The sequence below is a fragment of the Beta vulgaris genome, chromosome 8 (genome assembly GCF_026745355.1).
Source record: "Beta vulgaris subsp. vulgaris cultivar EL10 chromosome 8, EL10.2, whole genome shotgun sequence".
In the NCBI taxonomy this organism is placed as follows: domain Eukaryota; kingdom Viridiplantae; phylum Streptophyta; class Magnoliopsida; order Caryophyllales; family Amaranthaceae; genus Beta; species Beta vulgaris.
In genome coordinates, this window is record NC_079209.1 from 43996516 (window position 1) to 44068604 (window position 72089).

General features: G+C 34.6%; 2 protein-coding genes across 2 annotated transcripts; one reads left to right on the top strand and one right to left on the bottom strand.

The window, feature by feature from the left end:
- Nucleotides 1–17283: 17283 nt before the first annotated feature.
- Nucleotides 17284–18017, bottom strand: LOC104884088 (uncharacterized). The gene has a single exon (XM_010668682.3). It carries the CDS (start codon nucleotides 17936–17938, stop codon nucleotides 17411–17413), a length of 528 nt encoding a protein of 175 aa, XP_010666984.2. The 5' UTR covers nucleotides 17939–18017; the 3' UTR covers nucleotides 17284–17410.
- Nucleotides 18018–30632: 12615 nt separating this feature from the next.
- On the top strand, nucleotides 30633–36805 carry LOC104884086 (nucleotide-sugar uncharacterized transporter 2). Its single transcript, XM_010668681.4, has 7 exons — nucleotides 30633–31203; nucleotides 32554–32705; nucleotides 32809–33014; nucleotides 33099–33192; nucleotides 34875–35041; nucleotides 35152–35322; nucleotides 36207–36805. The coding sequence occupies exons 1-7, from the start codon at nucleotides 31113–31115 to the stop codon at nucleotides 36490–36492; spliced, it is 1167 nt and encodes a 388-aa protein (XP_010666983.1). The 5' UTR covers nucleotides 30633–31112; the 3' UTR covers nucleotides 36493–36805.
- Nucleotides 36806–72089: the final 35284 nt, after the last annotated feature.

Here is a 72089-nt window from a genome sequence, read left to right on the forward strand (position 1 = left end):
TCGGATATTAATTCCTTTTTTAAGCTATGAAACTTTGGTTTGAGGAATTATCTTTAATTACTGTTTTAGAGTAGCATAACCGTCCCGATGTTATTTCCGCTAACGTCTTTTTAGTACTTCTTGATTAGATATTGTTTAGTATCTTAGTAGTAGAAGGACGGGGTGTTACACAATGTCATCGGGATTTTGCTCTCAATGATGGAAGTAAGGTATACTTCCCATTTTAGTAAGTTTATCAATAGTAAAATTCTCTTTAGAAGTTGGTGAGATTTTTATCTCTTCTCCTTAGGCTCTGGTTTCTTTTCCTATGTGCTTAAGTAGGAAATTTCCTATCTTTTGTGTTATCTTTATAATTTTGGAAGCTAAGAATGAATTTTAATTCCTTCAACAGGATATTTTAATTGAATATTCTTGGTTACATTCATTTTTATGAGTCCACTTCTTCAAAAGTGGTTATATTTATGCTCTACTTCTAAAGTTCCATTAGCTCTTAATTATAGTCATGTTAACCTGACAATCTATGATTTTGGAGTGGCTATCCATTTTTTGCCAATCTAGACTCCAGAAGTTATTAGATTAGATTTTGTTGGTTGTTTTGCATGATTTTTCTCTTAAATAAAAACTCTGATTTAGGCTACAAAAGCTATTGGATTGGAGAATTTGTGAACCCAGTCTTCTCTTATTTTGACATTTTATGAACGTTAATTTTTCTATGTTGTATCTTCTTAAGAAAGTATCTTCTACTGAAAACTCCTATTATGTGTATCTATATAAAAATAAAGGCTAATACTCATTCTAGTGTGATACTAGTTGTTTTCAATGTCATGGTTAAAGGGCGGCGATGCCCTATTAGAGATTCTTGTCTCAGTATTATAAAAGGTAATTTAAAGCATTATTTTATGTTTTGATTTTTCTACATATACAAATAAGGTGTTTCAAAGCCTTATCATAGTATTGTTATTTCATCTTATGACTCGTAACCTCCACGTTTAGATGTTGTGATGGTCCTCTCTTTCGGATTTTCGCGTATAATGCGAGTAGGCTTTGGTTGTCCGACAATATATCTTCAACCCATGGCTTGTCGCTGTTTTTTAAAGGCAGTATTGTAGCAGTTATGATATCACTGCTATTAAAATCAAGATATAGATATTTTTATGATCACCTCCATCATGATTGTGCTCTAAATTTAGAAGTAAGGTAATGTTACTTGGCATTACTGTAGTACTTCTCTTAGTTGATTAGGTTGCGTTTCAAATGCATTTTATTTGACAGTAAATCTGTATAGATTTTGGCAATTATTGTATGCTTTTCTCTTGTTCTATTACATGCTATAATTGTCTTGGAAGATAGGAAGAAATTTTGGTTCCTTCAAAATGTTATAAAAATTGATTACTCTTGGTTAGATATGTTCTTTCTGAGTTCTCTTCTTTGGAATCGAGTAAGTGTTTGGCATATATTTACGTTTGCCTTAGTTCTCAAATATAATCATGTTAAACTTAAGAACTCATATTTTGGAGTGGTTATCTGCTATTTGCTCAAACTAGCGAAATCTAAGCTAGACCACAAAAGTTATTGGATTGAATGTTGTTGGTTGTTTTACAAATATCTTCTTGTTAATAACAACTCTGATTTAGGCTACAGAAGTTATTGGATTCGAGACTTTTTAATCAAAATGCCAGAAATGGCTTCCCATAATTTCTTAATTTACTCCGTTCTAGATTCAAAAGCTATTGAAATAGAGTAGGTTGTGTTGTACATCTTCTGCCTGTAAAAGGCGTTAATTACTATATAGTTGTGTGAAATTTCTATAAAGAATCTGCTCAATGCATTCTTACAAATCTCTGATGAATATTGCACATGATCATATTATTGTTATATTTGCCTTTTGGTATGTAAGAACAATGTAAAGGATGTTCAATCCCTCGATGACTCTGCATATTATGTGAGCAGCAAGGTGTTTAGTATAATATGTATATTCCTGATTTGTTTCCTCGTTATAATGTTTGTTATTTATCTGCTTCCTGTTAAGAAAGAACTATTCAAAAGATGGATGGTCTCTCATCCCTCGAGTTCGGGTATCTCGAGGGGTGAGACTTAGCTTAGCCTTGCTCTCCTTTTACATATATATTATGAATATTAGTTTTTGGAATATAAGAGGGTGTAGAAGGCATATTGCTGTGGAGGACGTCAAAGATTTTTGTAATCATAATAAAATTCATATAATGATGTTGTGTGAAACTAAAGTGCAATCCCCTCCCGTTGAAGGAAGCATTAGGCATTGTGGGTTTCATCATTTTGACTTCCTCTCATCTTTTGGTATGGCCGTGGGATTTGGTTAATGTGGAAATACAATGCTAGTAATCCTTTTAATTTGTCAATCATTCATAAATCTGATAGATTTATGGCATGTAATATAAGTATATTATCTATGAATTGTAGTTTTATTGCCATCTTTATCTATGCTCTTCCTAGTCGTGCCCTTAAACAATTTTTTTTGGAAGATTTGATTTCCTATCTTAAGTCGTTAAGTAGCCTATTTATTATATTGGGTGACTTTAACGAGCTTAGTTCTCATCTTGATAAGTTGGGAGGATCGAAATTTAGATTTTCTCGCTTAGCTTATATGAAATTGAGTGTATACAATTGCCTTTTGAAGGTAATTCATATACTTGATGGGAAAAAACCCCATGTCCAAATAACATTCTTGGAAAGTTTAGATAAAGGAGTTGTTAGTCTTGAATGGTTGAGTCTTTTCCCAAATTATAAAGTTTTTCAACATAAATTCACTTTATGTGATCATTGTCAAGTTTCAATTTCTTTAAATTCAATTAAGTAAGCGCAAGAAAGCTCCTCCATTTAGATTTAACAAATTATGGACAACTCGAAAAGACTTTGATTGTTTGATTAAACAAAAACTTTGAGTACTCAATTCCAAGGTTCTCATATGTATTGTTTCACTATAAAGTGTAACTTGCATAAAGAAAAAGCAAAAATATGGTCAACAACTCGTTTTGGAAATATTTTTAGACAATTTAGGATTGTGGAAGAAAAGCTAAAGTCTATCCAAAGTGATTTAGTACATAATGAGAATTGCCTACATCTAATATCCTAACAAAATAAATTTTTGGCAGATTAAGTTAAGTTATTACATTTTCAGGATTTGCATTGGAAGGTTAAAGCAAAATCAAATCATATTAGACTTAGTGATGCTAATAATAAGTATTATTACTCTTGTGCCTTTATTAGAAGAAATTTCAATTTAATTAGCTTAATTATTCAAGATCCTCAATATAATGTAATTACTCATTCTAGTCGTATTAAAGAATGTATTACCAGTGCATTTAAAAAATGCATTATGGCTAATCTGATATGCTCATTTAATGTTAATAATGATTTTGATTTACTAGATGAAATTATTTCAGAGGAAGAGAGCTTATACCTATGTATGGATGTTACTTTTGAAGAAGTTAAAACTGTGACATTTGACTTGATGTCTGATAAAGACCAGATGGTTATCCACCTTTCTTTTTTCAAAAAAACTGGACTTTAGTTGGTAGATGGGTCTTCAAAGCTATTAAAGCTTTTTTCTATTTAGGAAATATTTCAAAGGAAAGTAATCACACATTTATTACCTTGATCCCAAAAATAGATAACCCTTCTAGCCCTAACCAGCTTAGACTTATTAATCTTTGTTCTACAATCTATAAGATTATTTCTAATCAGGGCTAATAAGTAAAAGTTGTTATGGGTAAAATTATTCATCCTTTACACGGAGCTTTTGTCCCTAAAAGCTTAATTCAAGATAATGTTCTCCTACCTCATGCAGTTTTTCATTCTTTTAAAAATAAAAAAGGCTGGAAGATGGATAGCTTTAAAATTGGATATGGAAAAAGTATAATCGTTTAGAGTGAGATTTCATCTTTATTACTTTTTGATAAATTAGGTTTCTGCTCTCGTTGGATAGAGTGGTTAAAACAATGTATTAATACTGTCTCCTTTTCAGTTTTAGTTAATGGGATTCCTGGTGAAACCTTTGTCCAATCAAAAGGAATTCGTCAAGAAGATCCTTTATTTCTTTATATCTTTATTTATGTGCAGAAATTTTAGCTCGCCAATTGCATAGAGATAATTCTGTTGGCTCTAAATGTAACACCCCGATAATTCTCTCTTTTCCAAAATACTTTTTTAATATAAAACTTAGAGAATCATCAAAGCATTATCGCCCATGTATCGACTTATTCAGAATTAGCGGAAGACATAATAACTAACTTTAGAATTGAAAATTTACTTAATAACCAAGTCAACGAACAACATCAACGTTAACTTAAAGAAAAACCAACTATAAAGTATGTAAATAAAAGTACGATAAATAATTAATAATCTACACAAGCTCTCCATTCCTGGACCTAATGATGCATCATCTTCAAACTTATAGATGACAATGCACTAGAGAGTCTGCTCACCAAGAATGGATCATCACAGGACCAATAAGGCATAGCCATGATCAACACACACAAACAAAAGCACGTAATCAGTAAGATGAATACTACATAATAAATAATAAACAACGAACTATAACATGATACTAATAAATAGTAAGCAGGGATAAATAATAACATAATAACTTGCAGATAACTTTTCCTGAACTAAACTTTAACAACATTCTTATTACTTTAAATGGAAAAGTCACTGGACCGAGTTGTCTAACTAGAACCAGGCTTCCCTTTGGACGACAAAATACGTGCGAGACTCCGTATTCCCATGACCTACGATATCAAGGAACCTTTTAGATAAAAATAGGAACGATGATCAATCCAAATCCAGAAAAAGCCATGGCATGCTCACCATGTACCCCAACTCATGTTTGTCCAATACTTCGTGCACCGGTGTAAAGCTTATTACTATTCAAGTTTCACTTTACGTGATTTACCATTTATTACTTGTTATGACACACAAGAAACACAAATAATACATGATCAAACAATCACAACTCTTATTTTTATCTTAGGATTAGATAAGTGATCGCACAACTTACAACTCAAGATTAATTCCTTCTTTAATCCAACCTTCCTTATTTATTGAACCTCGCCAACAACCAACTTACCTTTCAAAGGTATAAAAGTATCAACTTACCAAATAAGGCCATCGGTACTCACACTAGTAGAATAATTGCTTATTGCTGCGGTGATATTGCTGCGGTTTTACCCATATGCAGCAATATATCAGGTAAATAGAAAAGCAAAAAAATAAAATAATCTATTGTTGCAGTTCCTTCTAGAAACCGCAGCAATAGGGTCATTAGGGTTTTTTTAATACGTACTAAGGGAGTCGCCGTTTCACTTTCTTCCTCACCCTCTCTATCTCTCCTTCCTCTCTAGATCTCCTTTCTCTCTCTTCACCTTCACAGTATCTCCTTCCTCCCTCACCTTTGTCGTTTTTCACCCTCATCCTTTCTTAACGCCATCAGCTTTCCTCTCATCCTCTCATGTCTCCTTTCATCTAGTCGTTCTTCTTCTTGTCTCGGCAAGAAAACAACTTGAATCCTTCGTAGGACGCCGTCGACCGTTCGTTCGTCGCTAGTCAGGATACAACTCGCATCCTTCGTGGGTCGCCGTCGACCGTTCGTTTCCGTTGTTGCTATGTGACTCCTTCGTTGTTGTGACCAACGCCACCACTTGCGATCAATTGACCTCGTTTTCTCTCAACCATGTCCTTCGCCATAGCTCGCCTCTTACTCGTCAGTGCTCGTGTGTCACTCGCCGACCAGATTTGTTTATTTTTGTATAATTTTGTTTTTCATATTTGTTTTGTAATTTCTCTTTTATTTCTGTTTGTTTAATTTTTCGGTAATTTCACCACATCTAGGAATTTTTTGTTATTCTATGTAATTCCATATTCTGTTTTTTCGTCTTTTAGTTATTTTTTTGGATTATAAGTTATCGATTAATTTACATTTTTGTTAATATTTTCTAGAAACTGAAATTTTTCGAGTTTGTTGTTGATTTTATGTTTTTTGAGTTTGTTCTTGATTTTCAGTTTCTTTTTTTTTTGTTTTATCTTTATATATTAATGAGATTCACATGTCATTTCATCTTCTGTTCGTTTGTGAATTTGGTGGATAGTGGGTGGATTAGTTGACTGGTTTTAAATTTTCAAAATTTATTGCAATATGAAAAAAAAAAAAATTTGTTTAGCTGTATCAGTAAATATTGCTGCGATTTTGGGCAACAACCGCAACAATAAGTCTAACATATTGCTGCAGTTCCTAGCTAAAATTATAGCAATACGTTGTACTTTTTAATAAAAAATAAACCTATTGCTGCGATTTTGGCTAGGAACCGCATCAATAACTTGACATATTGATGCTGTCAAAAATCGCAGCAATAGGTTTATTACCTATTGTTAGAGATGGCAACGGGTAGGATCTGGACAGGGTCCTCTAGGATCCAAATCCAGATCCGTTTTTTAAGGCAAAGATCCATATCCTACCTGGATCCGCTGGGTAATAAGAATGAGGATCCAGATCCGTATGGATCCTACAGATCCGGGTTCTAAATGGATCCAAAACGGATCCTTGTTTATTGTCTTCAAACTATCCTAATTTTCACAATAATTAAAGATTTTAAACAATAAAGTCATCTAATATAAACCAAAAAATATATTTTATTTTTGAAAAATAACCATTGTAACTACTTACAACTATTCAATTATCAAAATGTAGATTAGTTATCAACCCAATTTTCGAACTTAACTATCCAGTGAATTCATAAAAAAATCGCACATTAATTGGAACAAATCCAAAATTCAAGAGAAAATCCGTTTTACATGTAATAATTAATTTTATCAAAATATAATATTAAATTATAATAATATTATAAAAACGGGTAAACGGATCTGGATTTGGGTAATTATTTAGGACCCGGTCCAGATCCATATTTTTCAAGGAGGATCCAGATCCTACCCGGATCTATAGGGTCCAAAATTTGAGGATCCAGATCCGTCAAAAATGGATCTGGATCCACGGATCCGGGTAGGGTCCATTACCCACTGCCATCTCTACCTATTATTGCACCCTCAATTGCTGCGCGGCCAAAAAGGCCGCAACAAGCCACTTAAAAACCGCAAGAATAAGCATCTATTCTAGCTACTAGTGTCATAGAGTAGTGAAATATTGATAAAAAGGAACAACATGATTCAGTCATGATCCATATCAATAAATATATTAATTCTCCCATTTGAATTAATAAAATAAAGTTCCCAACCAACATGCTTGCATCAATCTTCCATACAAACATGATACAAATCTCATAATTAACATGTTCGTACAAAGGCATAAAACATGAAAAATCCAATATAATAGCAATCATATATGAATTCACATAGTTCCTATACTAGGCCTAATACTATTATTATTTCTTTTTTTTCCGCTTTGATTTTCATATATATGTTTAGGAGGCGTACGCTCTTATAACATATGTCATGACTTGTGTTCGTAAGTGCTATTTTAATAAAGCAGTTAGCCACTCTTTATTAAAGTGTTCTTATCTCTTTAAGTGGAGTATAAGCCCGTGTGGTTACCTCTATTTAAATTGGTTTGGGCTATCTATTTACGAACCTTTTCTTCTTCGTTTCTTTTCTAAAAATATTTATGTATGGTCGAATTTATTCTTCTATAATTTTTCGTAAATATTTATTCCTGCTTCTTTTGCAAAATTACCTATAGTTTATTGTGCAAACGTTTTTACCTAAAACTTTCTACTTGTCTTTGGTTCTTTCATATTGTATAAATGATGGTTATTACCGTGCTTCTTTACTATACAACTCTTTGGTCTCCAAAATAAATTATATATTATTTGAGTTATCAAATTTTATACCTGCAAAGTTGTTTAGTTAACTAAAATCCATCGATTTCTATTTTCTTAATGTTCTTTATCTAGAGTATTTTCTTTTGTCTCTTGATTGTTTTGAAGTTTCGAGGACGAAACTCTTTTAAGGGGGAGTGATTGTAACACCCCGTAATTTTAACCCTTTATTTTTGGTGTTTGTTTATATTAAAATGATATCTTTTAGTAAAAATAAAAAAAAAAATTATTTTTTAAAATTATTTTGGAACGTGTTGAGAAAATGTGTATATATATTTTTTATGTTGTGATATATTTATATATATTTATTTTATGTTGTTAGTTATTTATTTTAATGGTTATATTAGTTTCGTTATTTATTTAGGCGTTTAGGATGCAGTTTTGTCGTGTACCGTTTTTGTAACGTTGTTGGACCGACTTGGGTGATGAAATATTGCATCGCATGTGGTGTGTCATGCTAGCCGAAAATCAACAATTATGTTGTGGAGGATGAAGAGTTTTGGTGCTTATTAAGCTAACCTTTGGATCTCTTGTAACCCCCTATTTAATTTCCCATTAACCCACCTTTATAACCACCGTTTAAACCATTGCTTCATGAGGTTATTAATCAGGTTTTTGCTGCATTCTAACCTCCATTTTTCGTCCAACTCTTAGAGAGGAAGAGAAAGAGTTCTTCTCTCTTCTCGGATTTTCGTCCATTTTTGCACACCTATTTTGTTTGCATCATATCTCCTTCATTTCTTATCCGAATTGAACGTGTGAGTAGCCAAAATCTATCTCCTCTGAAAGATTTTGCTCGTCGTACAATTTGTTTTTGAAGAAAGGGGAAGACGCGACTGCAGGTTTTGTTTCAATCAGACGAGTTATCCGGTTTTTGTTCCCTGTCACACCTTCACGAAAATGACCATAGCCGGAGATCTAACTGTTGGAGCGTCTTCATATTTGGAAATCATGTTTATAACATCTTTATCTGCACTTTAACTGGAGCGATTTAGAATCCGAGGTTTTGATCACCGGGAATCATGGTCGGAACAGAAATACGAAATAAGAGTTTTCAACGTTCAAGAAGAAAACGACTAGTGACTTGTTCTAAGATAACTACTAGTTACCTGGAACGTCGGGAGGAGAGTTGAGTCACTAGGCGTTTTCTTCTTGAACGTTGAAAACTCTTATTTCGTTTTGCTCTATTCCGACCATGATTCCCGGTGATCAAAACCTTGGATTCTAAATCGCTCTGGTTAAAGTGAAGATAAATATGTTATAAACATGATTTCCAAATTTGAAGACGCTCCAACGGTTAGATCTCCGGCTATGGTCATTTTCGTGAAGGTTGACAGGGGACAAAAATCGGATGACTCGTCTGATTGAAACAAAAATTGCAGTCGCGTCTTCCCCTTTCTTCAAAAACAAATTGTACCACGAGAAAAATCTTTCCGAGGAGATAGATTTTGGCTACTCATACGTTCAATTCGGATAAGAAACGAAGGAGATATGATGCAAACAAAATAGGTGTGCAAAAATGGACGAAAATCCGAGAAGAGAGAAGAACTCTTTCTCTTCCTCTCTAAGGGTTGGACGAAAAATGGGGGTTAGAATGCAGCAAAAACCTGATTGATAACCTCATTATGCAATGGTTTAAAGGGTGATTATAAAGGTGGGTTGATGGGGGATTAAATAGGGAGTTACAAGAGATCCAAAGGTTAGCTTAATAAGCACCAAAACTCTTCATCCTCCACAACATAATTGCTAATTTTCGGCTAGCATGACACGCCACATGCGATTGCAACATTCATCACCCAAGTCGGTCCAACAAAGTTACAAAAACGCTACATGACAAAACTGCATCCTAAACGCCTAAATAAATAACGAAACTAATATAACCATTAAAATAAATAACTAACAACATAAAATAAATATATATAAATATATCACAACATAAAATATATACACAATTTCTCAACACGTTCCAAAATAATTTAAAAAAATAATAAATTATTTATTTTTACTAAAAAATATCATTTTAATATAAACAAACACCAAAAATAAAGGGTTAAAATTACGGAGTGTTACAATCACTCCCCCTTAAAAGAGTTTCGTCCTTAAAAGAGTTTCGTCCTCGAAACTTCAATTACAACCAAGAGACAAAAGAAAATACTCTAGATAAAGAACATTAAGAAAACAGAAATCGATGGATTTTAGTTAACTAAACAACTTTGCAGGTATAAAATTTGATAACTCAAATAATATATAATTTATTTTGGAGACCAAAGAGTTGTATAGTAAAGAAGCACGGTAACAACCATCATTTATACAATGTGAAAGAACCAAAGACAAGTAGAAAGTTTTAGGTAAAAAAGTTTCCACAATAAACTATAGGTAATTTTGCAAAAGAAGCAAGAATAAATATTTACGAAAAATTATTGAAGAATAAATTCGACCATACATAAATATTTTTAGAAAAGAAACGAAGAAGAAAAAGTTCGTAAATAGATAGCCCAAACCAATTTAAATAGAGGTAACCACGCGGGCTTATACTCCACTTAAAGAGATAAAAAAAACACTTTAATAAAGAGTAACTAGCTGCTTTATTAAAATAGCACTTACGAACACAAGTCATGACATATGTTATAAGAGCGTACGCCTCCTAAACATATATATGAAAATTAAAGTTCGTAAAGAAATTGAAAACTTTAAAATAAATTTCACAACGATGAAACACTAATAATAAATAGGCGATAGAGTAATAACTTATAAACAACATTTATTAAATTTGCCAAGTCGACACAAATGTGCATGGAACCACCAACTGCAACCTAGTATCAACAGAACAATATTTGAAAGCCTTCTTATCGAATCAACATTAAAGTTTAACGGAATCACCCAATATAAACTTAATGTCAACGCAAAAAGGAAATTAAATCAAATAGATAAAATGTGGGAACTTATCAAATTGACATACAAGTCAAAGGAATCACCCATTATGACTCAATATCAACTCAAACAAGTTTAAAATTTAGACTTATCAAATTGGGTTTTTAGCTATCCCATTGCAGATATATGCCCTTTTGTTAGTGGATCTGAAAGTATGAAAGTTAGTTACTTCATCAAAGGGTGAAAGTTATTCGGATAAAATCCAAAATCCAATCCCTTCCGAATTACTAATTCGAATCGGATTCGAAATGTGTTTGGATTGGATTCGGATTGATACTTTTTAAAAAATTGGATTTTCATATCGAATTGGATGGAGGGTAATTGGATCCAAAAATTCAATATAACCGAATAGTGATATGCCTTATGTATTATGTATCTAGATTGGGATTAAGTGCTTAACTAAATTTTTTTTTAGTAAAAAGCCTAGTCCATAGCTCAGTAGGTGTAAGACTTCAACCTTTCCTCTAAATCCGTAATATCACTTAATTCCTCATTTCCCAAACCTACTAAGTTGTTGTTGTATTTGTTTTATTTCATCGAAAAACAAGAGTTTTAAAAAATCAGATTTTTGGATCGGATCCAGTCTAGAGTTTGAAAATTTGGATTGGATTGGATTCAAACTCTAATTGGTTTGGATTCGGATTTTAAAATTGAAATCCAAATTTTATTCAGATCGGATCGGATTAGGCCCTAATCCAAACCGTACACCAAACTTTCACCCCTAAGGGTCTGTTCTCTTCGGCATAAAACAACTGAATTGAACTGAACTGAACTGAAATGAATTGAATTGTACTGAACTGAAATGAATAGTGGTATGTGAGAGTAAAAGTATTGTACAGAGCTGAACTGAACTGAACTAAACTGAATTGATCTGAACTCAACTGAATTGAACTGAACTAAACTGAATTGAACTGAACTGAACTGAAAATAAGTTGGGGAGAACAGGCCCTAAGTCTTCATCAATGAGGATCGTCAATGGGATAAATCTCTTCTTATGCAGTTTATACCTCTAGATATATCTAATGTAGTAACTAATTTACTTATTACTAGTAATCAACTTTCTAACAAAATGTTTTGGGGCCTCTCTCCTGATGGAAATTATTCTGTTAAGTCAGGTGTTGAGCTTATTCAAGGTCTAAACTCACAGCCGTCTGAGCCTATAATTTTTCATTGGATTTGGAATTGAAATTCCCCTCAAAAATTAAATTTTTTATTTGAAAAATTTGCCAAAATGGTCTTCCTACAAAGAAAAGGTTGGAATTAAGACATGTTTTTCTTCCTATAGAGTGTGTCTTTTGTAATGATCACTCTGAAGATTCCTCTCATCTCTTTTCTAGTTGTCCTTTTGTTATAGATGTGTTTGAGGATCTTAACAGACATATTAACTCGAGTGTTCCTCCTATTATTGTGAATGGCTTTCCCTTTGGAGATCATTTGTTAAATTTGAAATCTTGTTTGTCGATCTCTCAAATTGAGATTTTTGCTATAACCTGGTGGTTTATTTGGTATAACCGCAATGGGGTGATTTTTCGTCAGGAAAATTGTTCTCCAATTAAAGTTAATGTGATGATTAGAGCTTATGTGCATAAGATCAGGATTCATGGAGCCACAGTTGATGAAATTGATGCTCAACTTTCTCTAGAGTCTATATAGAAGAGTGGTGTTTCTTCAAGTAAGTCTAAGATTCGGGATCAGGTTAGTTGGTGCCTCCTTCCAATTATTATAAAGTCAATGTTGATGGTTCTAAACTTCCAAATGGTCAAGCCTCTTTTGAGTTTGTTACTCGTGATTTAGAAGGGAAAGTTTTATTATGTGGTGCTGGTGCTTTAGATTTGTCGATTTCTATTATTGTTGCTGAAGCTAGGAGCTTAAGAGAAGGTATTAGAGGGGCTATTTCTTTGGGAATTAGAAATGTTATTATCGATGACGATAATCTGGCTGTTATCAACTCTACTAGAAATATTTGGAAGATTCCTTGGACTATTAACGCTATTATTTTAGATGCTGGTCAAGATTTGAAGCAATTTGAAGATGTCCACATTCGCCATGCGTCTCGAGAGTCTAATGTTGCTGTGGATTGGATGGCTCATCGCGGGCACACAACGACTAACATTACTTATTGGTTTGATGTTCTTGATTTCTCTTTTGTTGTAATAATTCGCAAGGATGTTTTACGGTAGTCCAATTCTTAAGATCCACTCTAGTGGTTTCTTTCCTTTCTAAAAAAACATATTTTTTGAGTTCGAAAAAAACATTAATATTTTGATTACTCGAACTTCGTGCATTTGCAAATGTGGAGGTTAGATCGTACTGTAGGGATGGGCAAGGGCGGGTCCAGCTGGACCCTAACCCGGACCCTAAATTTTTTTTGCAGATCCAGACCCGGACCCGGACCCTAAAGGTTTGAAAAAATTGGACAGAGACCCTTAGGGTCTGAAGGGTCTAGAGGGTCTGGAGGGTCCAAGCCTAAATTTTTTATTTTGCCAAATTTTCTGTATTATTAATATCAATAATCATCTGAAATTCACATGAAACAAACACAAAAAATCGCATGAATCAAACACAAGAATTCGCATGAAACAAACACAAAAAATCGCATGAATCAAACACAAGAATTCGCATGAAACAAACACAAACATATAAATTGAAAAAAACGAAACAAACACAAACTTATAAACTGAAAAAAAAAGAAACAAACACAATTCCAAACATATAAACTGAAAAAAACGAAAAAAACACAAACATACAAACTGAAAAAACGAAACAAACACAACTTACATAAGAGTTCATAATGGGTGTTTTGGTGTTTTAGTTTATGTTTTAGTCTTTTAGTTTATGTTTTAGTCTTTTAGAAATCAATTTGTTTTTTTAAAAAAGTAAAAATGTATATATTAAATAAGTTTAGGGTCTAAGGGTCGGGTCTGAGTAGGGTCTGTGTCCAAAATTTTCAGACCCGGACCCAAGACCCTAAAAAATTCACTTGGACCCAGACCCGGACCCTTAGGGTCTGAAAAAGTTGGACCCAGACCCTTAAATTAGGGTTGGATCCAACAGGGTCTGGGTAGGGTCCTGGACCCATGCCCATCCCTAGATCGTAGTGATTAAAATAGATAAAGTATGAGGGTATCTTTATGTACTCTGAAAACTCCCTCCGTTCCTTCTAAATGATTTTGAGCGGATGTCTTTGAGGCTTAAACACAACCAAATCTTTGACTGTACTTTCACCATCTCCACATAAGAAAGTACTACATCTGAATCAAATTTTATAGAATTTAATCATATACAACACCTAATATTTTATAGAATTTAATCATAGTTAATTTTACCTTTTCTATAGTTAAAAAACATAAGGTGATTTTATAACTTCTTATTGGTGTACCTAAATACCTAATTACCCATTATAGTATGACAATATTACATAAGATCACCAACATATTATAGCGTATTAAAATATTAGGCAGTCATCTTTTTTTTCTTTTTCGAATTACAATAAAATTAATAACAGCAGTTCAATGGGTAGTCAATTGTGTAATTTCAAATTTATTGTCAGACTATTCAAAATATAGTAGGAGATCATTTTTTTCTTTTCCGAATAAGGAAATCATTGTCCTCTATGTTACCTGGACTCGGCTAGGAGTGTCCAAAATGGGTACGGATCCGAGTGTCCAGTACGACACTTCCAAAAATTCAGGACATGAGGACTCTATCCAGAATTTGGACACGGGTACGGGTATGTGAAATTAATATTTTACAATATAAAATTTAATGATTAATATTACTTATAATTCACAAAAATTCCACAACAATCAGCATTGGTCAGGAGAGAGAAGAGCTTGTAAAAAGGCTGGGTTGAAGAATGAAGACACAAATATAATAAAAAAAGATAAGGGAGGCTAAGCGTATTTTTGCCTTTTTGTCTTTAAGAATTAAGTATAAATAGTTTAGTTGACTAAGGAAGACAGAAGGAAAAGCTTCTTGGTTCCCTCAAAAAAGAAAAGTTTTTTAGCCTACATTTGCTTAGAAGTTAAAAAGTAAAGTTTGGCCCACATTCCTTTATAATTTAAAAAGTACAAAATTTGGCCCACCAACCATTCATCTTCTTCGTGTTCCTTCGTGTTCTACTGTTCACCTTCTTCAACCTCTTTCTTCTACAATTTTCCTCCTATCGTCAACAACCATATGGATGAAAACATCATTGGAATCGCCTCACTAGGGAAGCAAAAAAGCCCTAATATTTTTCACCTATTTGTCATGATTCAACAGCAAATTTTCAGATCTTACAACTAGGGTTTAGCGCCGTATTGGAGTGCAAATTAAAGGATCCGACTCATATTTCATACCCAAGTCGGTGTCGTGTCGTACCGACCCGGGTATTTGGCGATTTTTGCCGAGTCGAGGTAACAGAGATTGTTCTACATGATTCTCCTATAAGGAGGTCACTTATTATAGAGGACCCCATACAGAAAAAGCAAATTATATCAATAATAGTAAAGGATATTTAAATCCCTCTAAATCACACAAGATTATATTTCCTAGTCAATAATATATTCTTCGATTTTGCAGTGCTTTTTTTGTTCCGTCATTACCCCTACATCAACTAATTCAGCTAGTTGAGGATAAGGAATAGCTCAGTTGACTAGAGCTTTTCTCCCATTTCAAAAGATCTTGTTATCGATTCTCATCCTGCTTTTGTGAACTCTCCAAACAACAACAGAAAAATACTAATCCAGCTAGTTTGGTTACTAAAACTTTGGGGACAGGCCCTAAAGATCTTTAATTAGAGAATGATAATGACCCATATGCAATGACCCTTGGGCAAACTTGTTCAAATCAGACAAGGATTCAGATTTCATTTATCCAACTATGAGAGAATTGTTTCATCGAATCGGGTTCGATAGTCGAATTCGGACTATGTTCATTAAGATCACACAAGTTCAGGAAACAATTTATTCTTATATTCACTTTTGAATGGTAATGCAACTTTTAATTTTGCGAGGAATCACGCTCGAACAAATTGTGTGAAGAATAGTCTCGCAAAGAGAGAATGGGCACAAAGCTAAAATTCCTCATCTGGTTGATCTCCTTGAACTTCATCACTTAGCTTATAATTATACTTTCCCCCAATTTTTCGGCTCTTATATTAGTTGATGCCCTAAACCTTCTAATCTGAAAATGAGTTTCACTAGAGACATTGTTCAACCTGTCTATTATCTTAAAGAAGTTCAAGACCAAGAAGCACATGTTAGGGCATCAGTGGATTACCCTCAAGGAACATTTTTGATCCACTCCAACAACTTTTTCTTGTGAGCTACAAATATATCTAGCAAACAACTCAAATTAAAGAGTCTTAACTAGTAACCTTAACCACAGATGCATTAGCTTCAAATATTTTGGTATCAATTACGGCCTAGAATATATCCCATGCTTGTGAATCAATTCACCAACAGCCCAACACTACCATGGCTTGTGAAATGATTTCATGCAGAATACACAAATCTTGCACACATTTATTCTGCACTCTGCAACCAAGAGTCCCAAGGTCAAGTCTCCTGTCTCCCTACCTTTTCCAATCAGGAATTTGTGATCTACGTATGCCATATTTCTCGCTGTCAACAGAGCTCAAAGCAAGCATCAAAAGATTTATAATAGGAATTTTGTTACATTAAAAGCACCTTAGACTCCTATGAGGAATTGTCGAGTTCAAATTTTGTCCAACTTTAGTTGATGTTTAGTTCTCATCAAGGATACGGTAGTAGCAAGATCAATATGCCTGCTAGGTGGTACCAACACTACCATGGATCGGGCTGTAATGCAAACTCAAATCAATCTTCTCCTAATAGACTGATCTAGCTTATAGTATCTCGCTCAAATTAAGCATTAACCCTCTACCAATTCATCTAGGGTCCAATGCAGTATCATCCCAAGCACACACAACTACTGTCAATAACACCACTATCAATAATATAAGCTCTTTCAATACCCACAATCTTACACATTTTCTTGTCCTTCGAACATCAATCATGCAATAGCAAACGTCAAATCATGTATATTCATGAAAAGCAAGTTCAAAACCTAATCAAATTGAGACATATAGCCAATTTCAAACAATTCAAACAACCCCAACCAAAACTTAAGTAAGAATGATGATTCATGAATCTCATTCTAGCTTCATCGATTGCAAAATTAACCATAATACAAAGAATATCATATACTTCACATGCCCAATTCATCAGGTAAAATAAGTTGAACTCCAAATATCATAAAAGTTATACAAACCCAAGTCACAGATACAATTTCTTATGATGGTTCTTGTTCTCCGACCCCAAATCATTTTCAACTAAGCTTTTGTTGTTGTTAAGACAACTCCAAATCATGAATCTCAATTTAGCATCTAGGTTCATCAATTGCAATATTAACCACACTAGGGCGTTGTATCATATACTTCATACGCCGAATTCGTGTAAATGTGTAATATAAGTTCAATTCCTACTCAAATCAAGATAATTTCACCATATCATTAGAACAATATATCCAATTACAACTTACTCAAATCTCATAATCCCACAAAATAAAAATCCCTTCAAAAGCTACAAAAACAGTGAGAGATCATACAACTTTTACCTCAAATAAGCAGGAATCTTAATGCGAATAAAAAGCATACTCATAACATAAGAAATAACAACAGAAGTAATCCCAACCGAAGCATAAGAAACCCTAATACTCCGATCACGATTTTTATCAAGAGCAAGATCCATAAGAATGATACCGATTCCACCAAGAACAAACATGAATCCAGAAGATAAACCTTCGATAATGTATTGACCGTTAACCCGACCCGAGAGGAAGACGACGGGTTTAACGGCGCCCGTTAAGCGGTCTTGGGTAGACCCGATACCTGGTGGTTCGACGATGACGTCGTAGACGATGCCGGAAACGACCATGAAGTAGGTGAGGAGGAGGAGAGAGAAAATGGTGGTGGATGAAGGAAGAGAAAGAGAGGGTAGTTTCAGACGGAGGCGAGGAAGGCGGAGGAAAGAGAATGGGATGATTCGGAGAATGTGGAGGAGTGGATCGTATGAATCCAGTGAATCTGAGGGAGAATTTTGGGTTGATGAGTGAGTTAGGGTTTCTGATTTGATCGCCATTGTTGCTGTAATGGAGCTTTTTTTGTTCCTCTCTCTCCCAACTTGTGTGGTTCATGAAAGAGGAAATTGTGTTTTAAGGTTTAGCTTTAGCTCACGCGTCACGAGCTTCAATTTTTTTTTTTTTTTCTTGATGGGTTGATAGAAAAATTGTCATAAAGAATCTTTCAAAAACTCCATTAGTCCCATTTTAAGGAAATATCGATGTGAATCATACTAATTTTCACCCGTATTATCAAAATAATTTTAATTTTAGATTATTTCATAATAATCTCACTTTTTTTTAGAAGACCTTATCGGAATGAGTCCAAATTATGTTATTTTATTGCTCACACTAATCCATTCTAGTTCTATAATATATTGAAAATGACAAGTTCAAATTATTTTGAGAAGATATTTACATAAACATGACTAAGAACATAACTAGACCTATGCTTCCATATCTTCAAGTTATTGATCTTTCATGAACATCCAATCTTGATAGATTTCTTAGATCACTGTTACATACATACATGTTATATGATAAAGCATTTTTATCATCAAAATAACATCGACTTAGGTGTTGTTTGGTTGGAAGCTATTTCCCTTGGAAATAGAAATTCCTAGGAAATGCATTATGGGTGTTGTGTTTGGTTGGAGGGAAATGGGAGAAGCATAGGAAATACAAATTCCAAGGGAAATATAATTTCCCATGAAACATGGGAAATCACTCACCAAGCCCCCCCCTTGGTGAGTAATTTCCTAGGAAATGCAATTTCCTATGGTGTCAACCAAACAATTTTGTCTAATTCCTAGGAAATTAACAAGGGAAATAATTTCCCATGAAATGTAAATTCCCATGGGAAATTACTTCCCATGTGAACCAAACGAGGCCTTAGAGTCACAACAAATTCCCCCTTTTTGATGATGACAAATAAATAATACTTTTCCCTCAAAATATGCACCATTAATCACATTAGGGAAGGTAACGTAACATTATTCACATACATTCACAAGTAACTTCATCGGTCTAAGCATTATACCCATGTTCCCCCTTTTGATATTATAGAAAAGGAGAGCACATCAACATGTTTAGCGAGTCAAAGTGAGATATAGTCAGCAAAATAATGTAAGTAGCTCAAGAAATAGATACTAAGGATGCTGGTGCTATGTCATAATCCAACTCACAATTTGAAGTCATTAAACAAAAAAATAATCCAACTCACAATCCGAAGTTATGAAGCAAGAAATAATCATGAAGGATCATGACTGATAGCTAAGAATGTAAGATAAAGATAGGTAATGCAAGCTTGAATATTTGAAATGGCAATTGGCTCAACAAGTGCTTAAACCTTTCTTTTCATATTTTCAACTTCCGCAAATAAACATCATATGATTTTCTTCACCGCAGCACTGCCTGTGATACTATGCCACTAATCAATCTATTCCCTTCCAAAAAGAACTGATCTTCGAATATACTGGAATCCAAAATGATGATCAAAAAAACTTTGATAATGTTTTTCATTTGTGAATTGAATTGAACTCTAAGATTTATCTAAGACAAGTGTCTTACTCTCATTTTCTTTTCTTTTTCTTTTATTTCTTTCTCTTTTTTTTTTTTGTTTTTTTAAAGAGAGTAAGACCATACAATATTACTAGAATCAATCAATAAGAGATAAAAGGTGAAATAGGTTAATTCAAACCTCATTTTCTTTTTGATATATCTCTTGGCAATGTGCCTTATATAGTGTGAAGCAGTCCTTTCATTCTTCAACGTATTAGTGTTACTTCCAACTTTTTTATGTTCCCCCTTAATTAATGCGTCTTCTTATTTCACCGTCTTATCGAGAAGTCTTTGTTAGCTCCATATATCATGAATCAAGATTAAAAGCACTTGTTGAACTTTGGATCAACATGGGAGCAAGAGAAGTATAACAATAGGGAAATGAAGATAAGGTGGGACACATAAAATAAAGAAATAAATAATGGGACACAAATGTCAAACTCATAAACAGAAAAATCAGAATATCAGACTAATGATCAAGCTCGCTACAGGATAAAGAATTAGCATTTCATAACTTTATAATTCGACAACTTATTAGGATCATATAACTCATTAGTTCGGCAACTTAGGATAATGACATTAGGACAACATCATTAGATCATTACGAGTCCTTTTTATATCAAGTAGACCTTTACTCATAAAGTTTCACAGAGACATGCATCAACACTCCAATTAACATATTTAAAGGAGGACAACATACATAATACTCAACTAATTTCAAGAGAAATCAATTCCCAAGCGACGAATTATCTTATAAAATACTCATGCATGAAATTTAACAGAATTATTTTGTTAGAACAATTATGATATGATCAACAAATTGTGTTTGAAACCACTTACCAACATCACGTTCTCTATGGAGTGTATTAAGGAATTGTCGACCTTTCGAATACCAATAATTTCTCCCTTTTTGTTGTCGCCAAGTGTAACACACCTACCATGGTAGGCTACTAGTGAGAGGAATTGAGATTTATGACCAGTCATATGTATTGAGCAGCCACTATCGAGGTACTATAGGCTGCTTCCTCTCATGTTTGCCCACAAAAAGATCACTTGTTAGTTTTAGGAACCCAGATCTGTTTGTTGACCTTATAACAAGTCTTTTCTAACCCATATTTGATTTACGTAGTTTACATTTTTTGCAACACTCCTTTTCTTGACGTTACAATTATCTATAAGGTGACCATTTTTTCCACAGAAGTTGCAAATCAAATATTCAGATAGATCAATATATTTTCTTTTACAAAAGTCTCTTTCAATATTAATGGCATTATGCCTTACACTATGCCTCTAGTCTGTATACTCTAACCCAATTTTATTTCGATAGGACATATGATCTAAGTCTTTTTGACCATTTGACCGTTTTTCATACATTTTTCGAGAAATAATTTATTGTGATTCCAAGAAATCAACAGAAGTCTTTCGATCACTATTTCTTTTTCTCGAAATTTCCAATTCTCTTTTTACTTCATCAAGTTCATCACTTAACTTAGCATCATAAGGTAGCATTAGTGGAACAATTCTGGATCTTTGTCTTGATTCCTTTAACTCAGTTAGCTCATTTTTTTAAAGTTTCAATTTGTTTTTCAAGACATTATCTTCCAGCACAGTGTATGACACAATGTTATTAACAACTTGTTTTGCGAGAGACTTTTCGCACCTTAAGGCGGTTAACTCAACATTTTTCTCTTCAACAGTTTTTTCAAGTTCATCACTCTTTTTCATTAGTCCTTTACAAACCTTTAATAAATCCTTATATTCTATCCAATTCTAACTCAATCTTTTGCTTAGTTAAAATTTTCACTTCTTTTCTCATGTTTGAAAAATCATCATTCATTTTTTGACAATCATCAATGACATTTTCAAGCAATGTAACAATTAGTTTTTTTTGAAAGTAGATGTATTGAAGGTTTTAGTGAAAGAAGACTTACCTCATTGTCTTCGGTTTCATCTTGTGAGTTCGAATTTTTTGCCCTTAGACACAAGTGAGAGTTGACCAGGCATTGTGCCTTACTCTGTTTATATAGCGTCGGACATAATTTTGCTACATGGAACTATGCCTCTTACTGTTCTTCTTTAGAATCCGAATCTCCCCAAACGACAGCAATCATTGCTTTCTTGAACTCCTTCTTTTTTTGCTCCCTTTTTTCTTTAGGCTTCTCATCATCCCATAAGGGACATTCCTTTATCATGTGATTGTACTCATCACACTTGAAACAATCAAAATAGTAGCACAATTCTTAAAGTTAAAGGTAGTGTTTTTACCATTGAAATTTCCAACTTTTTTATGATTGTTGTTTTTGCTCTTTTTGAGATATTTTAAAATCTCCTAGTAAGAAGATCAATATCATCCTCACTATCACTACCTTCACTTTCCGATTCAGTTCTTAAGGCTATACCCTTAATTTTTGGTTCATTTGTCTTAGAATCTAAAACAAGTTCATGAGTCATTAATGATCCGATTAGTTATTCTAGTGGGAGTTTTATCAAATCTTTAACTTCTTGAATAGCAGTTATTTTAGGGAGCCAACGATTTGTTGAACTTCTTAGTATTTTTTTACTAAATTTTCAGAAGCATAGGTTTTGCCTAGAGAACACAATTCATTAGTAGTGTAAAACGAGTGAACATCTCTTTAATTGATTCTTCATTATTCATAGTAAACAGTTCATGCATATTGTTGCACAAGTAAATCAATTCGAGATTGTTTTACCTCATTCATACCTTCATGGGCCAATTTAAGAGTGTCCTATATCTCCTTTTGCTTTAGTGCAAGCGGAGATCCTTGAGTATTCATCAGGTATAATTCTATATTGGAGAATACTCATAGCTTTGAAGTTCTTTTCGGCTTTTGCATAGTCGACTGAATTGTAGTCATCTTCATCTGTATCGACCACCTTTCCTTCAGCATTTTTGCCTGGATAAGGATTGGTCCTTTTCTTATGACTTCCCAGCATTCATAATCCGATCCTTGGATGTAAATCCTCATCCTAGACTTCCACCATCCATAATCTTTTCCTTTGAAAATCGGACACTTTGAGTGTCTTTCTCGAGAGTCATCTTACATGTTCATGACTTTATTCTTTAGGGATGAGCCTTTCAAGAATAGCCTGCTATGATACCACTTGTTAGAATACAAGGTCACACTCAAGAAAGGGATGGTTAAATTGAGTGACAAAATCTAATCAATTTTCACAAAAACACTCATATGGCACAGTGCCTTACACTGTGTTATTCACTCGTAAACTCGCGTTTGATGTTTTTGCTAGGACAAAATTGTATGAAAACTAAAACAATGAAATCAAATAACAAGATATAAGAATTTAACGTGGTTCGATATCACCTCTGAGATCTACGTCCACACTTCCTTCTCTTTATTACTTGAATCTTAAAATACCAAACTTTTGATACAATATGATTCTCCCACTACTAACTATATATAGTAGTGCTCCCCAACACTTAATCCTAAGTGTTGCTACTCTATATAATGATGAAAATTATAGAAAGAATAAGTCCTCACAAGTGTGCTTCTTAGATAAGCAAATCGAGGAACGTTACCATCGTTATATAGAACTATTAACTCACTGGAACTCTGTGCTATACACTGTGCTATGGGGATCAGTTTTCAGCTCTCAAAATTTACTAAAACTAAATCTGAAAACGTGAGATGTTCTACTGATTTCTATCCCTTATATAATTTGTCAATTAAATGATAATTATTCTCCAAAATATGGTTATCTTCTTGAATAATTTTTATTCCTAAAATTACGGGATCAAAATCTTTTTCTTTTCTTTTCAAAATCAAATTTTATCTTTTATAAAAACTGATTTTTTTTCTTTTCTTATAGGATAACAATTCCTCCATATCTTATGCAACTATCAATCAGATTTCAAATCAATTTTTATCCAAAAATCTTTATAAAAATCGTTTTCTTTAAAGATTAGTTTTTCTTTTTTACAAACATTCTTTTTCGCAAATCTTTTAAAGAAACATCTTTAAAATCAGTTTTGCTTTTGTACTAACATTCTTTTTTGTAAATCTATTAAAGAAACGTTTTCTTTAAAATCAGTTTATTTTTATAAAACTTTTTATGTGATAATCTTTACAAAAAAATATTTTACTTTCAAAACTAATTTTCGAATTTAAAAACTTCCCTTTTTATATTCTTTAAATATAAACACATGAAATTAATATAATTACCTATTTTTTTAACTCTAAGAAAATAGTTAACCATCCTAATTTCATATTTCTATTTAACACAAAGTTCCAATACATTAATTACATTACATGAGCATGACTAAGAACATAACTAGACCTAAGTTTCATGATTTCAAGTTCTTGATCTTTCATGATCATCCAAACTTGATAGCTTTCTTAGATCACTGTTACATTCATACATGTTATAGCATAAAGCATTTTTCATCATCGAAATAACATCGACATAGAGTCACAACATACAGCTTGGAAGAAACTATACAAACCTAAGGAGAAGGGAGGAATTGGTTTTCGGGATATGAAGATGTTTAATTGGGCGTTACTTGAAAAATAAGCTTGGAGGCTTGTCATATCACAACAAAGTTTTCTTGAACAAATTCTCATGGCTTGTTATGATCCTAACACCACTTTTATGGAAGTGGATTTGGGCTCATCTCTTAGGTATACTCGGAGGGGAATTTGAGAGACCAGGTAGATGCTTCAAAGGGGGCTTCGGTGGAGGGTGGGGAATGAGGAGCTATTAAAGGTTTGGACTGATCTGTGGAGCTCGGGGACTCAAACTCACAAAATCTTGTATCCTAAAGGTGTGGCTAATGTAGAAATTGAAGTGATGGATGCCTTAATCGACCCGATTAGCAAGACTTTGAAGGTGGAGTTAATTTTCCGATTATTTATACCATTCGATCTTGATCGTATATTAAGCATCCTTCTTAGTTATCGTCTCCCTTGGAATAGGTTGTGTTGGGACTCGGAGAAAGACGGGACATACTCCGTTCAATCTATATATAGACCTTTGATGGGCGATGTTTGGAACATTATGGAGGACTCTACTTCGGGGATTTCATATTTGTGGAAGAGAGTGTGGGGAGCTGAGGTGATTACGCGAGTCAACATCTTTGCTTGGCGCATTTACTTATAAGCGCTTCCTACGCATGTGGCGCGAAGCCAACACATCCCAGTAGTCGATGCGGTGTATGAGCTGTGCGGTTGAGGAGATGGGATTTCATGCTGTTGCGGAGTGCAGGCTGGCGAGAGGAGTGTGGAGAGTAGTGCCCTCAATCAAATTAAAGCGTGCCTAGGGGATGCTCGAAAGTGGTTGATTCGTGGGGGCATTGCATTGGCATGTTGGAGGAGGATGAGGTGAGTTTGTTTTTGACCTTTTGTTCGGCTATATGGGGGCAAGGTGTAGAGCTGTGATCGAAGGAGAGTGGGCGAGTGTTGAGTTTATGATTACATATGCAAGGAAGGTATGCAGGGAGGCTAATGAGGCTACAACAATGGAGAAACGAGCACCTTCAGCTAGAAGTCTGCAACCAGTGTGTAGTCTCCACCTGATTTGGGTTGGCTCAAGCTTAACGTTGATGGGGGAAAGCTCGAGGAGAATGGCTCAAGACTGGGCCTGGTTGGTGAAATTGAGATAGGGGAGGTCGTGTGTTGTGCTACCAAACAAAGGCAAGTTGGGAAACTCGTGTTGCTGGAGTGAAAACGATCCAATAATGTATCATTATTGCCAAGGAGATGGGGTTCTCTAGAGTGATGATTGAAAGTGATTGTTTGCAGGTTGTCCAAGCATTGCAGTAGGGAAGGAAGGGGTCTAGTGATTTTCACATGGTTTTATAGGATATTGTAGATTTGTAGTAGTAATTACTTTCTTTAAGTATGTTATGTGGTCTTTTGTTAAAAGGTCATGGAACAAAGTAGCTCATGTGTTAGCTTACTTATGGCGTATGGAAGTTGGCAAACATTATTGGGGTGATGAGTTTTCAGACTCTATTGTATGTTTGGTTTCGAATGATCTCATACTTTAATTCCCTTAAGGGTTCCTCTTTAAAAAAAAATAATAAACATGTCGCCCTATTTTATTATTTTATGATGACTAATACATCCTTCTAATTGGTCCGTAGAAGAAAGAACAAAGAATGCGCCTAAAGTAAAATATTTTAAGTCCAATCCGTATTTTTAAGCACATTTTTCAAGTCCATATTTGAGAACCTTTTACATAGTTTATAAATTCTCATCTTCGAAAATATTTTAAAAATAGTTTCATGAAAGCCTTTTTTTGATACCTATTTTTAAGCTCAATTTAATTAATAGAGTAAATTGATTACACTTATCTAATATCTTTTCAAAATATCTTTCATAAAATTCTTATATATCCAAAATGTTTTCAAAATAATATTTTCTGAAAATTCATCTTTATCTAAATATTTTAAATGTCTTTGTGTTTGTTTATTCCTTCACCTGTAAATATTGGGTTTTGTTTCAAGGCTTAAAGGAGCTTCACGACAATAATCTCCACCGCATACCACATCCATCTCATCACCAAAATCCCTCATCACTTCATCATCTTGCTGCCATCTTATTATTCATCATCATCTCCCAATACTTACACCACTAGCTGCATCATTATGTTGATCGCAACACATCAAGGTGATGAATCTCTCACACCTATAACACGCAACAAAAATCTCACGCCACTACACCTCATACTAACTCCTCACCTACAAATAATAGCCACATCACTAATAATTATCCGATCAATACCAATCTTTGAAAATCATCACTTATTCATCATCAACGCATCATCATATTATTCAAAAACAAACACAATAAAAAATATTAGTTTGTTATGCCGATTTCACGAAATATTCATATGAAATACAAAATCTTTTCCAAGGCTTATTCTATATCAGTTTGAGACCTGTATAAATAAATGACCTAGACGGAGGTGTAAGTTTCTGAGGGTCCATTAATATATTTAATTCTTTGTTATTATATTCTTTTATTGAAATTATTAACATTCTATTCATGATATACATTTTCAGCATATTCTTGTGATTGTACATATTACTTATTATAACTAACTCGCTACGCATATCTCTTTTATTTATTTATATCTCCTCTCATCTATAATAATTTGTTTAAGACTAATCTAGAAAAATCTATAATCATCTACTTTAGCTAAACTACCAAGAGAAATCCAAAACAGCTAAATAAGATACATGACTAAAGGAACTATTGGTTGTATTGACACTTAAATAGTCTAAAATAATCTAATATAGATGGATTCATCTTGAAAGAACAAGATATTACCAAACATAAGTCGCTTAAAGCACCGACAATGTATGCTATATATATATAGCTTGTAACTTGCAAGATTATTATGAAGAAAAAGTCATTTTTCCTACATCATTAACATCCATCAAAATTAACTTTGCATCACAATACAACCAACTTACTTTCGCCTTACAAAAAACAGTGGTATTAGAGCAATATTAATCCAAAAGCCTTCATTACATCATATAAAATATTATACTCCTATAGAATTGATACACCAAGCACAAAATAAATAAATTCCCATAAACTAAAACAAACACCACAAAAAATAAAATGACTTCTCCAAACACTTCAATCTCAAACACATTTAACTACCCCGGAGTAAATTTGGTACCTACATCAAGGGGAGAAAAATATCAACAATGGTGTGTCCAAATGAAGTCCATATTTATCTCATAAGATTTGTGGCAGTTGGTACAATATGGCTATGAACGACCTAGAGATGCCATTGGAGAGGCTGTATGAAATGAAGCAAAACAAAAGTAATATAAACAAAATGAGATAAGGGATACTTATGGCTGCTATAATGGCCAAGGGGGCTTGGAGTATACTAGAGACAAAATATATAGAGCCTCCTACAAGATAATACTCTGTAAAATTCAATTTTTATGGAGAGACTTTGATAATTTATTAATGACGTAATATGAAACTATTCAAGAGTTTTTTAGTCGGGTAACAAGCATTACAAATCAAATTCAAACTAATGGAGAAAATGTCAAAGATGTTCAAGTAATCCAGAAAACACGAAGAAGTCTCCCCAAAAATTATGATCATATAGTAGCTACCATAGAGGAGTCCAACAAAGGTTTATCTAAATTATGTTTGACTAAATTAATGGACTCTCCTCTTGCACATGAAGATAGAATGCATACATTTACAGAGCAGTCACTAGAACAAGCATCTCAGGTTATATTAAAATAATCTAATTATGGACAAAAAATTTATTAAGTGCAGGCCAATTAATCCAAAGAGGCTATATGGTGAAATTTAATTTTAATAAATGCCTCATATTTGATAAGGAAAAAGGACAATTAATTACTACTACTCAAATAACTCATAATATAATATTCTCGTGAAGAACTCAATTTCCCCTTATACTCTGAAAACTACAACTCTTTTAATGACTCTAGTAGACTAGAACTTAGAGTAACTAGATAGGAACATTAATGGAACTTTGATGCACTTTAAAACACTTTAAAAAAATTAAACTCTAGACTATTGTGTTTCTTCTTTCTAATCCGTGAATGAAATAATGACAAGTGCTAAGCTATTTATACTAAGCTATGGACTTACATAAACAACCATCAATACCATGGTGTCCACTTAACCAACTAACGTCCACTTTTCCCTAATAGGAACTGACATGTTCTTACTTATGCTTGTTGCCCAAGCTTCCTACAAAATAGCTCGCTAAGTGAATTAAACACATGCCTACTTTATTCAGATTTAATCCCCTAAAGATACTCTAACTAATCTGGTTTTTAACCTAGGTATTTATTCGATTTAAAACTAACTTTAAAATCAAGGCATGATTAAAGCTGAACTCCAAAATGACTCTTTTAATCCAGTTTGCTACTTTTTACACTAGTAAAAAAAACATCATCGGATCCGGTCAAAATAAGGATCATCGATTCGTTATTAGGCAACTAGCTAGAAAAACTCAATTGTTTCGATTTTGAACCGGACCAGTTGAGGACTAAGTGATATGGTTGGGCAAGAAAACCGTACTAGCTAAGTTGATTAACTGATATGGTTTTCACACTCAACCGAACCAGTTAACCTTTGGTATGCTTAAAAAAGAGCGCTATATATGTCACACTAACAAGGAATTGCAAAGCATTCACAACAAACTTATATTCACATCCATATTCACAAAAATTATATCAAACTAAAAATAGAAAATCGAGCAAAATAAAAAATGAGAAAATAAACATTATTAGCCAAAGGACAAATTAAATAAACAACATCCCCAATAATTATTCACAACCAAAAATGAAATTAGTTACAATGGAGTGAATTTAAAACTCAATTAAAAACGAAATTATAAACACGAAAATTAAAACAAAACCCTAATTATAGAGAACAAATTTAAAATAAACAAATTGTAAAAAACGAAATTAAAACAAACTAGTTATGAAAAACGAAAAAATAACAAAACCATAATTACAAAAAATGAAACTAAAAATGAAATAATACTTGAGGATGGTGAGTGAGCAAGTAAGAGAGAATCGAGCAAAGATCGGAATTCACCTAAGGATGGTGAATGAACGCAACGACGAGCTAGTGAGCAGAGTTGATGCACACGACGGGGATTGATTAGGATTCGCCTGAGGACGTTGGTTGGTGCAAGCGACGACTGACGAGAGAAACCTGATGAGCAGGACGATGAGAGAGTAGTCTTTGGCGGAGAATGAGAGCGAAGGAATGAGATGGTTGTTGACGGGGGAGAGCGACGAAGTAGAGAGAAAGAGAATTGATGGCTGGGTTAGGGAAGATGAGTGGGGGGATGAGAGAGAGAATGAGATAGCGTTAGCGTTAAGGGAAGGGGTGAGAGAGGTGTGTGAAAATAAAAGAGGATGGGTCTGATTATGTTGGTGAGCAGCGTCTTATATAATACACCAAGCCCAACTGATCTGTACTTCATATGGACCGGATCAGCTTAATAATTTACATTTTGGCTTCAAAAAACAACATTGACGGGTCCAGTTTTGAAAGTTCCGGATTAACTTACTTGTGTCATTTAAGGTTTTTTCCACCAATGTTTCTCGTATACACTTGAATTCCACTAGAAACTCAACTCGTGTTTTAGTCAGACTCCAGACTCCAGCGTACTTACAAAAATCTTAGAAGTTTAAGTTCCTAATTTTTTTTCTAGACTTTTGTATCTTCAAGATGCTCCTTCTCTAGAAATCTTGATTCTGAAGTCCCTTTGAAACTTGGCATTGATCCTTTGTGCTCATGCTATGGAAGATTATCCCTTGTTCCTTCAAGGAATTCTTGCTCTGGAACTTTTTGATACTCTTTAGATTCCTTGTTTAGATAGTCCTCGATCATTCTTCACTTGGAACTCCATTAATTGATTTGTTCTTGGAAAGCTTGTTACTCACAAGTTTCTTCTAGCAGCATGTGATACTTTAAGAACCTGTGAAATTTCATAGTAACTCAAAGCTTTATTAGACAAGTTTATTTGTATGCAAGTCATCATCAAGACTTATAGGTCAACAATTTAAATTATAGTAAATCGAGTCAAAGTAGTTATCAATTGACATCAAGGTAGGTTACTATGGTTGTAAGACACCATCCACTCAATTTATTGCTAGGTCATATAACGCCGATTCTAGGTCAAACCTCAGTCAAGTCAAATTTGGACAACTCTCTCTAAACGTTCGACCCTAGCAAGTACTCTTCTATAGTCGTATCAAGCACAATGGTCTTAATGTATCATGTATATACTTCCTCTGCTCATTTTGATTGCACCATTTCATTTTCATGTTTGGTGAGACACTTATTTGAACGACAATATCTCTAATTGCGTGTACTAAAAATTATAAAAGATTGATATTTGAAATCCTTACATTTAGACAAGTTTAACAAGACTCTATTTAACTATATTTTTTCTTATAATGATGCCAAATAGCTCAATAAAATTAATTGATTACTATTGTCAATAACGAATAGTGCAATTTCAAAAAAAGAAAAGAAAAAACAAAAATATGTATATAAACCACATATGAAATTAGTCGCAAACCCCACAAGCAAATCTTCCTAATGAGGCCCAACTGTCGGTGGGTGTAACTTGCAATTCACAAATGTAGTAACTTACAATTCACAATCCCCTGAATTCCTGATAATAGATAGACCATATGCTTGTTGCTGCTTGAAAAAGCCTAATCTTTTATTCTCTCACTCAAATGCCAATCACCTCATCAATCTATCCGCCCCTCACGCTGAGGAAAGCATGGCCCCACTTCCTCACTTTCTTTGATCAGACAAACTTATGTTGTCCACTTTCACTGCTACCTCTCTGAGTCTCTTCCCTTCTCCTCAGTTCCCCTGTTTCTCTGCAACACCCGTGTTCCTCTTCAACTCTATCACTCTTTCTTTGTCCCACTTACTGCCAAACTCTTACTTGTAATTCTACTCTTACTTCCCACTTATATTTCAAATAAAACCCACTTTCTATTTTTTTTCAAATAAAACCCACTTTTTTTTTTCTTCTTCTATAATTTTTCTGGTTTGTATGTTGGTTTTATTAGGGTTTTTGTCAATTGGGTGACCAATTTTATTGGTGGGTTTTTGGGGGATGCTTTGTAGCAGGAAAATGTTTAATTTGTTTCTTAGTAAGAATGTGAGAAAGATTCTTAAGCGTAAGGATAGCGATGCTGGTGAAAAAGGTATAATTTTTTTGGGTTCTTGTTTTTATGTTGGTTGAAATTTGTAGTTTGTGTTTGAATGGGTTGAAAAAAATTGAATAACCCATGTTCTTTTTCCTGAAATTGATTGTAAAGGAGGGATTTTTGTGAGTTAGTGTAATGGTGCATGATTTTGTTTTTATGGATCTGTTGAATATGTTTGGAAAGTATTGAACTAGTATAAAAGTTTCAATTTTTTTTCTCTTCTGATCATTGTCAATTTGTCGTTGTCATTGCTTTATTTGAACTGAACTGAAGGATGTAGAGTTAAAGCAATAAAGCATTATTATGCTTTGATTATTAGTCTAATTTAGCTCTTTATAATGACGATTTCTTTGTCTCTTATGTACATTGCATTGGTGGGAGTCTAAGTTTTAAGCCTTCGAGCGAGACCTTCTCCCTCCATAAGACACATATGTTTTGGTTTGGAATGGGCATTGGTGCGGTTTCAGCAGCGAAATTGATGTAGCTCTTGGTGAAGAATAATTGCTGATTGAAAATATTCTAGTGATTTTAGTGAATTGTTGATTAATTGAGCGAGCTATTTTATCTTTACATTGCAGAAGCAATTTGATACTAATTAGCTATTGGGATTGTTTTTGTAATAAAGAAGTTCTTATTTGAGCTTCACGTGGTTAATCCCCCATAGTTGTTTCAAGTCTGCTATGAAGTAATATTTCCTTTTCGAGGTGATCAATGCAAGTGATGCAACAACACATTGGAAAAAGTTATCATGTAAAAACTGGTTTTCATCTTGGAAAATACTTCTTGTGAAGTTAGTTAGGGTGGAGAAACAATTAGCTTAGATAGTTTGAACTTGTTTGCCTTTTCATCGGTTCATCCCACTTTTTGTGATGTTTTCACGTTCTGGAGAGAGTATTTAGAGGTTCAATCTCTTGGAATATTAGTGAGTTATCTATGAAGGTTGTTTGTGCATAGTTTCAATTAAATGGTTCAACCAAATGTTTGTTGCATAAATCATCTGCTATGTTTGACTGAGTGCATAGTTCCACTTGTATGGCTCACCTGTTATCATTGGATTATAGTCACATCCCCACGATGAAACTGATTTAAGGTGCTCAGCAAAGAGACGTACAAGCAACTTCGTTTCACTGTTTTTTGTCTGTATAATTAAATGGACAAGTGAGAGCATTTTGCTTTGTTAGTTAGTAACTAGAGCCTTTCCCTTACATCACCTTACCTCCTTCTGTTCCACTATAGAAAGGCTTGACTGTAATATGACCTTGACTAGATCTGCACCTCTTGCGAAAATCTTTTGTTGGGTTTATTGTTTACTGACATTGTACTTGCCTGCTTTTATTGTATTATCAGGAAAAGCATTAGAAGATTTACGGTCTTCGCTGTTTAACGAGTTACGTTCCTCAGAAGGTGCCAGGCGGTATCAGCAACGCATATGCGGGCCTTTTGTGGCACTAACTTTCAACTTCTTGGTGTCTGTTGGTATAATCTTGATGAACAAACTGGTATACTCAAGACTATGGCATATCCTTTTACTTTGCTTACAATTTATGGTTAGCCATCCTGATATTTACCACTTGTATATATCTCTCCATCTGGATTATGCAGGTTCTTGGGAGGGTTGGCTTCAATTATCCCATATTGCTTACATTTATTCACTATGTAGTAAGCTGGTTTTTAATGGCTATTCTAAAAGCTCTATCTATGCTCCCTGCGCCTCCTGCAAAAGCATCTCGTTTCTCTTCGTTATTCGCTCTTGGTGTAGTCATGTCCCTCTCTACTGGTCTTGCTAATGTCAGTTTGAAGTATAATAGGTAAGTCAAGGGTGTATTCTTGGCTACTTCTCTTATTTCGTGTTTCCAATTTTGCATTTTCCCTTCTAATTTCTGTATTCTCAGTGTTGGATTTTACCAGATGGCTAAGATCGCTGTGACCCCCTCGATAGTGGTTGCAGAATTCATTCTCTTACGGAAACTGGTCTCATTTCAGAAGGTAATTACCTGATCTTTGACATATTTGGCACCTAAATAATTTTTCCCAATTGGGAAATTGTAGTGTATGGGACGTTTTTTTTTATCGGAGAAGATAAATTTACATCTTGTTGATGGGTAATTATTTAGGAATATTACCAGTGTTATCATTTATGTGTTAGCATCAAAAGTAGTCAGGTATTATATTACAGACATTTAGGTTTCTAACATCTAAAGTTATTCCAATTGGTAAATGTAGATGATTCATAAAGGGTATGCACTAGAAGATAGAGATAATAATTTATGTACTCCACAAATTCTTATGTTATGAAGGACTCATACAATTGACAGTGCTAATGTTTGCCAGTTGTCCTGCAACTTTCTGTAGGATATTTTCTAGATTTGTAGGATAATTTATGGTATTTGTTATGCAAGTTGTGTACCCTGATTTCTACATACATCTGATTCCCTTTGTATCATAAGCTTATCTGTCTTTTCTATGTTGGCTTGTTGGGCACTTGTGGATTTACTAGATTGCAAGCTTGCATGGATGCTTTTTTTTTTTTTTTTCTCTGAACTGTCATGGATAACCAATAATTGTAAGATAAACACCTCTCCTCCTTGAGGGAGTGAATGAATTATAAACACATAAGACATGCATGTAACTCACACAATGAGCTATACACTGTCCGAAAATTGCAGTTATTACCTGTACATTGTCCCAGAACTTTTTTGCTGTAGATTCTGCCTTATAGTTCTATTTGCTCCCTAAGTCAGATTCTGAATCAATTCTTCACTAATTGCGATATTTTACCATTATTCTGTATTAACCCTCTGAGTGGTGGAGCATGCTGCTCTGCTATGGGTCTTGGCTTTCTTCTAGTGCGCCAGGATACTCTAGGAATGATTTCAACTTCCACACTGCAGCCTGGATAACATAATGCTATTTTAGTCATGCGCTATCCAGCCTTTGCTCTTCTTTCAGTATTTTAGAATCAATAATTGATTTTTTTATAATTCACTTAATTCAAACTTGATGAAGGGGTAGTTTGATCCTATAGTTTTGGTTTGAAGAACTGAGGACGGGTGGAATATGTCAAATGGGTTGTCTGGAAAACGGTTAGTAAATGTGTATAATTGTGAATCCAAAATAGCAATTTTATGTCATCTTTAGGAACAAAATAACCAAACAGCTAATGCTAATGCATTACTAGCAGTGGCCCTTGTTCTTTTTTCCCCCATACATGCTGATTTCTTTTTGCAGTTACTGTCACAGTGGAAGATTGAAATTATTGGTAAATTTATAAGCCTGGAGAACTTCCTGTTTCTTGTTAACTGGACTGCTTGAACAGTAAAAGAAGGTAATGGATAGGGAATAAGGATAAAATAAAAAGAAACTGGGACAGCATATCTTATAGATTATTTGTTCATCGTATTGTAAAAAGTGTCCTGTTTTTGGGATGATATATGGCTGAAGCCAAGAGGCTAGAATTGTATTATGATGAACACTTGTCTTGATTTCATGGATGTTCTTCTTTGTATTGAGCTAGTGCTGCGTTTTATTTCCAATTCTTGCCGTAACTTTCCCTTTTTACGTGCTGGGGTATGCTGTAAACTGTCAGTTATGTCTGTTGGGTACTTGGGTATGCTTGTTTTCTTCCTGTTTCTATGAATTCATTTTCTGATGGGGCGATCCTTTTCCAGGTTGTTGCTCTCACTATAGTCTCCGTTGGTGTTGCTGTTGCTACAGTAACTGATGTACAGTTCCACTTATTTGGTGCTTGTATAGCTTTAGCTTGGATAGTTCCTAGTGCTGTAAATAAGATCATGTGGTCCAATATGCAGCAACGGGAGAATTGGACTGCATTGGCGTATGTGCTGTTCTTTTCTATATTCAATTCTCTCAGTTAACTCTTTGTATCTCAACTGTGGTAAGTCTTTTGGTATACATAGATCCTTATGATGGAATGTAAATGGCCAGGTTGATGTGGAAAACAACTCCAATTACAGTATTCTTCTTGGTAGCGATGATGCCTTGGCTTGATCCTCCTGGTGTCCTTTCTTTCAATTGGAATTTAAGCAACACATCTGCAATTTTTATGTCTGCGCTTCTGGGCTTCTTGCTTCAATGGTCAGGAGCACTTGCGCTTGGGTATGTGTTTCAATACTCTACTCCAGAATAGGTTTCATTTTAAAAACCACAGCTTCAAAGAGTAAGTCTATGGAAAAAAAGGATAACGTTCAGGAACTTGAATGGGATGTTGATATCTTATAAAGTTGTTAAGAGACTTGTGTTCTTATAAGTTATAACAATTCATTTTGTCTAAGGTTTTATATCAAGGGAATGAAGATGAAGTGATTTTATGTGAATCATCCCCTGTCATTGTCCAAAAATGTGCAATCTAATACGAAATAATCCTTTTCGGTTATGATGTCTACATATGTAATGTCCCATGTAAAATGATAAGTTGAGGATGTGTTCTCTTCACCTTAAGAAAGACTCCCTCTGTTATATAATAGATACTCCACTTTGACTTTTGAACTCTTCATATACTCCACTTGGCCTTATTTTTTTATTAATATAAAATCAAATGTTAGTATAAATTTGATGTTGGATATGTATCAATGTGCAATGGCAAGTGTGAAAGTCAAATAAGCATTTAGAGAAAAACCGAGGGAGTAACTTTCAAGGCTTATCAGGTCTAATGAAGTCGATGATGTGTAAGGATAAGGTCCAATTAGGTCAAATAAGTTCACTTGATATAAGTTCAGGTGAAAAGATCTATTACCATTACCTACATTTATTGTATTAAATTACCTGCTAGGGATATCGTCTCAATGTCAATTGTCACATAGCCTATTTACGTGTTTCAAGACTTCTTTCTCCCGCCCCTATGGCCTGTGAGGGTAACCTTTCGCTCTTCAAGGAATATTAATGTTGTGGAGACACCGCGACCTTTCATGTGAGAACATCCAGACTTTATTGCTTTACACATCTATCTTTCAAAAATTTATTTCCTCTCTAAATGTGTGCAGGGCAACATCAGCTATTACCCACGTTGTTCTTGGGCAATTCAAGACATGTGTTATACTGATAGGAGGATACCTTCTTTTTGGGTCAAATCCTGGAATAACCAGTATCTGTGGAGCAATAACTGCCCTGATGGGAATGTCAATCTACACTTATCTTAATTTACACAATTCAGATGATCATTCAAATAAAACTGCTGCTAAACAAGCTTCATTTTCATCGCCGAAGTCTAAGCTTAGCAGAGAAAACGGTGAAACTCATGTCGGAAATGCTGGGCCAGAATCTGTCTGAGTTGGGAACTATATTATGCTAGCAGACTATGGTAACTAACTATTCACTAACCTCTTATTTATTTTACACACTGCTCGTTTCAGGTATCTTATTGAGGGTCCTCTTAATCGTGTTTACTGAAACGAATCCGTGGATCTATAGAGATTTCAGAGATATGTGTATTACTAGTACCTTCTGAGAAGTTGTTTGCTTCTCAATGGAAGAGATTTCTTTATTTTTTTTTCTAATGAGGCTGATTTTTCTAAGGAATGTCAACTTGTCCATCATGTAATTTATATATATTGTAATACAGAATAACACATTGTTTCCCCCACTTGTAGTATTCAGGCTCATCATCTTGGATTCGTTAAGTAAATTTGGCTTTAGGTGTTGCATTAGTGTAGCTATGCTGCGGAACTCGATATTGCTTCACTATAGTACGAACATCTAGAACCTGGATGGCTGAATATGGTACTCTCTCTGTTTTTTAATACACGTAACATTTGACTTTTCATACTGGTCGAGACGCAACTTATTTGGAAATCTAAAAATTATAAGAAATATATATTTGGAAAATGTATATCGAGAAGAATCCAACAAGATCTTACATTATTATATTTTTTTTTCTTATATATAAATAACTATTTGGTTGAAGCAAGGTGGATGAATAGATCCACAGTTGATGTTTTACATCTAAAGAAACAGAGGGTCTATTTCTTTGCATTATGAGAAATGATAAGGATGGTAATGTTTGGACCCCACGGACCGCGATCATCCCATGCTCGAAATCGATGACTGAGTTGCCTTAATCTTTATTTCACTCATGATTAAGGCCCATTTTATAAATATTGGGGCCATAATATTGCTTTCGGATTATTGTGAGTAAGGGTGCTCTAATATTTCTTCGTTTTTTTTTTATTTGCAAAAGTTTGACTTTTACACTATTCACTGACTTTATTTAGTTTATCTTTGGTGATTTATATTTAAGGAAAAACATATTCATGTTTGATTTTGTTAGATTCGGGTGCATGTATACTTTGTGAATGTCTACTTTTTATAATTTTTAATTATCAGTAATTAAACATATACTAAAGGTTGAAGTTATCCATTATCACGCGTGAAAGTTAAACTGGAAGTAAAACAAAACAAAAAAAGTAATTACTTTTTCCAAACATGTCATCAATGTTAATTCTAGGTTTATACATTAGACTATACATTCTACATTTTTATAATAGTTGCGACGTTTTGATATATCCAGTTTAACTTTCACAAAAAAAGTAATTACTTTTTCCAAACATGTCATCAATGTTAATTCTAGGTTTATACATTAGACTATACATTCTACATTTTTATAATAGTTGCAACGTTTTGATATTTGCACTATTCATGTATTTATTCTGATCGAAAATTTGTGATCGATATATAATACAAACTTTAATATGTAAGATGTTGGATTGTTTTTTATAATTTTTACAAAAAGCTAAGTAAAGATTCATGGTTAAAATTGTGTATTAACAAGCGTGAAAGTTAAAACATTTTAATTATAAAAAAACGGAGGACGTATATATTTTCTCACTGTAACTCTCATATAGTAGTTATTTCTTTATATATTTTTGTCTATATCAAATAAAATGAATTACTTCTTTTATTTCTTTTTTCATCACATGATTAATAACGAGTTTATACGGTAAAATGTATGTTCATGCTTGCTTCATGAAATTTCTCCCCCCTTTTATTAATAAAAATCTTAGATAAGATGGTCAGATAGTCAATTAGTTAAGTAAAAAGTAGAAACAAGGAATAAGTTAAATAATTGGATATATAATTACTATACGTATATCTTTTTATAACAGTATAACTTTGTGAAAGTATTGGGTCAGACCGTTTGACCAAATACTTACTGTCAGACGGGCTGACCCAAATGAAAAATCTCTTCTCTTTTCTCTTTCACGTCGTCTTGTTTATCCAGCCTTTTAGATTTTTCCTCTGTTTCTCTCTCCTACAGTATTGGTTTTTCCCGCATCACTTCTTTTTGAGGCCTCATCTGAAGCATCTCTCCCAGTGGAGTTGTCGACAATGTAGTTCACCATGGCACCAGTCTTGGCAGCCTCCCTGTACAAAACTCTTCAATTTCTTGTGCTGCCGTTTCTTTGACTGTTACTGAAGCACCTCTCATCGACCTCCTACCTCCGCTTGCGCGACGAATCATCTGCGCTGCGTGGCGTAGGCCTTGAGATCGCATCGACGATGGTAGGTCTGATAATGTCGCCGGCGCTGAGGATAGATCGGTGACGCATCGAGGCTCGAGCGACATTAGAGGTAAGAGTGGTGTGAAAATGAAATGGAGCGTTATTAGGAGTTTCGATTTTTTTTTTTTAGTCTAACTGAAACAAAACCGAAGCCAACTGAAATAAAAATAGAGCTAATTGAAACGAGAGTTGAATGTTTTCAGTTGGTTTTATTTTTCTTTCATTTAGTCGAATTTTTCTTTTCAATTCTTTTCTTTCAGTTAGACTTTCTTTTCTTTCAGTTGGACTTTCTTTTCTTTCAGTTGGACTTCCTTTTCTTTCAGTTGGACTTCCTTTTCTTTCAGTTAGACTTTCTTTTCTTTCAGTTAGACTTTCTTTTCTTTCAGTTGGACCAACTGAAAGAAATAATGGGCCAACTGAAAGAAATAATGGACTAACTGAAACAAAATGAAGACTACCTGAAGAAAAATGTAGACTACCTGAAAAAGAATAAAGACCAACTGAAACCCAAGTAAGTCTAACTGAAGCACAAAAACCCACTGAAAAACAAAGAAGACTAACTGAAAACAAAATGAAGACTACCTGAAAAAAAAATTGGAACTACCTGAAAAAAAAAGAAGACTACCTGAAAAAAAATTGGAACCACCTGAAAGTCGTCCGACCAAGATTATGGTCGGACGAGTCCGACACAATACATTCTCTATAACTTTACTACTTTTATAGGTTAACTAATTGACGTTTAGAAATTTTGTTAATATATATCACACTTTAAGCACTTTTTTGAAATAAATATTTAGATTGTTTGAAATTTTATACAAATATTAACTTTCAACTATGTCTTTTGGAATCACTATCACTTCATAGATGTTCTCAAAATCGTTAATTTGGATATGTTAGTGGCATGCTGTGAAATCACCTTGTTAACTTCCATTAGTCTCCTCCACCACCACTACCACCAAAACCCCACGAAACACACTGCCCTTGCAATCCTCTTCTTTCTCCTAACCACCACTACGAGTTGTGGTGGATTAGTAGTAGGTTAGTATCGTAAGGTGGTGTCAATTTTTTGATGGGTGGAGGTGGTGGTGTGGTTTCGTAGTTGGTTAATGTATTGGGGTGGGATGATATTTATGTAGTTGGAGCCTTGGAGGTGGTGGTGGTTTTGTAGTTTGTTGTGGTTATGATGAGTCGATTTTTGGGTAAGTTGGGGGAGGGGGTGGCGACAACAATGGCAAGCATGGTTGTCGCATGTGGTAGGGGCAGCGATGGTGGTTGAGGAAGGGCAGGATCGTAATTTCACGTGCCATTAACGGAGCAAAACTAACATTGTTTGCAAGATTCCATTAAGTGGTAGTGATTCCAAAAATATCTAATCAACCTTAGGATTTATATCAAATTTAAGACAAATAATGTATTTGTTTCAAAAAATTGCCCAAAATAATATAGTATTTAAAATTTTCCTTAACGTTTTACCTCAAACCCTCTAACCCAAGTTCTTGCCTTTTAATAAAGGGTATAAAAAAAGGTTTGTCACCTCCCATTAAAAAAAAGGTTCCGTCTGAAAAAAATTAAAAAAGGTTCGTCACTTGCATAATTTTTTTTTGAAGTGGCAGGATATTATTTAGGTCTCCACATAACACTTATAAATTACAGAATTTAAGTATTCAACCCTTATATAAAACTTCGGGATTCACATTTCATATTGATATTGGGACCTCATCCTCCTATAAAATCACTTATAAAATTTCAAATAGTAGTGAAATTATAGGCCTTGTTTGCAAATAGAGTTTAGCTGTTAGAGTTTTAACTTTTTTATCAGCAGATGTGATTGCTGATTTGACAACTTTTATTTTTTTTTTGTATAAATGTGTTTGGTAACAATTTACTGATGGCTAAAAGCTTATTGCCATATATTTTTGTGAAAAGACATTTATATAAACATTTAAATACATATGTGTGTATTATTATAAGAGGCAAAAAAGTAATTGAACATATTCTTACATAATCCTCTAAAGAAAAAGCTCCTATTAGGAGCTTTTTCATTTTGAGAGTTTTTATTTCAAAATTCTTTCTAAAACTCTCTTTTAACAAACACTCCTTATAAATCTTTTGATTAGTTAAACTTTAAAAATGGTCCAAAATTCTAATTGTCAAACACTCTCATAAAATTTTTATTTTTTTTAAGAGTGAACCCCATTAATAATTTAATTCCCACCATCGGAAGTCTTCTTAGATTAGATGGAATTATGGGTTGTAGATCCGTATTGATGAGATTAGATGGCGTTGAAAAGAAAATCTTCATGTACTACGAGCAGAAAGGGGAATAACTGAATAAGATTTTCATGCTAGCTATAGTTGGCTAATGTACGGGGTACGACTTTTAGTGGGTCGTTACTATGACGTCCCATCATAATCCAATCCCAGGTTTATTCTTTTGAAAAGTCAACTATCTAATCATGAATTCATGATTGTCTTTTAAGTTCTATCTTATACTTGTGAACCACATTCTTAAATTCCAACTTAAATACATCATACTAATCAACACATTAGTTCTGAGCCGACATTAATTTATAGGAAAAATCGACAAGAGCAGGTCCTTTCCATAATAAATTCCAACTTTTAAATACTTCACAGCGGCCCCAACTTTAAAAGGTGTTATATAAAAAAAAAATTTTAAGTTGAAGGTTATCGATTTGAGTTTTCTTTTAAAAAATATTATTTTTAAACTTGAAGGGGTGTTTCAGGAGAAGGGAAAGAGTTTTTCACTTTTCTTGGACAAGGGAGGGGGTGGGGGAGGGAGGGGTGGGGGGAGAGGGGAAAGCGTTGTGACAAAGGGGACAGATGGGGGAAGGATTTTCTGGAATGCGAGAGGGTTTTTCTGGGATAGAGGAGAGCTTTCAAGAATAAGGAAGGGGGTGGTGAGGCAGGGGAGGGGAATTGGAGAAGTAGAGGAGGGTTTTTCTAGGGGAGGGGGTGGCGAGGCAGTGAAGGGAATTTCAGAAGTAGAGGAGGGTTTTTCTAGGAGGGGGGGATTGTGGGGTTAGGTAGGAGGTTCTGGTATGGGAGTGGGCCAGTAGTGGGTGCATGGTGGTTATGCGACAATGGGCTAGGGGGGAAAGACAGAGAGAGTTGTGTGGGGAAAGGGGGAAAGAGGGATGCGAGAGAGGAAGGAGGCATGGGGTCCATGTTGCACTGCTAGTGGGGGGGGGGTGGTCGGGCAGAGGTAGAATGGTGATTTGAGAGCATGGGAAGGGGAGGCAGGATAGGGGAGGATATTTCGAGGGCGGGAGAGGCGGTGGCAGGGGTGAGAAGGGTGATACTTTTAAAGGTTTACCTATTGTATCAGCCAACAGGTTATTAGGTGATCGTCTTGTTAGGATCATTTTTGTAAAACATCCCTAAAAGTTGAGACTGCTGTGAAATATTTAAAAGTTAAAATCTTTTATGAGGACAGCCATAGTTGAATATGCGATTGTCAAATTTTCTTAATTTGTATGTAAAATTAAGAACATAAATTTGATTCTAAGTCTATCATTCTACAAGTCCATAAAACTGTGTGCCATGTTTTACTTAAGAAAAATGGCGGTTGAGAACGTGTACGTTGAAAAAAAAAAAGTCCGTATTGTTATGGAGGTTTCATGTTGATGCACTCAAAGTTCTTTTATGATTTATTTATTGATACAAATATGTCATCATACTTCATGATTGGATTTTGAACTAAGACATCAGTTAGAATATTAGCTTGGTAGGTATATTGAATAATGAATATATTAGTGGCTTTATGTTAATGGAATTATTAGAGTCGATAGAATTCCAAGAGCAACCAGATATGCATGCATGTACTAATTTTTTTTATAAAGAAAGTAATGTAATGAGGGGTAGGTCTTTATTATACAACCAGGTTGAGGTGGTAATGAGAAGATAAGAAGTAGGTCACAACTTCTTTGGTTGAACTTGAATTTCAATGAAAAGTAGGTATATATTTTTGTGAGAATTCTTTTATGGTGAGAAAGTTAAAAATAAGTAAAAATGAGTAAAAGAAATATTAAATGAGCAAAAAAGTGAATGAGCAAATATGTAAAATGAGAAAAACATCATATAAGCATTAAAAAGTTAAATAAGCAAAAGCGAAAAAATGAGTAAAACGTAAATGAGCAAAAACGTTGTGAAATAAGCATACGATGTTGAATGAACAAAAATATAAAAAATGCAAAACATATAATGAGCAAAAGTCTCACCATAAGGGTGTTTCTCCTATGAACTATATATATAGTTGGACTTTGTGAATTGTGACCCCAACAAATCTTCAAATTATTGAGGATTATTTAACTACAATAATACAAATTTTGGATGGTTCGCTGACAATTATACAAACTTTCAATTTTTATATAATATAGCAAACTTTTTGAAAAAAATTATCTCTAGTGAGTCGTAACCAGTTACCCCCTTGTTGTAGGCGATGAATGGCTAATGTGGCACTGATTGTTGGAATAAGGCCTTTTTATTTCGTTTTTTGCCTTCTTTTAGGGTTTGCAGATTACCTCAAAATTTTTAGAACGAAATGATGTGACCTTGTCCTTTTGCAGGCGAATTGGACGCGCTAATACCTAGTTGCTCTTGCAACATCAATGTCGAAGTTGTCGGGGCTCAGTAATGACAGGGAGAGAGAAAGAGAGAGAGAGAGAGAGAGAGAGAGAGAGCAAGTGCGAAAAGGAAGGGGGGATTTCTCGTTTTTGAGTGGAAGTTGATGAGTCAATACATTTTGGGAGGAAAAGTTGGTAAATAAGGTCAACAAGTAATGTTGGATGTGAACATCCGGTTGCATGTCAAAAGGACTCACTAGAGGATTTTTTTTTTAAAAGTTAGCTATATTACATAATAATCAAAAGTTTCCAATATTGTGAGGAAATCGCCGCCCAAAGTTTGTATTATTATAGTTAGATAATTCAATTATCTATAGATGTGCATCTTTGAAATTAAAAGGATATTTCTTATGGATGACAATGAATCGAATCTGGATTAGATCTGGACTGGTTTTTTTATGGATCTAAATCAACATATGTTTTCAAAGGTTAGATCGATCTAGATTTCCCCTGAATCCGACGGGTCTGAAAAAAGAGGATTTGGGTCTAGATACTGCGAATCCTACGAATCCGGCTCCAAACCAGGTCCAATAAAATATGGCACGCATTGGATTGATCTTAAAAAGATCAGATCGTTTATTAAAGAAATTCCTAGTGCAATTTATTTGCGATGCTCAAGAAATTGCTCTTAGATCAATTTCCAGTGCACATCCATGAAAATCATTCATTAAGAATTCTAGTTTGAGGGGCGTCGAAAGATTGTGGATCTGAAAACAATCCCAAATAATCTTGAAATCATTTTTAAAATTTTAGTAATATACCTTACTAACTTGTACAATTGAAATCTCTTTTTATAAATTACAATATTTAATCCTTATGGTAATTAGCGGTGATTGGCACTCATTGTAGACTCAATAAGGAAATTAAACAAGGTTGACTTACACCTCTTTTTATATTGTTTTTGTATTAGGGAATAATCTCAGCTTTGATAACACAAGCGTACGGTTATATAGAAGAAATTCAATCTTGCTCAAGATTTGCACCCAAGGCTCTCCTGTTAAATTATGCCGTGGAAATTGGAATGATGGGAATTGTAAACTCTAGATGAGTTTGAAAATAAAGTAGGAAAACCATGGAAGCAATTGCTCGCTAATGTACGGATAATATGACGACTTTCATTTGATCATGACAAAAAAGTCCAAGAAAATCTGATATACGTTCATTTGATGCTACAAAACAACATCACCCTCAGCATGACAACACGATTAGCTAAATTCCTACTTTTTCTACTCGTTAATATTGTTTCCTCTATAACATTTCTTTGGGTTGAATATATTGTTTCCTAGCTATGAATTTATGACAATAACTACATTAATTTGATAATAATATTTGAAAAGTTTGGTGTAAAATCATCTCACTCCAATATATAACAAAGGTGATCGAGGATTAGTTTAAGTCTGATATACATCAATTTTTAATTCATACATGTATGATGGATCAAGTATCAGTATAACCTATACATCCATCAGTTTTATCCCAACATATATCAATTTAATCTAGAATATATATCAACTTAACTCAAACATTTATAAGTTTAGCACAAACATCTATTAATTTAACTTATAAAATTTATCAGTTTAAGCTATACATTTATCAGTTTAAACACATATACTGATAACAGGACTTCGTCTTCTAAATAACTAATACATCTCACTCAAGATGATTTGTATACTAATATGATCAGCAAGACTTTTAGCACCAAATTTTAAAAACGAAAATGATGTAACTACTTTGATATATAATTACTTCAGCCATACTAAACGAACACTTAAATGCAAGTTGATTAAACTTGACAGTTACTAAATCATATCCGGAATACTGTTATGTACTTTATTCCATTAACCCTTAATTCAATGATTTTGGGTATTCTATATTTCTATTGCATGGTCACCCCTATTATCCTTGTTTGTTGGTTTTGTACATTATATCAACCCTTTTTTTTTTCTTTATTCTTTCTAACTTGCCATAGTGTACTGCCTAAGACCCTAACTAACAAAAGTTCTCATGTTTTATCCTTACAACTAGTATTTTTGGTCCGGGCAATACCTCGGGTACGTTAAAATTATCAAATATATTATTATTCACGAATTTCATAATTAATTTTATTAGCTTTTCATTATATTATGTCGAGTGTGAAATATGAAAATGGACGTTATTATGGCATGCTAAGTGTTTAAAAAAAAGTAAGAAAGTGGGGATAAAAATAAAAAATTAAAGGAATTATGGTATGAGAATTTATTTCTTAATAAAAGTTTTAGAAACCAAAAGTTTTGTCTATGACTATAATTACATATAATTATAAGACTTTATTATAATTTACTTTGAAATATTAAGCATTGAAGTTGTAGTAGATTAATGGTTAAACTCTCACATTTCATTTCAATTGACATGTGTTCAAATCCTAGTAGATGCACATTATTAATATTTTTAAATAAAGATTACAAACATGTGTATTATATTAGAAGGTTGAAAAGAGTAACATGTGCACCGTTTCGGAACGTCTTTTGTCGTTAGATGTAACACCCTGTAATTTCACTATGAATATTCTTGCGTAATTTTTCCCTTCTTCAATCTTTTACGTGATCAGATGGATTGTTACATCTATCAAATATATTAAAAGGTGTTCATAACAACGTCTATGCGCTACGTGGCACCCTCCTTCTACCATTAGAATTTTGCCACGTATCTATTAATCAACAATAAGTCAGGTGATCATTATTTAAAAAATATATATGCTAAAGTTTGAGCTCGAACCCCTAAAAGATATGGATTTCCAAAGACTCACCATCTCATCCAACAACTTTTAGTGATTCATATTTTCACAAAATTATCGATATGTGTTGTAATTAGTAATGTGGCAATAAATTCCTACTTCCAGCCATAAAGTTTATTTTTCTTATTTGATTTGTTTTTTGTAGTCATCCCCTTCCTCCATCTCCCCTTTCGAAATTCACCATGAAGTGAGAGTCCTCTACTTCGTAACTAATGGGGTAGTTTTACAAATTATTGTTGATGCTAATCAAATCTTATTATTGTTGTTTGAGAATACGAATTAGGAGATGGAGTTTAAAGGTCATAGGACAACTCACATAAAAAGGTCAATGAAATTGTTAATCATAACACAAATTTCTTGATTGTGTATATAATTTATTTTAGGTGCGCTTTTATGTGCCATGTGAAACCTTTCCTCTTGCACTAGAATTTTATCGCGTGTGCAATGAACCAACAGTAGATTGGTCATCATATTTTTTGGAAAAAATATAATGATATCTTGAATCGACCCCTTGACCTATTAATAAGTATTAAGATACATTTACCGATACACTAAGTGATATATGGTGTCATGATTCTAAAATTAAATTATTAATAGATCAAAAATAGAAGTATCCGGGGCATAGTCCGGATCTAAAAACTAGTTATATGTTATAACTGCCCACCTTTTAGTATTCTACGTATTACATAGTACCCCTCGTAAAAGCAGACATCATAGTTTAGGGATAAGAACAAGACATTACAAAGTAAGAGTTCATGGATTCGAGACTTCTTAAACAGGTTTCTTGAGAGTGAGGATCACTAAGGGAAAAACAGAAGCGCTGCGGTGCAAGGGCTGCGTTTTTCTAAAAACGCAGCCCTTAATAGTGAAGGGTCGTGGTTAGTGCAATATCCGCAGCCCTTCGTAAACGAAGGGCTGCGGTCAATGCAAAAAGCGCAACCCTTCACTAGTGGAAAAAAACGGAAGGGCTGCGGTTAAAACAACCCTAAGGGCTACGTTTTTGGCCAGCAACCCTTCAATAAAAGTGAAGGGCAGCGTTTTTAAACCGCATCCCTTCGCAACAAAGGGTTGCGGTTGAGGCCCAAAACCGCAACCCTTCTTTGTACAAAGGGCAGTGGTTTTGACCATAACCGCAACCCTTTTGAACCAAAAAAAAAATATTTTCTTTTTTTGCAATTTTTTACTCCTAAATATATCTATTCATGTTGATATTGTTTAAACAATCCAAAACATGGGTTCTAGTAATCGATGTTCAATAATACCAGCCACAATTTGATATTGTTCGTTGTTCAACTTGAAATTGCCTACACACCATAACCCACACTTACAACATTATAACCTTAAACCCTAAAAAACGACATGAAATCAAATCATAAACTAAAAAACAAAAAAGTTTAATGAAATTAGATCTGGAACTAAAAACCGAAAACCTAATTAGAAAAATGACGAACACATTTTCGCTAATGAAGGTAAACCTAATCGAGATCGAGCGAGGAAAATAGAGAGAAGAAAACAGAGAGAAGGAGAATAAAAAAAATGAACGGAAATTGAAAAAAAGGGACGAAAATGAACAAAAAAATGAACGAAAATGAAAAAAAGAATGAAAATGAATAAAAAAAAAACGAACGGAAATGAAAAAAAAGGAACGAAAATAAGAAAGAAAGAACGAAAATGAACAAAAATAAAAAAAACAAACGGAAATACAAAAGAGAACAATTATAGATCTGAAATTACATTAACATTAATCAAAACAAACATCAAGAAATTATAGATCTGACAAACGAAAAATCATCACTTGTTGGTGTAATTGTTGTTGGGGTTGTGTCGAGGGTTGTGATGACGGTGTGGGTGTTTTTGGTGGTGCGGGTGTAGGTGTTGGCGGTGTTGGCGATGGGTGACTTCTTCGTCGTGGCTTGTACTTCTTCGTCGTGGCTTGTACTTCTGGTGTTGGCGGTGTTGTTGCAGATCTGATATTTGTTGTTGTGGAGAAGAGAGAGAATGAGGAGAGAGAATTTAATGAGGGAGAAGGAAGGATGTGAGAGTGGAGAGAGAATTTAATGAGGGAGAAGGAATGAAGGACGTGAGAAAGAAGAGGGAGAGGAGAGAGAATGAGCCCGCTTAATATGTTGATGAGCCCGCGATTAATTCCTTTAAAATTTATTTTTTTGAAAAAAGCCCATAAAGGGCTGCGTTTTTTAAAAAACGCAGCCCTTTATGGCTTATAGGGCTGCGTTTTTCAAAAAACGCAGCCCTTTATTACTTATAGGGCTGTGGTTTTAAAAAACCGCAGCCCTTTATTACTTATAGGGCTACGGTTTTTAAAAAACTGCATCCCTTCACTAATAGGGCTGCAGTTTTCTTTAAAAATGCAGCCCTTCATAAAAGAAGGGCTGCGTTTTAAAGAAAATGCAGCCCTTCCAGCGCAGCCCTTCCTTTTTTCCCCTAGCGTTTTATGGGCTTTTTTTTAGATAACTTTTACGTTAAAAGAAATTGCAAGGGCTTTAAGGGTTTCTCACAAATTAAAACTCAATGCAATAATCTCACAAATTTAAACTCCTGGCCCTCTTCTCTCTCACGCCTCTTCGTTCTCCCTCTTCTCTCTCACGCCTCTTCGTTCTCCCTCTTCTCTCTCACCCTCCTCCCTTCTCTCTCACCTCCCTTGTCCACTACTTCATCACTATGTAAGCTTATGATTAGCTTTCTCGCATTCACATTTCCCATTCTAGCAAATCTCCGAATATAAAATGAAATAATGCGAAAGAAGAAAAGACTGAAACCTTAAGAGCTGACTCCCAACGTAGAGCAGTAATATGTTCATGAAGAGATTCAAGAACAATCCTAGATAAGAGTCTCTTAGAGCTTATCCCTTTTTTCTTGTCAATTACAGCTTTTGTAGCTTCTCTTCTCAATATTACAGACATTGCCTTCTGAGATGCAATTTTCCTGTTTACCTCTTCTTTTGTTTCTTTTGCTTCTTTGTCTTTCATAGCAGGAAATTCCCATTTTTTCTGGAGAGAATCTGGTTCGTGTGAGGTTAAGGGTTTGGAGCGTAAAGTGGTTGAAGATGTTGGGTGGTGGTTTTGTGCAGGTGGGAATGGGAAGGTTGGTCCTGTAACCCTCCTCCCTTCTCTCTCACCCTTCCCCCGCCTGCCAGCACTACGACAAAAAATTATCTCTCCCCGTCCTCCTCCTCAAACCGGCGACTTTATTGTGCTCCTGCTACCATCGGTGCCGCCGGTCGGTGGAACTCCTTCTGACATTCGAAAATTATGGAAGGAAATTGCATTCGTGGATGCTCCGCTTAAGCCGAACTCCGCTCATCTCTTCCTCGTCGTCGAGCTCCACTTAAGCCGCCGTCGTCGTCGGTGATAATTTTTCTTTTTCAGATCTGTAATTTCGTGATCTTTGTTTTGATTAATGTTCATGTAATTTCAGCCCTATAATTTTTTTCTCTTTTGTATTTTCGATCGCTTTTTTTCATTTTCGTTCGTTTTTTTTAATTTTAGTTTGTTTTTTCATTCGTTTTTTTCATTTTCGATTTTTTTTTCATTTTCTTTCATTTTTCTTACTTTAAATTTTGACTATTCTTGATATGTAATTTCGTTTTTTTATTTTCGTTCGTCATTGTTGATATATAATTTCGTTCGTTCTTTTCTTTTTACTGTAAATTGTAATTTGATGTTCTTGTTGATTGTTAATAAATAATTTCGTTTTGTTTGTTTGTTGATTCGTTTTTTGATTTTTCCTGTTGTAAATTTCTGGATATATTTAGGAGTAAAAAATTGCCAATTTTTTTTTTCGGGTCAAAAGGGATGCGGTTATGGTCAAAATCGCAACTCTTTGTACAAGAAGGGCCGCGTTTTAGGCCCAAAACCACAGCCTTTCAATATGGAAGGTCTACGGTTTTGGGCTTAAAACGCAGCACTACGTTGTGAAAGGCTGCTACGAAAAGGGCTGCTAGCCAAAAACGCAGCCCTTAGGCCTGTTTTGACCGCATCCCTTCCGTTTTTTCCACTAGTGGATAGCTAAGTGGTTAGAGCATATTTTTTCGGTTCCAAGAGTTTTGAGATCGATTCTCGATCACCCTTGGCTCCTGAACCAACTTGAATGTAAAACAATGAAACTTTTTTATTATAAAATTTTTGATTTTCAATTTTTTCTTATAAAATTTGACCATTTGATATAAAAAAAATTCATTAAATAATCTTAAACCCACTAAATAATTTTTTTTGAATTCGCCAACTTTTCAAGATTTCTCCTTATCTAAAAAAACCTCCGTATTTCTTGGTTTGTTACATTATTGCCCACTTTCTACATTGTACCACACTTCCATTTCCATCTTCACTCTCACTTTGTACTTAATTTATCTTACAAACCAAAATGGAAATACATAAAAATTAGGGGTACAATTATAGTTTGGGGATAAAAATTAACTAATAATCTGCAATTGGTGATGAGGAGTGAAAGCTTGACATTTGACTATTCGACTAAGAAGAAATACAAGACTGGAGATTCAAGTGAAAAAAGAAAGAGAGAGCATATTAGTCGTGCAACCTGATTCCCATGGACTCGGTTCACGTTAATATTAGTGTGCATCAAGCCAAAAATCAGTATCATTTCTGAACAATTCGCTATATCATTCAGAAACCCATTATATCATGCAGAAACCCACTATATCACGCAAAAATTTATTATATCATTTAGGAACATACTATATTATGCATAATTACATGTTTATTAAACAATCCACTATATCATTCAGAAACCCACTATATCATGAAGAAACTCACTATATCATTTAGAAACATACTATATCATGTAGAAACTACATCGTTTCTGAATAATCTACTATATCATTATTCATTCAGACACTTTATCATGCAGAAACTCATTATACCATCCAGACACTTACTTTATCATGTAGAAACTCATTATATCATTTAGACACTCACTATCATTGTTTTTGAACGTTCATGCACCAGACGCGTAGACTACGCGTCGCACGCATCAGTTGCGTGGTACACTATCTATTCGTCCCATGCTTATTGATCTTTTGACCTTTGTTCGGGTCTAGGATAACAAGCTTTCATCGACATCATTTTAATAAAAGGGTTAGTCTTTTCATGCAAGGTCGAGTCTGTCCTGAAAAACAAGGATGCATCGAGGAAAAAACGGCCATGTTGAGTTAGAGTCATCATGCATGTCTACCTTCTCGATGTGTTCAACTAATCTTCCATATCAATCTTACCTTACCATATTCAATCAATTTCAAAAACTTATATTTTTCAAAATCAATCCTACGCCCTCTTCTATTCTGCCTTTTTCGAAAATATTCACTAATCATCATCATGCCACCTATTCAAAAAAATATTTTTAAAAATTAATCTATCATCTTTTCCTAACAAAAGATAAAACAAGGGGTTCCTTTGAAAAATGAATTTCGAAAATTCTAAGCCCTGTCCAAACACCTTCATTTAATTCAATTAACCAACTCCAATCCATCTTGCATTCATTTTAGGCCCCTATGAATTAGAGTCCATTTCGCATTCGTAAAAGATCCACCTAATTTGAGTCCATGCATTCATATTAGGCCCGCTAGCATTAGAGTCCATCTTAGGACAATAGAAGTCTTGCCCATGTCAAAATCTAGGCCCATTTGCATCTCTATGTGAACCCTAATCTATATCAAGCCTAGTCTAAGTCTAATCCAAGTCTATTCCAATCCATTTCTAATGTCAAGCCCATGTGCATTTTCAAGTCTAACTTCAAACCAATATAGGACTAAGTCCAAAATTAGGTCCATAGAAGGCCTAACTCATTTCCTAAGTCTAATAAAGTCCAATTCCAAACCATATAGGTCGAAGTCCGAACCATTAAGTCTAACGAAGCTAGCACCCTTTATGTCCATAACGACACCCTATAAGTTCATAACGACACCTAGAGGTGGGCATGGGCCGGGCCAGGACGGCCTGACACGAGCCCGTTTGAGGCCCGACCCGTTGTCTGCTACATGGGTCATGGGTCGGTCATGGTCAAAAAATTTTATTTCAGGCCCGCACTGGCGCGAGCCCGCCTAGATGGTCCGCGGGCCGAATGCCCCTTTATTTTGTTTTATAGCATAAAACTGTCATAAATCCAAAAAAACAACATAAAACACGAGCCAGACCCATAGGAGGCACAAGCTCGGCCCGAGGGCCCGTGGAAAAACTCTTGAAATTTTAGGCCCGACCCGACACAGCCCGCCACTCACAGGCTCGGGCCCCGCCCGACCCGTCATTTCCCTAAGCCCGCGGGCGGAGCCCGTGAACAGGCCTGGCCCGACCCATTCTCAGGTCTAACGACACCCTTTAAGTCCATTACAACACCTTGACCTAATGAAGCTAGTCATCCTTGAGTCCATAACAACACCCTTTAAGTCCATAACGACACCTTGACCTAGCGAAGCTAGTAATCCCTGTAAGTCCACAACGGTACCCTTTAAGTCCATAACAACACCATGACCTAGCAAAGCTAGTCATCCTTGTAAGTCCATAACAACACCCTTTAAGTCCATAACGGCACCCTTTAAGTCCATAACGACACCTTAATCTAGCAAAGCTAGTCATCCCTTTAAGTCCATAATGGCACCATGTAAGTCCACAATGGCACCTTGGCCTAGCAAAGCTAGTCATCCCCAAGACCATAAAGGCACCCTCCGAGTTTAGCAAAGCTACTCCTACCTTACATCTATAACAGTTCACATCCTCGAGTCTAGCGAAGCCAGTCTACCCTAAGTCCATAATGGCCCAAAATCATCAAGTTTGACAAAGTCAATTCCTTCCTAAGTCTAGCGAACCTAGCATAAGTAACCCTTTTGAGTCCAGTCTAGTCCAGTCCAGTCCATATCTGCATTTGCATATAGTTAGGCAAACGTCGCCATCATAACCATAGTCATAGCCATTTCTACTCATTTTCCATTTTCATTCCCATTACCATGTCCACTTTTATCCTCATTGATCATCTCTCATTTTTCATCTCCATTCTCATATCTCCATCCCTCATTTCCATGTCTCATTTCGAAAGCACCATTTCTTAAAATTCACAAGGTCTATTCGATTTCTTTTCAGAACGGTCGTGAGATTATAACTTGGGAACCCCCGACAGAGAGGATACAAGATCAACCTACCCCGGGACTCGTCAAACGCATTCTCACATTCTCAGACGAATCCTCTAAATCATCATTTGAAATGGGAGATGCTACTGAACAACTCAGTGCCATTATGGCCCAACTTCAACCGATGAACTCTCGTCTTGCGGAACAAGACAAAGAGATTAAGGCATTGAAAGAAAAACTAAATGAGGAAGAAGCGCAAAATGACACTCCTCCACCGCCACCACCTCCTGATGAAACCGAGACAGAATTGAGGTTTGAGAAACTCGAGCAATTCATCCAGTTAATCCCTGCGCTCGGTGGTCAAGGTCATGACATTATTGATCCTGAATCGAGGGAAAAACTCCCTAAAAAGGTAACATTGAGTCGAAAACCCAGAGGACCACTTGATAGCTTTCTCCATCACTATGGCTCTCAAGGGCATGAGCAAGGACTTGTTTGCTTATGTTTTTCCTTTAACCTCGGATGCATATCCATCCAAATGGTTGAGATCACTGAACAAAGCTAAGCTAAGTGACTAGGACTACATCAGAGAAGAGCTCCACAAACAATACATATACAATAGTCAGCTTCCCATTGGCCTTCGTGAGTTGGAATTAGCTAATCAGAATTCCAACAAAGATTTTGTTACCTTCCTTAACAGATGGAGGGAAAAAGCTATACAAATGACTATATAATATGACATTTCAGGAGGATCAAGTCTGACTGGTAATTCATAACCCGCAGCCTAAGTATGGGGATCATATCAAGTTCCAAAGGTAGGCCTCCTGATTGAAAAAGAGGTACAGGTTAACAAGAAGAAGGGTTCCAACAACAAGAGCTCTTTCAAGAGGAGTAATAAGATCCCTTCTACCTCTAAAATCAACAACATCAATGCCCTAACTATTGACAAAAGAGGTTATCAAGGACCTCAAAGGACATTCACTCCATTGGGCATGACTCTAGAAGAAGCCTTCACTAGGCTTCATGCAAAAGGAGCGCTTCAGCCTATCGGCTCTACTCCAGACCCTCCTTCTAAGAAAAGATCCAGTAAAAGAAATCCTAATGCCTATTGCAAGTACTAGCAAAGGGAACGAGGATATGACATCACAATGCTGGACTTTGAAGCATCACCTGGACAATATGGTTGAAGACACTAGATTGCCAATTTCGCCTGCAACAAAAGTCAGCAATAGCAGCAACCCCTTGGGAAGTGCCTAAATAATGCCGGTGCATGGTCATTTAACGCTAGTTTTGTAGGTTGAGTTAGAGAGTCCTTCCCCTAGCTCTTTCAATTCCCTTTCTGTCAAGTCTTTGTCATTTAGGTTTTTTTTAATTTCTAATAAGCCTTGTTCTATCTATTTCTAATTAATAAAAATTATTGCATTTTCATTTTCATCGGCCTTCCATTATTTTATTTATACTTCTAATTCAATGATGAAACTTAAATCACCTAATGAACTTGACTAATAATAATAAAAGGAGATCTGAAATAAAAAATGATAAAAAAAGAGGACATACTTTGGATTAGGAGTTGTTACCCTCTCCCTTCCATTAACATTCATAGGCCATCCACATACAACCAAAAAAAAGCAAAAATCCTTTAAACCATCATCTCCAATAGCCAAGTAGCCTTTCAATTCAAAACTCATAAATATCCTTCAAGCCTTCCAATACCCTAAACCAAACTTGTATGAAAGTCTTACTATATGAAAAACAAACATCAATGCCAGGAAAAAAAAAGTAAAAAATTCAAAGTGTGAGAAAAGGAAGAAGCCAAAAGCAAAAAAAAAAAAGGCACAAGACAAAAAGTAAAGAGTGCTAAAAGAAAGAGCCAAAGGTAAAAAAGAAATAAAAAGTAAAGCTAAGAGATTTGCACACAAGTTTTATCCCTCATTCAAATCTTTCAACCCATCAAAACCTTAGCCTATACTTCAAATCCATGATCCTATCTTAGCCCCTCCAATTAAATCTTCATCAAACCTAAAGCCTTTAACCTTTCAACCTTTCAACCTTTCATCAACCCTAACTCCTTATTCAAGGTATGCTCAAGCCCGCTATGTTAAAAACTTGAAAGGGCGGCCTAGGCAAAAGTTAGGGCGCGCACGCGAACACACACACACACACACACACACACACACACACACACACACACACACACACACACACACACACATATATATATATATATGTTATGTATATGTATATGCTAGTTTATGTGTGTGTGTGTGGGGGGGGGGTGTTTGTGTGGGTGTGGGTGTGGGTGTGGGTGTGGATGTGGGTGTGGGTGTGGGTGTGTGTGTGGGTGTGTGTGTGTGTGTGTGTGTGGGTGTGTGTGTGTTTGTGTGTGTGTGTGTGTGTGTTTGTGTGTGTGTGTGTGTGTGTGTTTGTGTGTGTGTGTGTGTGTGTGTGTGTGTGTGTGTGTGTGTGTGTGTGTGTGTGTGTGTGTGTGTGTGTGTGTGTGTGTGTGTGTGTGTGTGTACATATACATATACATATACATATACATATTGTTGTATAATATGAGCACTATAAGAGGGGGGGTGAATTATAGTGAGAGAATAAGCACTACTTTTTGCGGAATTAAAAGTAAACTTGGGAACAAACAATGGGAACACGAGAGATTTTACGAGGAAAAACTTCCTAGGCCTAGTAGGAAGAAACAACCTCGACCACAAGGGATTTTAAACAACTTTCCACTATAATAGGCCAAAACAACTCTGATTACAACCTATTACTTTTCTCTCGATTCTCAACTTAAGTCACTCAACTCAAGTTCCCAACGACAATTCCCAACAACTGACGTTTTCTCTCAAACTTCACTCGAAGTTCCTTTTTCTTTCTCTTTCTCTTGCTTCACTCAAAGCTTTCTCACACTTACAAGAGTTCACTCAAACCCTTTTTCCCAAAAATACACTTTATAAAACAATGGAAGAGTAATGAAAACTCGATTAATGTAAGTATGAATTCTCTTAAGGAAAATGCACTGACACTTTAGATAACTTAAGACAAATTAACTAAGTCAGACACACATTTGGTGTGACTAATAAAAGTCAGACACAATTTTTCTCAAGTGAATTAGGCGCCTATTTATAGACATTTAAGACAAGACATGATTTCCACTAACTTAGACCATTATCACATGTTCTCCATGATTTCTAATTAATTAATTAAATTAAATTATTTATTCTAAGTCATGTGCATCATCCACTAACCCATTACTTCATTCATAGAAGCAGTAACAAAGTACGTGGTTTTGCAAACTTGGAGAATAATTAATCTTATTTAATTTAATTAAATACCTTGGAGGATAATTAATTGCCACTAAATCCACTAACTCCATAAACTTGAAGCAGTAAATCATTTAGGCGTGTAAGCTAGAATTTAGGAAATAAATAAATAAAAATCCTTTAGCTAGTTTTTAGAGAAAAAATCTTTTTCAAAATCTTTTACAAAAACCGGAAAACAGATTTTTATTTCGAAAAATCCGAAACTTTAAAAACCGGAAATAATATTTTTTCGAAAACTAAATTTTTAAATAAAATATAAAAGATAAAATATATATTTTAAAAAGATAAGATTTGAAAATCAGAGATTTTAAAATCAGAAAATCTATTTAAAATCTTTTCCTAACAAACTTAAACTAACTTCCTAAAATTATGGATCTTAGTCAAATTATCCCTAAAAACTCTAACAACTATATTGGGCACACAATACCTTAGGCGCACAATATTAGTCACTTAGAGTTCCTAAATTAGTTTTAAAGTCTTGTTCCCTAATTATTAAGTCTTGTTCCTAAGCCTTGTTCCTATAGTGCCAGGTCTGTTCCTTTCATGGGAACAGAACCAAGTTCCTTTGAGAATTCACCACGAACTTAATAAAGCTATTACTCAACCTTAACAAGAAGATTAATAAATACCCTAATGTATTCTAATCTTCATTCCATGCTTGATTCTTCATTTCTCGAACATCTTTACTTCGATCTTGATTAATTCTCCGCTTTAATCTTCAATCAAGTATTCTCTTAGCTCGAGCATGAATTACCTTGCAACAACATAAATAAAATATACTATGTCTTTTGTGGTTAGGTCATCTTCAAAACTCAAGGGTCAACAATTTCCCCCTTTTTGAAGATGGCAACAAAAGGCATATACTAAAAATAATATATATAAGTCATATAAAAATAATTTTAACAAAGTATGTAACCAAGTTAAATTAATTATTATAGACTCGTTATTTTATTTTGTAAAGTCGAAATATGAGAACATAATTCATGACAAAAAAAAATTTACTCTGATTTGCCTTATCTTTCCCCCTTTGGCATCTTCAAAAACATAGTCCACGATTTCAAAAGATGAATTATATTCACTAAACACATCACACCACCAAACTTGTAAGAAATAAGTTGGTTAGTATAAGCAAATAAAGCATTCAACTCTCAAAAACCGCAATCCAAGAATATTAGCCATTCATTTAGACGCACACATGCAAAAAGATCAAACTTAGAATTAAGCAAACCAAGAAGTTCCATTGTAGCATGATTAAAGGAGAAGGATAGAAAAGACAAATATTAAACAAAGTTCATGTTCCCACACAAATAAAACAAGCTAAATGAGAAAAGTTTATGTTTAGGAGAGGGAGGTTGTTCTACTTCTTCCACCACATCATGAAGCTTTGCCATCACTTCTTGATGATTTTCGGCCATTGTATCATTTCCCTTGAGCACAATTCTTCCAACTTCAACAATCTTGAGTTCATAGCTTGAATCGAGGAAGAAAGTTCACCAAGCCGAGCCATTATTTCTTGTTGTCCATCCAAGGCTTTGTCAACTTTGCTCATAACCCCTTTTACCAACCCATTTAAATCCTTAGCTTCCGTAGCAAACTCCATCATTGCTTCCGAATGACCCATAACCAAGGAAAACAAAGAATCCAACCTTCTAGCATGAGCTAGAGTATATGTAGAACCAATGGTAGGATTTTGAGAAGTCGAGGGAGCTTGAGAAGGCTTGGGGTTTGCGGTTTGTTCCTTAGGTTTGGGAACAGCAGGTTGTTCCTCTAGAATGGGAACACCAACTGTTTCCTTAGCTTTAGGAACAGAACAGGAGGGTTTTGAGGTAGAGGGAGGGATAGTATCATTTGTGGTGCTAGGGTAGAGGGTGAGGCAGATTTTTGTGGAGATGGAGGAAAAGGAGGATTGGTTTCCATGGGAACAGGAGTCGGTTCCCTAGAAGGAGGTAGGTTAGATTCATAATCTTCCCTATCAATCACCTTTACTTCATCTTCCTCACAACTTTCTTCGGCATCAAGAATAGGAAAATTAAGCACTTTCATATTTTGAACCCTTTGACTAGCTCTAGTGCTCTTCATAACCGGTTTCACCACCTCATCAACCACCTTCTTCCCTTCTTTTTTAGTTTCTTCTTTTTCTTTTTCAATTTTCTTTTCTTTTTGATTTTTCTTTTCTTTTTCTTTTTCGATTTTCTTCTCTTCAACTTCTTTTTTTTCTTCTTCTTCTTCCACTTCATCATCCACATCATCATCATCCTCATCATCATCAAGATTAGCACGTCCCTTAATAACTTCTCCATTCACAACACAAACATTTAAGTTATTCAAGGCACGCACATTCAACATATTTCCCGTGGACACACTTATGGACTGAGTTCCCGAAATTTTCACTTTAAACTTAAGTAGAATTTCGGTTACTAAGGCTCCATAGCCAACAACAAATCCATTTTCAATGCAATGACTCAAATGTTGAATCATTAACGAAGGAAAGTTTATGTGTTTGTAGAAGCAAGACAATGAATGTAAATTAAATCCAACATGCTAACTTGAGCACGTTTGGAAAGGCGAGGCAATAAAGCTTTCTTGAGGATGTGAAACAAAATTTTGTGATAAGGGGAAAGAAGATTATGGTCAAGAAATGTTTTTCCTTTTGACCTCCATACTTAACAATCAATTGATCAAAGGAAATGTCCGAAAATGGATAGGAACCACGTTGTTTCTTGAAATACACATCTGTTCCTCTCACGGGAACACCAAGCAGTTTACCCAAACTTTTAGCATTAAAATCAATTTGAGTTCCTTTCACCAATGTGGAACAATTTCCTTCTTCATCCATGGAAAAGTTTTCACAAAATTCGTCCATCAATTTAGGAATCAAACTATTTCCATAACATTTCACAAAAAGATTTTCCCAACCTTGAAACTTAATCATATTAAGTAATTGACGAAAGTTTACTCTTTTGCACCAAGAAACATCAATAAAAAGTCCATGCACATACCTAGTTGCCGTGGAATTTTTTCGAACAACCCGAGTTGTTCCTCTCTCGGGAACATCTGATTCCCCCTCACTAGTTGCATGAGCTTCTTCAACCTCCATTTCAACCGATTCTTCTTGTTTCTTCCTTTTCCTTAGAATTCTTGATGAAGAATTGGGAGAAATATCCATGGGTGTTGGTGATTCAATTTTAGAGGATGAAGGAGAGGGTTTTTCGGCTTTGTGGGAGGAGAGAGAGTGATGAGTGTTTTTGGTAGTCATTTTTGTGGAGTAATTTTCGGTTTTATGAGAAGGAAGGAAAAAAATTTGTTTTGATTTAAGGAAAGAATAACATAAAACCGTGTATTTACACGTGTTTAAGAAAAAATCTTCAAAAAAATATCTTCAACTAACTTGAGAGATATAAGGAAAAATCAGATTTTTTAGGAAATAAAATCTGAACAAAATATTTTTGGTTTTTCGAATTTTGAAAAGAAAAAAAATCTAACTCTAATACGCTGGGAATTGGGAACAGCGTTTGGGAACAGTGAATGGGAACAATGAAATTTTGCTACTTTGGAACTCCATTAATTCTTTTAATCCTTTGTTATCACTTAAGGCATAGAATTGTCCTATGAACAATAAGGGGAATATTATTGGACATTGGTGAGCAGTTTTCAGACATTTTTACTTATACATATGAAAAAAAATCATATAAGAATTGTGATGTATTTAAGCAAATAAAAACATCAAAAATGCACATCAAGACATAATGCCAAAGAATTAACACAAAGGGGAATAATGTAGCAATCATTTCAATTTGATTAAGCCAAGTTCAAGTCTCAATTTCTCAAACCTATCTCTATTTAAGGGTTTTGTCAAGATATCTGCAATTTGACGTTCAGTCTCACAGAATTCCATTTTAATAAGACCCTTTTCAACATTATCTTTCAGAAAGTGATGCCTAATATGGATGTGTTTGACTCTTGAATGGTGTACGGGATCTTTAGAAATACTAATAGCACTAGTATTATCACAATAGATGGGAACACATTCAAAGTAGATTCCATAGTCACGTAGTTGTTGTTTTATCCATAGCATTTGGGAACAACATGCTGCTGCTGCAACATATTCAGCCTCTGCTGTAGATAAAGCAACTGTGTTTTGCTTCTTGGTGCTCCAAGAAACTAAACTATGACTAAGGAACTGAACCATACCTGATGTACTCTTTCTATTGACCAGATCTCCTGCATAGTCAGCATCCGCAAATCCTTTCAATTCAAAGGTATCACTCCTCGAATAGAATAGGCTTAAATCATCTGTTCCCTTGAGGTATCTTAGGATTCTCTTCACAGCTGTGAGATGAGATTCCTTTGGATTGGCTTGAAACCTTGCACATAATCCTACACTGAAAGCAATATCAGGACGACTTGCAGTTAGATATAGTAATGAGCCAATCATACCTCGATATTTGGTTTGATCCACACTTGTTCCTATAGAATCTTCATCCAATCTGGTTGAGATTCCCATAGGTGTATGATTAACTTTGGATGCTTCCAAACCATACTTTTTCAATAGTTCCTTTATGTACTTTTGTTGATGAATGTAGATTCCTTCTTCTGTTTGCTTGATTTGCAACCCCAAGAAGAAGTTGAGCTCACCCATCATACTCATTTCAAATTCTTTACTCATGAGATTAGCAAAGTCCTTGCACAAAGATTCATTAGTAGCACCAAATATAATATCATCAACATATATTTGAACAACTAATAAATGTTTTCCTTTTGATTTTAAAAACAAGGTTCGATCCAATTTTCCTCTTTTAAACTCATTTTCAAGAAGGAACTTAGAAAGTCTTTCATACCATGCTCTTGGAGCTTGCTTTAACCCATAAAGAGCTTTGTCAAGCTTAAAGACATGATTAGGAAATTCTTTATTTTCAAAACCTGGAGGTTGTTCTACAAATACCTCCTCATTAAGATAACCATTTAGAAAAGCACATTTTACATCCATTTGATACAATTTGAAACCCATGAAGGCAGCAAAAGCTATGAAGATTCTAATTGCTTCCAATCTTGCAACTGGAGCAAAAGTTTCTTCATAATCAATGCCTTCCTGTTGATTGTATCCTTTCACAACTAACCTGGCCTTGTTTCTTATGATAGTTCCGAACTCATCTAATTTGTTTCGAAACACCCACTTTAAACCAATAACCTTGTTATGTTTAGGCTTAGGTTCAAGGTGCCAAACTTTGTTTCTTTCAAATTGATGAAGTTCATCCTGCATTGCTACGATCCAATCAGCATCAGTGAGAGCTTCTTCATGATTCCTAGGTTCCAACATAGAAAGAAAAGCATGAAAAGCACAAAAGTTTTTCAATTGAGATCTCGTTTGAGTTCCCTTATTTATGTCACTGATTATTAGTTCCACAGGATGGGAACGATGAGTTTTCCAAGGCTTTGGTTGGAAATCCTGGATGGAAACTTGGTTTCCTTGATCATCTTCATTTTCCTGTACTTGGGAACCAGGTTCAACAATAGTGGATTCATTCACTAGTGCATCATCACTTAGTTCCTCTTCTTCCTCATTGGGAACAGGAACAGGATGTTGTTCCCTTGGCTTTGTTCCCATGACTTCGTCTTCCAAAGTCTCATCAATAAGACTTAGGTCTTTTGTCAATCCTATTTCGAAGTCATCTTCAACCTGTGTGCTTGCATCAAATTTATCTGTTTCATCAAAAATAACATGCACACTTTCTTCTACACACATAGACCTTTTATTATACACTCTATAAGCCTTGCTACTAGAAGATATCCTAAGAATATGGCTTCTTCACTTCTAGCATCAAATTTTCCAATATTTTGTTTCCCATTATTATGAACAAAACATTTACATCCAAATGTTCTGAAATATGTAATATTGGGCTTTTTACCAAAATACAACTCATAGGGCGTTTTATTTAATAAAGGTCTTACCATGGCTCGATTTATAATGTGACAAGCAGTATTCACAGCTTCTGCCCAAAAGTTTTTAGGAAGTCCACTAGCTATCAACATAGTCCTAGCCATCTCTTCTAGTGTTCTATTCTTCCTTTCAACAACACCATTTTGTTGAGGTGTTCTAGGGGCTGAGAAATTGTGATCTAATCCATTGTCTCTGCTAAAGTCATCGAACTTATAATTTTCAAACTCTTTACCATGGTCGGATCTAAGGTGAAGTAACTTATGACCACTCAAATTTTGTACTTTCTTTGCAAAGACAAGGAACTCATCATAAGTCTCGTCCTTGCTAGAAAGAAAAATAACCCAAGTAAATCTAGAGAAGTCATCTACAATTACTAACACATATTTCTTTCCACTCTACTTTGTATCCTCATAGGTCCACATAAATCCATATGTATTAACTCTAAAGGTCTTGTGGTACTCACCACATTTTGGACTTGAAAGAGGACCTAACATGCTTGCCTTTTGCGCATGCATCACAACATGATCTAAATGAAACTTAGTAGAGGGTAAACCTAAAACTAGTTCTTTAGAACGCAGTTTGTCAAGCAAGGAAAAGCTAGCATGACCTAGACGCTTGTGCCATAAGAGTGAATCATCATCAATAACACTAAGGCATGTGAATTTGTTTTTGGGAACAAGGTTGAGATCCACAACATATGTGTTCCCTTTCCTTGTTCCTTCCAAAATGATATCCTTTGTGCTATTGTTGACTATCAAACATTTTTCACTATTAAACTTCACACAGTTCCCTCTATCACAGAATTGGGATATCTTAACAAGTTATGCTTTAATCCATCAACTAGAAACACATTTTCTATGGAATGTGACGATGACTTACCAACTTTGCCCATGGCAACTATGTTACCTTTCTTGTTGTCACCAAAAGTCACACTTCCACCATTGTAGGCTGAGAGTGAGAGAAATCTTGATTTATCTCCAGTCATATGCTTAGAACAACCACTGTCTAGGTACCATGTGTTGTTCCCCCTCACTCCAACCTGCAAGAAAACTAATTGTTAGAGTTAGGAACCCAATCTTTCTTGGGTTCCTTTCCTTCAGGAACAATAGATTTCTTTTTCCAAATTACTTTACTTGTTTCCAAGTTCTCATTGATCGCCAAGTCTTTTAGGACAAGAGTTCCTAAAATGACCAGTGTTCCCACAAAACATACAAACTTTATCACTTGGTAAATCAACTCTCTTTTTAGGTTTTTCAAATTTCTTTTTGTGATTAAAACCAAGACCTTCAGTTCGTTTTGTTTGAGGTTCTTAATCCAGTTTGGAATAGGTAGCATTTTCTTTTCATTTCTCATTTGGTACAGTTCCCCTTCAAGTTCCTTATTTTCAATTTCCAAAAATGAAACATGATTTTTCAATTCGTTTATTTCAGATTTGAAACTTTGCAAGGGAACTGACTTAATGTCAAATGAACTTACTTCAGGAACAAACTCTTTTAGTTGTGACAACTCAAGGCTCAACAAGTAGTTCTCATTTTTAAGATTTTCGAAATCCTCTTTTAATTTAAGATTTTTGTCAAACAATTCGAAAAATCTTTTCTCAATATCAACTCGAACACTTTAAGCCAAGAGGTATGTTCCTTTGCTACACTTAAAGCATTTTGACATTGTTTTAGTTTAATGGTTTCATCTTTGCAATCATTTACAGCGTCAACAATAAACTCAAATAATTTTTCTTTACTTAAAGAATTAAGACGAGTTTTGATGGTGTCTAGACTTGCCTCAAGAGATTCAATCTCTTCATCAGATTCGGAATTGTCAAGAGCCATAAGACAGAAGTTTGCAGTCTCCTCATTTGGTTGAGGATCATCTTCTTCCTCAGAGTCAGAGTCTCCCCATGCAGCAACCATAGCTTTCTTCATGTCAGATCGAGTATAGGAGTTTTTGTATTCTTTGTTCCTATCTCTGCTCTGTTCCCTTCCTTTGCCTTTTTCTTGTTCCCATTGGGGACAATCCTTGATGAAGTGCTCAGAACTGCCACACTTATGACAAACAAGTTTGTTAGAATATTTCTTATTCTTACCTTTGTAATCACCTTTCTTCATGTTCCTAAACATTCTTTTGAATTTTCGGACCATGAGAGCAGATTCTTCTTCATCTGTTTCTGAGCCTTCACTTTCATCAGCTTTTAAGGCAATCGACTTTTGCTTGGACATATTCCATTCTCATTGTCCAATTGCAACTCATGAGTCATGAGGGAACCAGCAAGTTGTTCCAAATTGAACTTAGTAAAGTCCTTAGTTTCCTGCAAGGCAGTTACCTTAGCCATCCAACGATCCCTAGGAAGGCTCCTTAGGACCTTTCGTACCTGTTCCTCAGATGTAATCACTTTACCAAGAGATGTTAGCTCATTAATTATATTAGTAAAGCGTGTAAACATTTCTTGGATAGACTCTTTTGATTTCATTTGAAAAAGTTCATATTGGTTCATCAAAAGATCTATTTTTGATCTCTTAACTTCACTCGTACCTTCATGAGTGACTTCAAGAAGATCCCAAATTTGTTTTGCGGTTTTACATCCCATGACACGATTGTGTTCATGAGGACCAAGACCACAATGAAGCAATTTTATAGCAAGAGCATTAATTTCCATCTTTTCGAAATCAGCTTTATCAAAATCAGATATAGATTTAGGAATTACCTCATTCTTGTCATTAGTGGTAGTGACTTCAAAATCACCTACCTCTATGACTCTCCATACCTGGTAATTGTCGGCTTTGATAAAGATCTCCATTCTGTTCTTCCAGTAAGTGTAAAACTTACCATTGAACATTGGTGGCCTCTGCGTAGAGTACCCTTCTTCCAGTTTCTCTCTAGTATTCATATTTTTCAAGATCTTGAACTCAACAGGGTTTCCTGAATATTAGAGTTCCCGCTCTGATACCAATTGTTGTATAATATGAGCACTATAAGAGGGGGGGTGAATTATAGTGAGAGAATAAGCACTACTTTTTGCGGAATTAAAAGTAAACTTGGGAACAAACAATGGGAACACGAGAGATTTTACGAGGAAAAACTTCCTAGGCCTAGTAGGAAGAAACAACCTCGACCACAAGGGATTTTAAACAACTTTCCACTATAATAGGCCAAAACAACTCTGATTACAACCTATTACTTTTCTCTCGATTCTCAACTTAAGTCACTCAACTCAAGTTCCCAACGACAGTTCCCAACAACTGACGTTTTCTCTCAAACTTCACTCGAAGTTCTCTTTTCTCTTTCTCTTTCTCTTGCTTCACTCAAAGCTTTCTCACACTTACAAGAGTTCACTCAAACCCTTTTTCTCAAAAATACACTTTTAAAACAATGGAAGAGTAATAAAACTCGATTAATGTAAGTATGAATTCTCTTAAGGAAAAGGCACTGACACTTTAGATAACTTAAGACAAATTAACTAAGTCAGACACATGACTAGTCGACAATTTTTCTCAAGTGAATTAGGCGCCTATTTATAGACATTTAAGACAAGACATGATTTCCACTAACTTAGACCATTATCACATGTTCTCCATGATTTCTAATTAATTAATTAAATTAAATTATTTATTCTAAGTCATGTGCATCATCCACTAACCATTACTTCATTCATAGAAGCAGTAACAAATACGTGGTTTTGCAAACTTGGAGAATAATTAATCTTATTTAATTTAATTAAATACTTGGAGGATAATTAACTTAGCCACTAAATCCACTAACTCCATAAACTTGAAGCAGTAAATCACTTAGGCGTGTAAGCTAGAATTTAGGAAATAAATAAATAAAAATCCTTTAGCTAATTTTTAGGAGAAAAAATCTTTTTCAAAATCTTTTACAAAAACCGGAAAACAGATTTTTTATTTCGAAAAATCCGAAACATTTAAAAACCGGAAATAATATTTTTCGAAAACTAAATCTTTTAAATAAAATATAAAAGATAAAATATATATTTTAAAAAGATAAGATTTGAAAATCAGAGATTTTAAAATCAGAAAATCTATTTAAAATCTTTTCCTAACAAACTTAAACTAACTTCCTAAAATTATGGATCTTAGTCAAATTATCCCTAAAAACTCTAACAACTATATTGGGCACACAATACCTTAGGCGCACAATATTAGTCACTTAGAGTTCCTAAATTAGTTTTAAAGTCTTGTTCCCTAATTATTAAGTCTTGTTCCTAAGCCTTGTTCCTATAGTGCCAGGTCTGTTCCTTTCATGGGAACAGAACCAAGTTCCTTTGAGAATTCACCACGAACTTAATAAAGCTATTACTCAACCTTAACAAGAAGATTAATAAATACCCTAATGTATTCTAATCTTCATTCCATGCTTGATTCTTCATTTCTCGAACATCTTTACTTCGATCTTGATTAATTCTCCGCTTTAATCTTCAATCAAGTGTTCTCTTAGCTCGAGCATGAATTACCTTGCAACAACATAAATAAAATATACTATGTCTTTTGTTGTTAGGTCAATCTTCAAAACTCAAGGGTCAACACATATATATATACATATACATATATATATATATATATGTATATGTATATATATATATATATATATATATATATATATATGTATATGTATATATATATATGTATATGTATATATATATATATGTATATGTATATATATATGTATATCTATATGTATATGTATATGTATATCTATATGTATATGTATATGTATATGTATATGTATATGTATATGTATATGTATATGTATATGTATACATATACATATACATATCTATATACATATACATATCTATATATATATATATATATATATATATATATATATATATATATATATATATATATATATATATATATATATATATATATATATCCGACTTTGCTTGTATCATCTCCCTGAAGAAGAATCCTTGGTGAACAACTTTCAACGTTAAAGACAAATCTACTACATTTCAATATCAGATCAAGTACATTTCAATTAAGGCTCAAAGCTAATTGAAGGCAAGCTCACCCAAAGTAGGGGCTTCCTATATATGTGGTGGTGCCTCCAAGTCGAATCAAACTCCCGAAAAGTTATAATCCACGGACCTCATTTTGCGGACCCCGATTATCTATTAAAAGCAATTTTCGAAAAATCATTTTATTCAATCCTGATCATTATATCTTTCTACATATCTTATAGCCTTGCAAAATCCTGACTTTGCATTTCATACATTTTAGTCTTGCATAACTCTGACCTTGTAAACGTGTCATCTCATAGCTTTGCGTAACACTAATCCTTGCATAGCGTCTCATGCATCCTTGCAGAGTCCAAGTTTGCATAATAGCATCATTTTCTGCTTTGTCTGAGTTGTTTACACCTATCGGCTAACATGTTTCCCTGCAGGTAATTAGATTGCTTGTAGTTATTGTCCTACATACTAACTTTGTTTTGCAGAGACTGACGTATATAAATCAGTTCTATACTGTAGATCGTTTAGAATCGTTCTCTGTCCTGACATCGTATACTTTGAGTATCGGTTTCATGATCCTCAGTCAAAGTGGGGGCTTCTGTAGACACATAATCATGTCTCACCATTTAAGGATCCAATGATGAAACATATCCAGTATTAGTTGGTGCGACCCAACGGAAGACCAAACTAAAGAACCATTCAAATTTGTGTTTTGAAATGATATTCTAAAGCCCAATTAATTGTTCATGATGATTAATTGTATTTTAAGCCACTAAAATATTTTAAGTCCATTTTAAGAGCCCAATTACATATGTATTATTTTAATGAATATTTTCATAATGCTTTTATAAAAAAAACTAGATTTTTAATCCACAAAGTTCAATTCCTGAATTTTAGGGATAAAAAAGTATCTTCAAAAGGCGCGCAAAAACCTAAAGCGAATATGCTGGAATATACTTGAAAAATGCCGGACGCGGTGGGTACGTTCAGCACGTCACGTGCGTCCAACGCATTGGCCTGAACGCGTTAGGCGAGGCAATGAGCGCCTGACATGTGGACTTGTGACTCACACAGAGTCCTACGTCTGATGCAAGTCCTGTGTGAGACGCAACTTTCTTTTCTATCTTTTCAAAATGCGTCTACACGTGTTAAAATCCGATTGGATTCGTCGCATCATGCACGCCAATGTGTGCCTAACGCATGGCAGTGTGCGTGCCACGTAGGCCTTCCCCTGGCGTGAGGCGTACACCTCTCTTTGCCTATAAATACTCGTGATTTCATGAATTACGGATGACTTTTCATTATTATTTACGTATACACAAACTTACGAATATCTCCGCAATACACTTCAAATCTCCAAATGCTCAAACGCTCAAATACTTTCAATACTTCAAATCAATTTTTATTGATAATTACACCGCATTCCTGGTTTCGCAATTGCTCTGCCTAAAGATCATTGCGCTCTTCAATCTAAGCCGCATAGGTATAATCCCTGAGGATCCTTAAATAAATTCTCGATTTTTATATTGAAGTTACTAACAATATATTTCATTATGTAGATCTTTAAGTAAAAATTGTTCTATTGTATATTCTAATCCCTTTTCTATACTTTATTTTCTATACATATTATTATACTTGCCTTTGTATATCATATGCTTGCTTGATGATTCTATGCATATTATATGATTGTCCTGCTTTAATACTTCTATCACTCACATGTTATTTTTGTTAATCAAAGACCTAAAGAACTGTTCTAATATTAATTAGATTAATTTGAACAACCTACTAGGTTGCCCATAAATTGATTGCATAATCACATATCACTAAAAAAAATAGTCTTTTTATGTGTTTCCTGAATCAACTTAGACTAAATATTTTTAGGGTGTTTAAAACATTATATGATTATTCTTTGGCATAAAATTTGTATTGAATCAATAACTAGTAAAGGCCAGCAATGGGTAATATGGTTCCTGACCGTATTTTACCCTCACCCCTGAACTCAATCTTTGGTTCATTTTGACCATATATAGAGTCTAGACAGAGAAATCTACATTGGATAATTTGTCCCTACGATTTTCCCATATCCAATTAGATTTATGATTCTTCCCAAAAAGAATTGTTGGCGACTTCTTTCAAAATAACTTTCAATAAAATCTTAATAATGGGGTAATCAAATATGATACACGCTCAAGCCGCGTCAGCAAAACAAAAGCACGTGTACAATCTGTTCGCGGATTCCTAGGCATGAATGCTAGTGAAGCTACCCGAGTAGGAATTTACTTCAACCCCATTGAGCTGAGTGATGATGAGTACGATGTGGAGTTTGATAGTGATAGGTACACCAGATTAGGGATTGTTATGCATCGTTTGTTGAAAGTAGGCATCCTTGATAGCGATGATGAGGTCATTCAAGAGTTTGATCACACTATAGAGGGTATACTCGAAATGACATCTACAATGCTGTTATGAAGACTGATCTAGTCAGTGATAGTGATTCAGAGTTAGAAGAGGATAAACCTCAACCTAGGAAGATTTGAAGAACTACTAGAGCTAGAAATCCAGGTTGCTACTACTATGATAGTGAGGACACTGAATACTTTTAAGATGAGATGTTGACTCCACATAAATACAAAGAAAATAAGGATAGGAATGATAATATAACTCTATAGATTATTTGTTCATATTCTAAGATTAGTGTTGAATAAGTAGCTAAGCTACAATGGTTTAAATTGCTTTTTGTTAGTATCTTTATTTTGTTAAGGAATAAGTTTGGTTATTATGGATTGGAAAAATATTATTATCATCATTTTAAGGAATAAAAATAATTATTAAGTTATTCAAGTTGTGTAACCCTTTTTTTAGTACGCGAATGGAGAATATTTTTTTTAATTATCGTGATTGATTCGATTTGATCTCTATATATTATTGAGTAAATGCTTATTCATGAATGAGTATATGGTTGTTATGGTTTATAATTATTGAAATGAGCTATTATAATTCCATAAATTATATTGTGATGCAATCTTGTATAATCAAGTCGAATTGATGCCATCATATTAAATGACAAGTAGTCGTGGATCGAAACCTAAAGCAGATTTACATCAAATTTCAGGTCGCAAAGTAGAATAGCAAGCAACGATACCACCTTAGCCTTTACTATTCGCCTATTGGCAGAGAAGTTAACTTCATAGCGACGATTTGGGAAGCCTAAGAATTTTTGGGTCGTTTTCGCAATGCAAGTAAGTTGGTAAAGAAAGGGTGTGAGTTGTTCTTTTGTAGTGTGCGAGATATGCGCAAAGAGGTTGAATTAAAGATTGAGTATGCCGCCTAAAAGAGCCGTTGAGTTCACCTAGAGCTGTTCATTTTGGCCCGACCCGCGGGCTCAGCCCGATTTTGGGCAAAATGTTTTGGCCCGCGGTAGGGCCCGACCCGATTTTTTTTCGCTTTCTGCGGGCTTTGGGCACAAAATTTTGGCCCGACCCGACCAATGTGGAATTTTTTTTAGGTGCAGCCCGACTGTAGTTCATGGTACTGCACCTATCTCTCTGGCACCATATAGAATGACACCTCCTGAGAGGAGCGAGTTAAATACACAATTGCAAGAACTGTTGGAGAAAGGTTATATTTGGCCTAGTGCGTCACCTTGGGGAGCTCCTATATTGTTTTTGATGTAGAAAGATGGGAGTATGAGATTATGCATCGACTATAGGGAGTTGAACAATGCTACCATTAAGAACAAGTATCCTCAACAAGGATAAATGACTTGTTCGATTAGTTGAATGGAGCTGATAAAGGATATACATAAGATTGCATTTAGGAAGCATTATGGTGATTATGATATCACTGTGATTCCGTTTGAACTGACCAATGCTCCGACTATATTTATGGACTTGATGAATAGAATATTCCGTGAGTTCTTGGATAAGTTCGTTGTGGTGTTCATTGATGATATTTTGATCTATTCAAAGAGAAGAAGAGCATAATGAGCATTTGAGAATAGTCTTGCAGACGCTTAGGATGAACCAATTGTATGCCAGGTTCTATAAGTGTGAGTTCTGGTTGGAGAAAATAGCTTTTTTAGCTCATTATGTGACAAAAGGAGTTTATGTGGATCCTGCAAAAATTCAAGCTATTAGTGAGTGGCCTACACTGAAAAATATGTCAGATATTGTAGACACCAAATTTTGGATCCCTATAATATATAAAATGTCGCAATAAATATTTTTTAAAAAGAAAGAAAATAATGTGAACCGTCGTACATCGTAGAGCCCGCCCAGCCAGAGGCGCGTTTCGTCTCGTAATGCGGGTTTTATTCTGTCATGTGGTTTTTCATTTTTACGTATTCGTCACACAATCGCGATTTAGAAATATTAATTTTTAGAAAATCGTAGTTAACGACTACAACCACCGATTTTAATAAAATGATTTGTTGAGTAATCATGCTCGTCTTCAATAATCTGATGAATGTTCGTTATTTATTTCAAGTTAGTTTTTCGAAAATCTAAAACTCGATTCGTGATTGGGCTCCGAAATTTTAACCGTCTCTCCAAACTAGCAGGAATAAGTTTTCTTGAAGGTAAATTCATTGTTCATTGGATATAGAATAGAAAAACATTCTTTACGCACTAAT

Excerpts from the sequence above, each read along its gene's own strand:
- LOC104884088 (XM_010668682.3), bottom strand. The coding sequence starts at position 17,938 with ATGGCGATCAAATCAGAAACCCTAACTCACTCATCAACCCAAAATTCT.
- LOC104884086 (XM_010668681.4), top strand. The coding sequence starts at position 31,113 with ATGCTTTGTAGCAGGAAAATGTTTAATTTGTTTCTTAGTAAGAATGTG. Across the intron at positions 32,706-32,808 it reads TAATCTTGATGAACAAACTG|GTTCTTGGGAGGGTTGGCTT; the intron begins GTATACTCAAGA and ends TGGATTATGCAG. Across the intron at positions 35,042-35,151 it reads GAGAATTGGACTGCATTGGC|GTTGATGTGGAAAACAACTC; the intron begins GTATGTGCTGTT and ends GTAAATGGCCAG.